At 40.9% G+C, this 61,777-nt stretch overlaps 2 protein-coding genes across 7 annotated transcripts; one reads left to right on the top strand and one right to left on the bottom strand.

Moving 5' to 3' along the window:
* Positions 1-20,030: 20,030 nt before the first annotated feature.
* On the bottom strand, positions 20,031-23,504 carry LOC125287637 (neurexophilin-1-like). Its single transcript, XM_048233574.1, has 2 exons — positions 23,264-23,504; positions 20,031-21,502 (listed from the first exon to the last, which is right to left on the bottom strand). Exons 1-2 carry the CDS (start codon positions 23,315-23,317, stop codon positions 20,771-20,773), a joined length of 786 nt encoding a protein of 261 aa, XP_048089531.1. The 5' UTR covers positions 23,318-23,504; the 3' UTR covers positions 20,031-20,770.
* Positions 23,505-30,772: 7,268 nt separating this feature from the next.
* LOC125287070 lies at positions 30,773-58,032 on the top strand. Of its 6 annotated transcripts, none has more exons than XR_007192301.1 (10): positions 30,773-31,132; positions 31,646-31,786; positions 32,010-32,102; positions 32,207-32,351; positions 33,961-34,112; positions 34,432-34,648; positions 37,890-38,897; positions 52,197-52,272; positions 57,228-57,399; positions 57,676-58,032. XR_007192301.1 is itself a non-coding variant. In XM_048232485.1 (7 exons), the coding sequence occupies exons 1-7, from the start codon at positions 30,913-30,915 to the stop codon at positions 38,000-38,002; spliced, it is 1,080 nt and encodes a 359-aa protein (XP_048088442.1). In that variant the 5' UTR covers positions 30,773-30,912; the 3' UTR covers positions 38,003-39,681. The 6 variants fall into 6 exon arrangements, 1 of the variants encoding a protein (XP_048088442.1); XR_007192298.1 differs by having other exon boundaries at positions 31,646-31,783; positions 32,008-32,102; positions 37,890-38,901; XR_007192297.1 differs by having other exon boundaries at positions 31,646-31,783; positions 32,008-32,102.
* Positions 58,033-61,777: the final 3,745 nt, after the last annotated feature.

A 61,777-nucleotide genomic window follows, 5' to 3' on the forward strand; every position in this document is an offset into this window, starting at 1 on the left:
TGTGTGTGTGTGTGTGTGTGTGTGTGTGTGTGTGTGTGTGTGTGTGTGTGTGTTTGTGTGTGTGAGAGTGTTTATTTGTTTGCACTGTTTGCATCTGTGCCGGTGAGTTTGTGTGTGTGTGTGTGTGTGTGTGTGTGTGTGTGTGTTTGTGTGTGTGTGTTTGTGTGTGTGTGTGTGATGCAGTCGAGGCAGGAGGTGGAGAAGATGAATGGACGATAAGGTGATGAAAGAGTTCTCTCTGTCTAACTGAGAAAGGTGCGGATGGAGGGCAAAGCTTTTCTACACATCCCATCCATCTCGCTCTATCCATCCATCTCTCTCTATCTATCTTTTCCTGTACTTTTACTCTCTCTCTCTCTCTCTCCCTTTTATTCTATTTCCTTTACTCCTTCCCTCCGTGCCCCTTGTCTTCACTCGTTCTTCTTTCATCCATCTTTTGCTATAACACCCATCTCCCTTCATTCTCTGCTCTCTCTCTCTCTCTCTCTCTCTCTCTCTCTACCTTTGTTCCACACACTTTTTTCTCATCTCACCCTTTATACATATTTATATTCCTTTTTTCCCCTTCATCATTTCCCTCTACCTCCATCTTCCTCTCTTCACACTTTTGTTATTGTCTTTCTCTCTCCCCCTTCATCTCCCTCTCTCCACACTTTCATTATTGTCTTTCTCTCTCCCTCTCCCTCTACCTTCCTGTGCCCTTCTCATTATGGGATGCAAGTAGGCTTTCCCCAGGCCTCTGAGGACACCAAGCATGTGACCTCAAGACCTTTGCCACCCTTAACCTCTGACCTTTGTCTCCTCCTCCCCAAGCACCTTAACAAGTATGTGTGCCAGGGGAGCAGGACCTGCCATCTCCCAGTACAAAGACCAGTGTGTGTGTGTGTGTGTGTGTGTGTGTGTGTGTGTGTGTGTGTGTGTGTGTGAGTGTGTGTGTGTCTACAACAGACAGATTGAAGAATTGCCGTTAATGAGTGTGTGTGAGAGAAAGAAAGATAGAAAGAAAGAAAATGGAGAAAGAAAGAGAGAAACCAATTTCCATGTTGAAAAGTGTTTACATGTAGCCTACCTTAAGGATCCTATGATTAGTTGACCTTTGCAGCATACATACTCCATTCATACACATTTTCTCTATCTTGTCATTTTGGTCCAGTTCTGAGCTCATTCAGCCTGAGTGTTGACTTTGAGCTTCTCATTTCAAATGGAACCTTTTAGACTCAAGTGTTCCGGCAAACACAGGGCACAGCAATAAGCATTCTTAGATAACTACACGCCATTACCTTCCAAGAAATGCTGCACTCGAGACGATGCGACGACTCGATCTCTCTCTGACCTCCGCTAGCCGAGCTATTTAGAAAACTAATCGCGTTGCCTGTGCTCTCCTGCAGACACATCTCGTGTCGTGGAATATTTTATTTGACATCGAGGCGCAGAGGCGAATAACTCCATTTTGCCCATCATCCGACGCCTTTCGCAACTTTATTGCACATTTGCTAAATTGTTTTGCGGCTTTACGAGTGCGGTGAAGGGCACTCCAGTCAGACAGGCCCTGTAAACAGGCAAGCTCTTGGCTTAGGTCCAGGAAAACTACCATCAGAAGATGAGCACATTTGCATGCATTCAGATGACAAAGTCATAACGCATACATATCCTCAGTTTAACCTGACTGTCTCATGCCCTTGTATGGTAGATAAACTAAGTAACCTTTTTCAGGTAGTAACAACAACAACAACAACAACAACAATATTAATTGATATGTACTGTTTTCCTTTATTCCTTTATCGCCAAGTGTTTCCAAGGTTTGAGCCTCATCATCACCTCCATCATCATCACCTGCATGATCATCATCATCACCTCCACGATCATCATCACCGCCACGATCATCATCATCACCTGCATGATCATCATCATCACCTGCACGATCATCATCATCACCTCCATCATCATCATCACCTGCACGATCATCATCATCACCTGCATCGTCATCATCATCACATCATCATCGCCTGCATGATCATCATCATCACCTGCACGATCATCATCATCACCTCCATCATCATCATCACCTGCACGATCATCATCATCACCTGCATCATCATCATCATCACCTGCATCATCATCACCTGAATGATCATCATCATCACCTGCATGATCATCATCATCACCTCCATCATCATCATCATCACCTGCACAATCATCACCTGAATGATCATCATCATCACCTGCAAGATCATGCTCTTTAACATGTAAAGCACACCTCCCTCTACTTAAAGGACTTTACCGCAATTTATTTGGGTCCTATTGAATGCCTTATGAGATATACAGTATATACTGTAAGTATAAGTATATATACTATTTTGTTCCCGTGAGGTAAATTTGGTCTCTGCATTTATCCCAATCCATGAATTAGTGAAACACACTCAGCACACAGTGAACATACAGTGAGGTGAAGCACACACTAATTCCGGCGCAGTGAGCTGCCTGCAACAACAGTGGCGCTCGGGGAGCAGTGAGGGGTTAGGTGCCTTGCTGGACATATGTCCATTGGATCTTAAGTCCAACGCCTTAACCACTCGGCCATCCTGGTACACCAAACCAGAGGTGGTTGTGAAGAGATAAGAGTTGTAACTGTTTGAACTGAACTTTCCATTTGCTGGGTGACAGGACACAAAAAACAAAGACACCTGTGACCTAATCTACAAAAAACTACTGTAAATCATCAAGATAATTATGAATTTAACCACAAAAAAATGTGTAAATGACAGTCTCCCAGATGTGACATCTACATCACAATATCATTATAATATCATCGCTAACACTTTACTTGAAGGTATCTACATAAGAGTGACATGAGACTGTCATAACCTTAACACAAACCCTAACCCTAACCCTAACTTGTCATGACAAAAATCGAATGACACTAACCCTAACCCTAACCCATACTTGTTATGACAAAACCGAAAGACACTTGACAGAAGCAAGTGACAGAAGCGTTATGTCATAAACATTTATGACTTGTTTATAATGTTTATGACACGTTCATGACAGTGTCATGTCACTCTTATGTAGATACCTTCAAGTTAAGTGTAACCATATCATCTTGTAAATGTTTTAATTACAGTAAAAGCACCAGAACAAAGAAAACTACAAGTTTTTGTTCAAAATTCGATAAAATCTTTTGATCGCAAAAAATATATGAATCGAGTCTATCAATAAACAGTGATTGTAAATATAAACAATGTACTCCTATTTGGACAATATACTCCTAATGTACTCCAATATACTCCTACTCCTATTTGATCGTTTGTTTAAAAAAGATATGTTGTTGGAATAGCTTGTGGTTCCAGCAGAGTTGAATTTGTGCCAGCTGATGTGTGGGCACAGAAAACTCATTTTGTTGACTGTTAATTATTTCTCATAACAGCATGAGCGTGCTTGGCCGTGGTGCTGTGGATAGATAATCACTCCAAATTCTACTGAGGGAGTGTGTTTGTGTGTGTGTATGTGTTTGTGTTTTGTGTGTATGTGTGTGCACGCTTGGCAATTGTGAGTAGTTAATCACTCTGAGTTCCTTTAAGGACAGACAGGTTTTGGGGAGTGGGGAGTGTGTATGTGTGTCTCTGTATGTTGAATTTCCCTGACAGGTTTGGGGGAGTGGAGGACAGATCTGCCAGTGTCCATCACACTGTAAGGCTGCTCTCCAGCTGGCTTGGTTGGACAATTCTTCTTCTATTCAGTGAGTGTGTGTGTGTGTGTGTGTGTGTGTGTGTGTGTATGTGTGTGTGTTTGTATCTATGTGTGTGTGTGCTCCTCCTGGATCGCTGCTTTGCTGTTCATTACCCCTGGAGCCATCAGTTTGTATGACCATGAGGTGCTGCCATTTGAAGTTGATGAGGACGTAATCTCCACACATAGACACACACTCACACAGATACATACACACACATGCACAAAGCCACAGACACATGCGCGCACACACACACACACACACACACACACACACACACACACACACACACACACACACACACACACATACACACACACACAAACATAAACAGACTGACCTATTCTGATCTACCCAGGGACAATCAATGACATACTCAAGTAAGTCTCATCAGGACCACCCAATAATTACAGAAGAACAGCCCAAACCCAGTCAAAGGACCTTCCATTGGAAAGAAAAACGTTATTATCACCTGCTCTGATAGATCTGAAAGCACAAACTGCTTTACTCTTGGTCCCCAGTAAGCATGGGCGTAGATTTAGGGTGGGACGCTAAGGACCAGTCCTAATCAAAATTTTAAGATGACAAAATTGTCCCCACCAATATTTTAGCGAACTTATTTGTACTGCTGATCATTCCGACAGCCAGCACGACAATACAAGAAACGTCAGGGTTATCTGACACGCAGGCTACACGCATGAAGACTCCCAATGCACAGGTTACTTTGGCAGTCAAGCGAGCAGGTGAGTCAACGACAACGGTAAGTTACCAGGGCTGTCTGCCAATACATACCCCATAAAAGGCCAAAGTAAAACATTTTGATATTCCCTTTGCCCTTCAGCATGTACATGTTTGCCCCTTTTTGTGGTTTGTAGATCAGCTATGCCACCCAAGAAGAAAGGGGACATACAAAGCTTTTTCATTATGCATTCATTTAATTTCATTAGGTAGGCAAACTAGCCATAGCCTACAAACTGGAGACTAGTAACCAGGCTTTCAAATTCGGATTTTAGCCTACTGTGTAAAATAACATTAGCTGTTAGGATTACCCAGGATATTGTCACAGCTAAACCTAGCTTCTGCAATCTTTCAACCAAAGTTAGGAGTCATGCTGAATATGGGTGTGCCCGTGCAGAGTCGCATAGGCTATAGCACAGAAAAGAAGCCACTAGGCTGCCAATCTTGCAGTGTATTTGTGAATGTAGCCTGCACAATGCAAAGAAATAAAAGATAAACTAAGTGCATTTCCATAGAAATTAAAAAAGCATTGCGAGACACCAGATATTTCTTCTATGATCTCATCCCATAAAGCTTTTCTTTGACTTGTTAGTTTTTTGAACATTTATTTTATCTAATGACATAGCAAACATGATTAATTGAATCCACATATCCTTGCACTTGCGAAAAACTATTTTTTCACTAGCCTAAAACAATGAGGTCGCCAAAACAATGACTTCAGACTTGACTTGCGACTCCACTCAAAAGACTTCAGACTCGGACGCTTCGAGACTCCTGAACAAGCTGTATTTCATGCAATTATTGCTTTTTTTAATCTAAATGTATTCATGTATTTCTATTTTATTGCAACATACAGTATACTTTGGAAAAAAGCGATAACGAGCGGCATGGCCCCTTTGCCATAATGTGCAACGTAACATGTCGCACACTCACAGATAAAAAATGCATTGACCATGGCGACAAGAAGTCCTCCCGGAGTGCCTTTTATCATTACTTTCGGTTACAATAACTTTGTGCACAGAGGAAATAATTTTTAATGTATCGAAATAAAATACTGTATTTTTGTATTTAGAAAATACTCAAAATACTGTTTTCAAGGAAGTATGAAAGCACTGCAAAAAAGCTTTTTTTTTTATCCCAAACATTGAGCCTATAAACTATACAGTAAAAAACAATACAATTTGGCCCCCTTCATGCCATTTTGGATATACCGTATGCAAGTTCTTGTAGTGTGATCAGAATTAAGAATAATTCAAGAATTTACATTTCCATTTAGTAATTCCATAATTTTACATCTAGCTGATGCTTATCCAAAACGACTGACAGAGCTTTCAATTCGGCAGCCGTGGCCTACTGGTTAGCGCTTCGGACTTGTAACTGGAGGGTTGCCGATTCGAACCCCGACCCCTCATTGCTACCCGAGCGCTGCTGTGTGCTGAGTGTTTCACTATTCACGGATTGGGATAAATGCAGAGAGGATATTTTCTTAAATGCAGAGATTAAAATATACTTATACTTACAATTAACCACATTATAATCAATAGGCCAAAATCATAATTGTGTATCTGTGCCGAATTTCGTAATTCAAGTCCAGTGTAGAACTGAATAAGAAAATCATAAGGCTGTATATCTTGAACTTCCAGTATGTGAGAAACTTGACTTGCCTTAATATCTCCAACCTCAAGTATGCAGCTAATAAGGAAATAGAATTGTTATTTAATTAAACAAGGTGAACTTCTCCCCACTGTGCAATGCAGAAAAGGATGCTACAAGGAAGGGAATTCAAACACACTCAACACCTTACCATCTATTGATGTCATTGTGGTTCATTGAGATATCTGACATTTTTTCTGTTAATTGGCTTGGATACAAAAGGACATTGTTGCCTTTGTCGGTTGGCAACAATGTCCTTTTATATCCAAGCCAATTAACTTGCACAGGTAACCTTGCTCATCCTTACTTGTGTACGACTTCACACCAGTGCTTCAGGGCAGCCGTGGCCTACTGGTTAGCGCTTCGGACTTGTGACCGGCGGGTTGCCGGTTCAAACCCCGATCAGTAGGCACGGCTGAAGTGCTCTTGAGCAAGGCACCTAACCCCTCACTGCTCCCCTGGCCCCGTTGTTGCAGGCAGCTCACTGCGCCGTGATTAGTGGGTACCTCACTGTGTGTTCACTGTGTGCTGAATGTGTTTCACTAATTCACAGATTGGGATAAATTGGGAATTTTGACCCTCACGGGATCAAAAGAGTATTTATACTTACACTTATACTTCAGACCAGAGCTGATGCTTCAGCAAAGGCCGTCACTGAAAAGCTGTGAATGTCGTTGAACACAGCTGTTCTCACATTAGCTGATTATGATAAACATTAACCATTGTTGCCTAATTACCAATTATTCATTACACCTGTGTGTAGTATCTACTTTTTTTAGTGTTTTTCACATATAGTATTTTGCAGTATTTTTAAAATACAAAAATACACACCAATAAAGAATTTTGATACAAAATACAGAGCCATTTCCTTCAACCCAATAAAATAAAAATGACAAAATACTATTTTGTATTTGAAATACATATTACATGTTTCAGAAATCTTGACATGTCTAAGTTTTGGGTTGCAATATACAGGTAGTGGGCTCTCTGTTCATTTTAATGAGTAGGCCTAAGCCTAAAGTTACAGCATTTCTATCACAATTGACCAGACTTTGACCTTTGGTCTGCTTTTAACAAAATTCTGGCTATGATTGTTCCTTGTATTGCATCATGAGCCATCACTGTGCCTATTGCATTCTACTGTTGTTAGCCTTAAGCCTAGCTCAGTCATTATGTTGTACCACATCACCCTCCATTAGAAGTGCAATGAGCTGCATTGAGCATAATAAACTGCATTTAAAATTCATATTTCTAGATATTTTGGTGAAAGTAACTCAAAAGTAATACAATAGTAGTGTAATGCCTTACAATTCAGATACATATTATAATGTAACAAATTACTTTGAAATGACAGTAATGAGTAATACATAATACGATTTTGAAGTAACTTGCCCAACACTGATGACAACCATCACTTTCTATGTATGTCTGTGTTTGTGTGTGTGTGTGTGTGTGTGTGTGTGTGTGTGGAAGGAAATTGAGATTCTTCACTTAGTATTGGTATTGAAACACTAATGTTGGTATTGTGACAACAGGAGTTGGGGATGTGTCCCCACCAAAGCTGAGACCAAACCTACGCCCTTGCCAGTAAGAGTGTTAATCAGGTCTATCTTTGCATCTGGATGTGCCTCTGTTCACACAGCTTAAAAAGTGCTTTTACTTTTTACAAGGCAGCCATATATCAGTCTTCCTACATGATCAACCAGATCCAGTTCTGCTCAAAATGCAGATGCTGGAATTTGATTTCACTGTGGTTATGTCCACTCCCAGCTGTTTTTATACTGGCCACATCTGATGTGGGTTGCGGTTGCGTTTAGATGTGGGTTGCGGTGGTGGGTCAAAGGGCACTCACCCATTTAAAGACTCTGACTACGCCACCTTGGGAATTGCGCCCAAAGAAATATTTCGTAACAGTACCATCAACCCCAAAAAGGCCTAATTATTTATTGAGAAAATATAAACATTCAGTAGAAAGGAAGGACAGGAGTAATGCTCAGAGCTGGAGACGCAGGCCAGTCAGTCCAATATCAAACCACCACCACTCACAACATGTCTTCACTGCATACAATGCGAGCGAGTGTTAACGACAAAATCTGTTCGATTACTACGTTTTCGATTGAAATGTCTTAACTGAATGCATCGCGTCACAGTGCAGGGCAGCAAGATGTGGCACGACGTTTTGAGCAGAGAACACTCAGTGGACAGTTGGACACTCGCATGCAGTTTGGACATGCTGTTACACGTGCACTCAACATCCATACAGGTGTGCATGAACAAATCACTGTATGTAATGGGAGCAGCCTGCCTCTCCACTCCTGGGGACAGACAAGGGCGGGAATACACAGATATAGTAGTGGGGCATACCATAGACTGTATAAAATAGGGGCATACCATAGACTGTATAAAATAGGGTCATACAGATAAACAAAGACAAACAAACCACCTTAACTCCAGTGAGACACTTGTGTTGAAGTCCTTCCACTGGATATCAACAGCAATGAAATATATAAGGCCTCCTGCCAGTGGCTTAGCAAAATGCAAAAGAAAATTATGAGCAAACAAAGAAAATCAGTGGAGCAAGTTTTGTAAAACAGCCGTTATTAGCAGCTGCACAAGATGGCTTCATGCCAGTAATCAAACTAAACTAAAAAAAAGAAACATCAAAAGAACATACGAACCAAAACCCATTGATTACAGGAGAAGGTCAAACACATTGTTCACAAGCTGGAGCTCAATGATTTGCATTAAACCTCCTTTCACCACACATATTCAACTACATGTATATTTGCACGCACACAGATATCCAGGTACACAACAGCACCATGGACAGCAGCAAGGCTGACACGCAAACCTGGGGCACCTTGAACATGGCCAAAGGAAGTGTCGCTGGGAACAAGGAAAATAACTGAAACACAAAGAAAAACAGTAAAAGCAAAGCAAATCCATAACAACAGACCAGCAGTGTCCCAGAAGATTGGCCACCACACCATGCCCAAGTCGATTCTGCCTGTCCGATTGCAAGAAACGCAAGACCACACAAAGATCGTCTACTGCGTATCAAATCGCTGCAGGCAGTCCTTGACAGACATGCCAGGGATCAGTGACCCGAACATAGTTCAGCTGCAGGCTAGCTGGTGGAGCTGAGGCGACCACTGGCCAGACATCCACAGATCCACACTGAAGAGCGCACACACAGGAGCGGATGCATCCCATTTATAGGGACTTTCCAGCCTTAACAACCTTAACACAGGAATTAATTCCTCCTATACAGAGTTGACTAATTATTACTCACTTCTTTAACACAGAAATTAGTTCCTCCAGTACAGAGTTGACAAATTATTACTCACTTCTTTAACACAGGAATTAGTTCCTCCTATACAGAGTTGACTAATTATTACTCACTTCTTTAAACCACACAAAAGGTTCTATTTAAAACTGGTAATCGGTTATGTGTCCATCTCCTCTGAATTCCTTGATTTTTCAAGGTAAAAGATGATGAAAATGACCTTACAGATTTTCTGAGTTGCTTTGGCACATTTCTCAGATCAGAATGGTAATTCTCTGTATTTTTGCTCAAACTCCATATCATCATATCACTTATGCACATCATTGAACCAGTTTTTCCCCATTCTGAACAAATAGCAATGCTTTCATCCATGCAACTGATTTTGTACATTTTGTGAATGTTCGATGGCTAATGTTGTGTTGGTCAAAATGCACGAAACTGGTTCCCTGCTGAATAGTCCTACCCCATAAAAATAAAACAAATTGGCCTTATTTCATTGCTTTACATGCAAATGTGTTGCAAACTAGTTGTCATAACTAGTTGTCATAGTCTGTCTAGCATATATAACTATATGTGACCTGACAGACATGTCAGGATGTATAGAAAGAGGTACAGTGGTGCACAGCTCTGGCCAAGGGGTGTTTTACTGTATACTGGCCCTTTTTCTTTTGTCAATGCTGTACACGCCTTTTTTGTTTTTTATACTGTCACAATGTCTGTCAACAGAAAAACATTTTTGAAACATATCCACTGTCTTGCAATCAACCGCCAGTTGTAACTTTGTAGTTTTGAAATAGAAAATAGTGCTCCCTTGCACCTTGTTCATTATATTAGAAAATACTTACAGAATAAACTGTCACATTGACAACAACATAAAACAGTTTGACTATCTTGACATAAACAATGGCACCATGACTTGCCATTTTGATTGCACTGACCGTTTCAGTGGCATGAATATTTGATTTTGAGGCATAAACTAAGCATTTTGAGCAAGATACATGCTTTTGCAGGTTATCTAATATGCAGTGCACTAATTGTTTTAAGAAATGTACTAACTGTTGTGCAAATGTGCATTATGATTGGAGAAATGCACCAAAACAAAAAACTGTAATCCGTACCATGGTTCATACTATACATATGAGAAGTTGTAATAGGGATTCTGAAAGAACTTTCATTTGGTTGTAACTGAAGACATTTCATTTTATTGTAAGTTGTTCTATGTAGTGCTTCTGAGAGTACTTTCCTTTGGTTGTAAGTCAGATAGGTTTGAAGTAAAGTGCCTGAAAGAACTTTCATTTGGTTCTTTATTAGTAGCTCTTGTCATTAGTCACTGGTCCAGTACACCGTTGGTCATGAAAACCAGTAGGCCTAACAACTTATGATATCACTGATTCTGCCACGTCTTATTGCTATTTGTATGATAAAAATAAAATGTCTTTGTCATATCACCACTGACATGCAATTTACTGTAATCATTCGACATAAGCAACAGTAACAAATAATAACAGAAACTTTGCTAACTGCACATGCATTCATTCCATGTTAATCGGGTCTTTCCTGAAGCAGGGTTTGAAGTGTTGTCAGTGAGGGAAGGCGCTGTTAGTATTAGCTGCACATCTTTATGGCAGACTGAGGTCAGAATCGCACCCGGTGGATTTACATGCATTTGCATATCTAATCTGCTTCGCCCAGGAGGAATCCCTAGCAGAGCTAATTTTCACAGATCATTATAATAGTCTAATAAAATTTGATATTCCACAGTGATGAAAAGACACATGCCCCTGACACCACATCATGGCACTCGTTGAATTGTTAAGGATTAGGGATTAATAATAATTGCTTTTTTTTATAAATTGATAAGGCAAAACTCACTGAAGTGAACTGATTGCTACGCAAATCCTATAAAACTTAAAATTCACACTAACAATGTATTATTGCCTTCTATCATATTTGATATGTTAAAGATATGGGAGATATATAGACATGTCAGGTTCTCAGACATAAGCATGAGACAAATAATGATATATCCGGTAATAGATAAAAATGGAATGGAAAATAAATTCTGTGTTTTCTTGGTCAAATAAGAAATTATGTTAAATCAAAATAGAGCACATGGTATTTGGCATTTAGATATATTTAAATACTCAAACCTTCCAGCTTGCTATCACATATCATAAAGATATGGGGACGAGCCCCCTGCTCTACTCCCTCTTCACCCACGACTGCGCCCCTGTTAATGGCTCCAATGCCATAATCAAGTTCGCAGATGACACCACAGTGGTGGGCCTGATCAGAGAGGAGGATGAAACAGCATATAGAGAGGAGGTTCAGCACCTAGCTATGTGGTGCAAAAACAATAACCTGGCACTCAATACCCAGAAGACCAAGGTGATCATTGTGGATTTCAGGAGGGCCAAGAGCAGGGCACACATCCCCCCTCCACATCAGCGGTGCTGAGGTGGATCGTGTGTCTAGCTTTAAGTTCCTAGGGGTACACATCACTGAAAATCTTTCTTGGTCTCTCAACTCCTCCAGTCTGGTGAGGAAGGTGCATAAGCGCCTTCACTTTCTATGAACCCTGAAGAAAGCACACCTATGTCCTAGGATTCTAACAGATCATTGTACCATTGAGAGCATACTCACTAACTGCATCTCTGCTGCTGATTGCAAGGCACTACAAAGAGTAGTGAAATCTGCCCAAAGGACTATTGGCTCCCAACTCCCCTCCATCCACAACACATTTCATAAATACTGTACAAACAAAGCCAAATCCATTGTCAAGGATGCCACCCACCCAAACCATGGTCTTTTCAGTCTACTCCCGTCTGGAAGGCCATACAGGAGCCTGCGCTCCCGCACCAGCAGGCTCAGGCACAGCTTCTTTCCAGAGGCTGTAGAACTGCTGAACAAAACTTCACCTCCTGTCTAGCAGAGGTGGACAGAGTACACAGCTTCATTACTTGAGTAAAAGTACAGATACCCTTTGCTAAATGTTACTCAAGTACAAGTAAAAGTACAACAGTCAGATGTCTACTTAAGTAAAAGTACTTAAGTACTTGTTTTTAAAAGTACTTGAGTATCAAGAGTACAAGAGTAGCCTACATTTTCTAAATATTGCATTACTACTGCCACAGTGCTTACATTTATGTACAGAAACGTCCTACATGGAGTTATGAAAAATGTTAATGTTAATACCTTGGAGAATGTAAAATGAATTGGAAGTAAAATCAAGTCATTTTCATCTTTTTACCATGTTGTCAGGGATGGGCAGTATTTCTAATACATGTATTTCAAATACGTATTTCAAATACAAAATATTATTTTGTAATTGAACCACTTGAAGCAAAAACTATCATTAACTTGTTCAGAAAATTGAAAAAGTCTGGTGAGGTGGGGCCACAGGTTGGCACATTCCCGGGATCGTCCATGGTTTCGTCTCTTATCTAAATCTGACCATGTAGTTAACTTTGGTGGAAAGCTGAAGGTGATTGCTGATAGGCTGTCCCAATCAGTTGCGCCTGCGCAATCCAATCACAAATTAAGAGTTTCCGAGATTTTTCTTTTTTCCTTTTTTTTTAGAAGTAGTAACTGGTTCTCACGGTAATGGATAAAAATGTAGTGGAGTAAAGAGTACAATATTTGCCTCTCAAATGTACTTGAGTAAAGTCATGAGTACTCCCCAAATATGATACTCGAGTAAAGTACAGATCCCTCAAAATTGTACTCAAGTACTGTACTCAAGTAAATGTACTCCGTTACTGTCCGGCTCTGCTGTCTAGCATTTGCACTTTAGCTGTTACTAGTTTACCTGTTTACTTTTTTACTACTGCACTGTGAATCTAATCTAAAAAAATACTGTGTAGGCCTACAAGAACTAGTTTGATTTTGAGAAAGCAAAGCGTGTTTTGGAGAGGACAAAGTCAAGCTTGGTCTTGTGAGGGGGCAAATCAATGTCATGTGGGGTGTTGTGGTGTTATAAACGCGTAAAATCCGCCAGTGCTCTTTATACGCCTGTGAAACCATCGTCTCTCACACTGTCAATGTAGCAGCCCATTCTGAGTCTTGCACCATCACCTTTTTAAAGGCACCACACACTCGGCCACAGTCTGGTGCCTTTATGCCCCCCTCAAGGCAAACAGCGCCTGTGTCTGTTTCATGAGTGGTGACATTCTCTTAACATTCCTTTTTTCAGTTGATTCATCTGTATTACTAATCTGTCTATTATTAATTTGATCATCCTTGAAGATGTGTTTAAGGAAATGTATCACCTGTGTGTCTTTAGTGTTTGCCGTTCAATAACAGAAAAGCCTTGACTGTGAGACCTCATGGAGAGATGGAGAGAGGAAGAGAGGAAGAAGGGGAAGTGGGTTACATATGTAGGGGAGACCAGAAGTGTGTGTGTGTGTGTGTGTGTGTGTGTGTGTGTGTGTGTGTGTGTGTGTGTCTGTGTGTGTCTGTGTGTGTGTGTGTGTGTGTGTGTGTGTGTGTGTGTGTGTGTGTGTGTGTGTGTGTGTGTGTGTGTGTGTGTGTGTGTGTCTGTGTCTGTGTGTGTGTCTGTGTGTGTGTGTGTGTGTGTGTCTGTATGTGTGTGTGTGTGTGTGTCTGTGTGTGTCTGTGTGTGTGTGTGTGTGTGTGTGTGTGTGTGTGTGTGTGTGTGTGTGTGTGTGTGTGTGTGTGTCTGTGTGTGTCTGTGTCTGTGTGTGTGTGTGTGTGTGTGTGTGTGTGTGTGTGTGTGTGTGTCTGTGTGTGTGTGTGTGTGTGTGTGTGTGTGTGTGTGTGTGTGTCTGTGTGTCTGTGTGTGTGTGTGTGTGTCTGTGTGTGTGTGTGTGTGTGTTACAGTAGGTCGGGGGAAAGGACATAACACAGTGTTGAAACACAAGAGATATTGCAGAATGATATGTGGCCATGTCTAAACCATCCTTTCCAATCACGTCGGGGCAATTCGCCCAGAAATACTATAGATCAGCGTCACCTTCACAACACTAAAACATCCAACAGAGCACCTCACACCTTCAATATGGCAACCAACTGTCTGGACCAGAGGTATATTAGCCCTGCAGTATATTGGTGCATGACAGATATGCAGAGGTTTGGTAAATTAAAACACCTCTTTGCAATCCTCTCCTCTCATAACGTCATGGTTAGAGATACCTCAGATAGAGCCTTTTCTAAAGGGAAAAATGTGCTCTTTTCTTTGTCCCAGAGAAATAAATCAGCTCCTATTTGGAGAAAACTCAATTCTGATGTGTTTCACCTAAACCCCAAGTTCAGTTCTGTCTAGGAGAAATAAGCTGGACGGGTGTTGTCCCGAATCCCGATACAGCATGGATCCGTTACATTTTAGTGTGCAACTTACAGTAAAGCTTGGCAGGAGTAGAAAACACAACAGCATTTAGTGCGTCCGTTAACCAGTGTGGTTTAGTTATAGCTAAGCTGACAGGCCATCATGACACAGTTGAAAAAACGCTCCTGGATCTTATTCATTCTGAACCTGTTTCAACCACATGTAATAAAAGCTACATCTTCTCTTGTGAATGGCTGGCTGTGGATGCAGCAGATGGCCTTACTCTGGGGTGTCGGCTGATGCTGCGAGACTGACACCTCAGGTCTCCAAGCGCTCCATATAGAACACAAAGAACTGCCATGGACTCAGGCCCACAGGCGACCAGGATGTGGGCCGTATCTGGACAGGATGCGGTCATCAGTCAGCCTCCATCACTTCCTGGTGCAAAGCCAGCTGGGAGTTCACACACTGACATTTGCAGTATGTCATGTGTGTCTTTCACTGTTTATGAATAGATTCAGTTTAAAACAACCAGGCAAGAATGACACTGGGGAGGTTAACTGTTCAGTGTAATAAAACGCATGGTTGACGGCATTACAGCAGACATTTGATTCTGTAGGCCTATGGCAAGCTAGTTTAGATTAAGGTGCTTGCCACATTAGCTAGTTCATGGCTTAACTGCTTATGTGAAATCTTGGTGGTATGTCACCAGTAGATGTTGACAGTTATGGAGCTGTGTGTTTGGGCTTGAGGTTTGAGGTACAGCATTTCAGTGGCTGATTAGCAGCATTCACAGGCACAAGCTGTAAGGTGTTGTGTTAGCCAATTTCAATTGGTGTGAATCCCGACATGCATTTGCAAATTAATTTAATTGGATCCACTGTGCACTTTACCTTTATACTCCAGCAGGTTTTCTGCATGGTGTTGCTGATAGGCTAACATCTCTGACAAAACACACCAATAGAATGATAACAGGCTTCAGTCTGTTGCACACTCTATTTCAAGTAAACACGCCAGTCAATCTGAAACTGTAGGGCCAAAACTGTGCAACACATTTTGAGATCGAACATACCCCGTAATCGCTACTGTTACACAATAAAATTTGGGATATACATGTTGGGTCCCCGGAGGAACCACCTGCAGTCATAGGCTCTGCTGTTGAAGTCTACCCTGCAGGCTAATACTTCAGCAGCTAATTACTGGTGTTAGTGAGCGAGCGAGGGCTCCATAAGCCAGAGAACCAGGGAGCAGTTAATCACCCCATTCAGATAATTGCTGTTCTTTCAAGGCGCTGCTGCATGTGAAATAATTGTCTTGACAGAATCTCACACAGACTCATGTACTCACACAGATAAACACAGACACACACACGCACACACCTTTACATGGATACACAGAGTTACATTTATACACACACATTTTCTCAGACACATGTGAAAATGAACCAGTAAATATATACACATAAACACACACTAACTCTCACACATCACATGGACATGGATCTGTCTTCCTATCTCTCTCCCTCTCTCTCTCCCTCTCTCTCTCTCTCTCTCACACACACACACCATGATTCTGCCCCCCTCTCTGTATTCACACACACCTTGAGAAGTTTTGTGGAGTGTACATCACTGGTGCAGTGTGTGTGTGGTGTGTGGTGTCTAGCTTCGGTAGGCACATAATTGCTTGATTAATTATGGTAGAAAGCCATCGTCTAGGGGACATCGGAATAGCAAGGTTGCAATGTGTGTGTGTGTGTGTGTGTGTGTGTGTGTGTGTGTGTGTGTGTGTGTGTGTGCAAATATGTGTGTGTGTGTGTGTGTGTGTGTGTGTGTGTGTGTGTGTTTTGTGTGTGTGTGTGTATGCAAACATGTGTGTGTGTGTGTGTGGGGGTATATCTTCTATATATTTCTATATATACAAACACACAAACACACACACACACAAATAAACAAACACACAATTGTGTGTACAAACCAGTACTGGCTTTTTCTTTTTTTTCTTTAATGTTGTTTAGTAGAAAGAAAATACGCTTGAGAGGTCATTTCCTCAGAGTGTATTTTAATGTTGGTTAGCTCAAGCACAGTGATGGCTTTCTGTTAGCGGCTAGAACCATAAAGGATCTGAAAATTTCTCAATCAGCCTAAAATCTGCTTGGGGGTTCTGGTCCGCCTCCCGACCCAATGACACGTTCTCATTGGTTAATCTTGCCATTAATCACAATAATTCTGTTGCCACGGTGAAGGAACCTCAAATAACATGGTTCATTCACCACAAATCAAAGTATGGGGAGAAATGACACTTTTGGCTCACATATAACCCACCCAAGGACTCCGAAAGGGTACAGCACCTGGCTCCTGAACACATACATTTGTTGTTCTTACACAACAGCCTTCAGATAAGTCATATGCATCAGGAGAACTGTTATAGCTATGTAGACCCCCACTTTTACAGTACATACAAGCAAACATACATTATGGTCACACCTTTACCATTTTCTCTGAAGTGTGTCCTTTTTTGTGCAACTGTTTGCATGCCATTTCCATCGGTTCCGACGCACCAATAGCCTCCCAATCTTCTTTTGTAAGAACAAAAATGATGTGTGTGTATGTGTGTGTGTGTGTGTGTGTGTGTGTGTGTGTGTGTGTGTGTGTAACCATAGACCCCAACCTCTACCCAAATATTTCCCATTGCTACTGCCCTTATGTTGACCCACCTCCCCACGCACACACACTAAAAACACTCAGATATGTATACCCCCATATGTATACCCCCTGAGCTCCAAGAAAGACCAAAGACCCCCGACACCCCCACCACCACCTATACCCTTCTAGTTCCACCAGTCTGACTAGGCACGGTTCAGGGGCTCATCAGAATGCAAACCCACTCCCCCAAGCCCTCTCTCAGCCCCTCCAACCCCCCACATCATTGGTTAAGAGAGAGAGAGGCTGGAACGTGCCGGCTGTGGCCCTCCGCTGTGCGTGGATGCAGCAGCTGGGTGGTGGGCGAGAGAGGAGAGATCAGAGGAGCGGGGAGTTCCTTCTGGCCTCATAATCAGGCTTTAATGATTCGCTTCCTCGGGAGCACGAGCACTCATCAAATTTTCACTCACTCCTCGGTTGATCGAAAAAGAAATGGTTATTAAACTTACACCTGCAACAGAGTACAAGGAAGAAGAAAGTATTCTCTCACAGAAAGAGGGAGTGTGACAAGAGAGACAGACAGACACAGATAGATAGATAGATAGATAGATGGAAAGAAAGAAAGAAAGATCCCCATGTGTACACAAAGCAAGACGGACTGGCACAAAGCCTTACAAAGATACAAAGGGTAGATGATAGTAAAGCCGCAACAGCCTTTCAGATCAATGTTTATTATAGCGCATGGAATGAACTGCAGAGGAAAGGTGTGTGAAGGAGATGCTCTGGACCTGAATGATGACCTTGGAAACATCCTCTGGAGATGACAATGAGTTAACATCAAAATCCCAACCTGGGCAACGAGGGGGTATTTTAAATATGCGGTTTCCCATAGGAAAGCTATGGGATATCTCAAAACAGGTGTGATTTCATCTGAAATGATATCTCACCTGTTCCTCCTAAACTATGACATATACAGCAAGATAATAATATTGAGAGGAATAACAGTCTTTTGAGATTGCTGAAAAATAGCCCTCCTGTTGTGTCAGCCCAAGTCCAATTCAAGTTTAACTTAGAATCTCAAAATTCCCTGTTTTTATTCTCAGTCTATTCTTATCTCACCTTATTGCTTCCTTGGGAGAGACAGGTGAGATCTCAGTAAGATCAAATGTATTCCCCGTGAAACAAAGAAAATACATTTCCAAGACAAGATTTTTCCCTATTTGGCTCAGTGACTGACAATTCTGGGTAAATAAACCCAGAGGAAGCAGTAATGTCCCAAATAGAATAGATAGAGCCCTATGGCTTTATTCTTCCAGCAAAGTAAAGTCGCTTAGCAACATTTTGTTTCTTTTAGGTGGTGGAATTAACCTGCCCGTTGTCACTAAATCGCATACTTATTTCCCCCAGCCTCTCACTCAGTCCTACAGGAGTGTCACAGGGTTGGATGTGATCCTGGCAGATTGAGAGGGGTGTCCATAGATAATCTAATGGAATGCTCATAATGCCATTAAGAGCTAATAAGAACAAATGTAACCTTCGTTTTAAAGACCCTGTACACCCAAACGTTTTTGGAAACGCCTTATATAGGCTTGATGAAATGACATGTGAAATGACTTTTGCACAAGTGTGGTACTGATTTTTTTAGCTACATAATCATTTATTGTGCTACATTTGTTTGGGTGGTTCTAAAAAGGGGTGTTGATGCAATGAGTTCCCCACTTAGCATAACAACCCAGTCCCCCCTCGCCCCCAAATCCCAAAAAGTAGTCATCCTGCTATGGATTCCTAGCCTAAAAATGTAGACACACCCTAGTGGCAGCAAATGTAATTTGCAGCCAGGGTATTCTAGCAACTCTCCGTTGGCTTGCGAGCTGGAAAAACCAAACTTCGGTCAGGCCAATCACATTGTGTACAGAGTCGGTGGACAGGCTTAACATAATGATGGCAGAGTTGCGATGGTTCCGCGTGAATTCCCTGCTACTTGAAAACAAAGAGGATGGATGCTGCTGCTGGCGAAGAGCAGTCTTTGAATCGCGACTCGAGTTAAGCTTTTTTTTAAGTTGGCAAAAGTTTGATCAACTAGCCAACTAGCTCTGCTGGTGGGAAAACGCATGGGGCTCATGAGTTGTAGTGCTATCCTATTGCGTGCAGAGAGAATTTGAAAGACAACCGTTTATCAAGCCCCTCAGATTGAATACTGCCAATGGTGACTTCCCAGACCCTATCTTGATGTGGGTTTGGTTCGGCAGGCTAATGGATTCCTTCTGATATCAAAAACTAAAAAGCTGAAGTTTGCTAATTGGGATCAGCTGTGTAATGAATAGTTGAAATAAATAAGTGGTAGTCTCTTCTTGTCTCAGCTCAAGCCAAGTTCAGCTCAAGTTCTCAAAATACTGTTTTTTCCTTTTAATCTATTCTCGTCTTGAGCTCATTTCTAACAGCTTGTCCTAACTGCATGCCAGCAAGTGCGTTAGACTGTCGCGCAGCATTGAATGATCTCTGTCCACACTGAATCCGTTAAATATGCCACTATATTGTGTCAGCTCATTCAATATAGCAGAACGCTGGGGGCGACAGAAATAAAATAAAACAGGGTGTCCGACAAACTTTCTGCTCAAAATGTCACAGTTGAGAGGGGGAGCACCTTTACCCCATTTGGGTGCGGCTTCAGCTCAGTCATTGGACCTGCACATAGTATACAAGTATTTTCATGGTTTAATACTTTATTTAATATACTTTCATATATTTGTATTCATTCAGATTTGTCTGGATGGTGTGGTTCTGTGATCAAGTTTGTTTTGTGCTGTAACAAACTCAGAAAACATATTTATGTTTGGTTTACAGGGTCTTTAAACCAACTCATTTCGTCACAAAGGCCATCCATCAACCAATTTAAACTCCGCCTCTGCCTTTAAACTCCGCCTTCAGAGAGTGTTGAATTTGGTTGATAATGTTTGAATGCACGCCACAAACTAACAGTTCAAACCCACATTTAGACCAACCCCCTTCGTGCTTGGATGTGTTGAACTACAACAGGGGAGGGCCAAGCAACCGTGGGGTTGTAATTCTACGTGTGAATACAGCGTGCTTAGAGCATCTCAGTGTCCTGTTTGGCATGAAAACAGAAACAGTAACATCTACTGGGTCCTTGAGAAATAAAAATAAAATAAAAAATCACTCAAAGATTTATCAGAGACAAAATAGACCTTCTTGTATGCTTTTTGAAACATATTATACCCTTCAATGATAATATATTTGATTTACAGATATTAGAACAACATGTTATTTGTAGTCCAAGTATTAAATCATATGTTTGACACGGCTCAATCAGCAAGCCCCTGTGTGAAAATATACTGTATCTCTGACTGTGTGGACCTTTGACTTCATCTCATCATGACTATGTATTTCTTGTCTGTGTCCAGTGTTTGCCTTGGTTTCCACGGTTACCCCGAGGGCAGGTAGGGCAGGGCATTGTGGTAGTTGTAGTCCGGGCAGACCTTCTGGACGAGCCGGTAGTCGGTGCTGTAGAAGGAGATGTAGATGCAGATGACACGGAGCGGCCGCGAGCACAGCCAGGAGATGTGGCTCTGAGTCTGCTGCTGCAGGCACGTCTTGGACGGGTCGTAGTTGCACGGCAACGTGCGCTTGCTCCGCTCGGCCTTCTCGTAGTCCACGCGGCACGTGAACGTCTTGGAGTCCTTGGGGTAGACCACGCTCTGGCGCTCCAGGTCGAACTCCAGCGCCTTGCCTGGCGGGACCAGGCTCACGGAGACGTTGCCCTCGCCCGTGGAGTTGTGGCGGAAGTAGACGCTGAAGGTGCCGTTGTGGTGGTCCACCAGCTTGCCGGTCACCAGCAGGTTGAGGCGCACCGTTTTGATGTTGGAGTAGAAGTCGCCCCAGCCAAACATCTTCTGGAACTTTCCGCTCTTCAGGAAGGGGTGGCGTCTGGCAGGTGTTGCCAAGGGAGCATGGCTTGAGCTCAAATGCTTTGACAGCTGTGGATCCTGCTTGTGTGGGTCTTTGGAGGGGTCCAGGGACAAGAGGTGAGAAGGTTCAGTCTTTCCATGAAACCTCCATAGCTTAAGGGGAGAGGCTCTGTCTGCTTGCCCAAGACCAGGTGCCCTGAGCTGTGCACCAGACTCCTCACTGCTGGCCTCCCTGTGTCCAAGAACCATCTGTGGAAGGACAAGGAGGAATGAGGATCAACAAACTGTAAAGAACAGTGTAAAGGTGGTGTAAGAGAAGCATGAATGCAAAGTACTCAGAGAGAGAGATAATAAAGAGAGGGGAAGTGTACAGAACCCCGGAATCATTGCAAGATATTTTTATATCTTTATTAAATTGTGTGCACATTTGACAAAATTGTGAGCACAATTTACTAAATCGTGGGCACATTTTACTAAATAGTGCTCTCATTTTAATTTTTGTAAACTGAGCAAGCATTTTTTTTCACACAATCTGAGCACACACTTTTATTCACACAATTTAGTAAACTGTGTGCATAATATATTCAAATGTGAGCACGATTTACTAAATTGAGTGGCTTATATAATAAAATGAGACCACAATTTAGTCAAATTAGCGCACATTCTCTCGATATACAAAAATATCTTGCAATGAGAAGTGAGACAGTCAAAAAGTGAAATTGACACTGTGAAGATGTGATCTCTACATGGTATTATTATCTCTGAATGATTTGATATATTATAGCATAATTGAAGAGTGATCTCCCTGTGACTGGTGTGCCTGTTCCTTCCGATCATGCATAATAAATCATGATATGTAAAGGAATATTAACTGTCAGTAGATCATGAAAAACAAATGTTAAACCATAAATACCTTACTTAATATAGGGCTACACAGGTCATGACAATTGTGCAAATTATCGTTAAGTTTCCGTGAATAACTTCCTTCATGCCATTAATAGTACCGAGTAGCCTACATCATGCATTACAATTTTAAACAGAAAACCAATGGAGACACAAAGGGCTTGCGGAATTGATGACTTTCTTGCTGTCACTAAAGTGGTGACCAGGCGCTTCTGCATGCCATTGAGCTTCCGTTACATTACTTATGTGTGGGGGTCCAGAGCAGAAACCAATTACTCTCGTTAACAGGTGATAATGACTGATGGTTTTAATTTAATTCATGGCAGCTCAAACGGAACAAGGACTCCGTCTGATGGTCTCTAATAAGATCTGATGATTTTTGGCGGTCGTTTTTCTCACGGGGATAGCCTACACTAAAAGTCTGTCTTTGTTGCCGAGTCAAGGCTGTCACCCGTGGAGGTCTGGGAGATTTATGACTCTCTGAGTTCCCACACCGTATCACAAAATTCGCCCAGTAAGCTATGTAACGACCAGTAAAAGTTGCTACTTCTCACTTTCACCACTCTCTAATTACCTCTGACTGGGTCTCGACAAAAGGACATTATTTGATCAAGCTATACAATTAGAACTCTCTTTAATGATGGCACAATACTATACGCGTGTTGAATGGACTAGCCTACTTATGCGCAAAACCCTGGAGTGACATGCATTCACACAATTACACACAATTGCTATAAACACAATGTCCCATGAGACCTTTCAAAGGTCATCCGTCTGTAGACACTTGGACATTCACCATGGTGATCTCAGATTTCTTGCACTGTCCGTGTTTACAATGCAATATTAGAGGAAATTAAACTATGCAGATGAATGTTTAGCAGTTGAGCGTTCCGATTATGTAGCTAGGCTACGTAACATATTTAGACTACACTGCAGCCGACACACTTTTCAGTTCTTTTCGCACCATCGCATGTGTACAGCATTTTTGAAGTGTGAGTGTTTTAGTGGTCTGGATATCCCTGCACATATAGGCTACTCAGTTGAAACAAAGTCATTGAACAAAACAAAACAAAAACAAAAAAACAACAAGAGAAGCCGCTTCCTTACCAGACACACTTCCCCGTACAGAAACAACAGCCCAAGTGCATTACGGCAGCGCATCTCTTCCCCTCCAATGTGAATCTTTCTCCTGCAAGAAATATTTCGGTTTCAGGACGAACGAAATGCTTCTCCAAAATCCAATTTAATCTCTTGCATACTCAGTCCGGTTCAGAAAAATTATTAAGAAAAAAAAATCAAGAATTGTCTGCTACTAAACACCGAACGTTTATCATGTCCTTAACGGGACGGTCACGCTGCAGGGGTCTGGCTGGGTGATGGTGCTCGGACATTCCCCTCGAGGCTCACACCTGGGGGGCGGGGCGCGACTCCTCTTCAAGCGCGTGTTGACTACTCCGCGTATTTCTCAAGTCATGCGCTCCAACCTCTTTTGGTCCGCCCCCCACCCAATCCTATCCCGCTACATCGACCCCCACACACACACACACACACACACGCACACACACATACACCTCCACCTGACTCTCCATTGTTCGCTGTTACTGTAATTGAGACGTCCACTGTTCAAGATGTGGATGAATCACTGATTTTAACTGAAATTATTCATGCCGCGTTATTTTTCGATAGCCTAGAAGGCCTACTATAGAAAGTAGTATCATGTCATGCCCCCAAGGTGGCCTTGGCTTCGTTAATAACAAATTTAATTTTGGTATTGTACACTGACTAATTAAAGCATTGTGGCAAAGGGAATAGTGCAGTGTTTCTCAAACCTTTTTTCTGGGGACCCACTTTTTAAAAATGACAGACTATCGCGACCCAACTCGTGATTGTGGTAGTCAACAAACTAGATCAGTGGTTCTCAAACTTTTTCTTTCATTCCCTAGGTGCTTGTCTTTGCCTTGTAACTGGACATTTAACTCAAATGTATCTCTAAGATATATCAAATATATATATATAAGATAGGCCAGCTTCGTCAAGAAATGTTCATTAGTGAACGTGCTTGCAGATTCAAACATGCGCTCTTCCTCCAAGAAGAGGGGACTCGGAGCTCAAACACGCGCGACAGCACTTTACCTCGAGAAAGCCACCTTGCCTCACTGTGAAACAGTACAGCCTTTTGGTCAGCTACCATCTCTTCGCAAAGTGCGGAGAATAGACGCGCTTTTAAGGGCCGGGTTTTGATTAAATTCACCACTCTCACAACAACGTTCAAAATCTCATGTAGATCGGGACTATAAGCTGCCTTGACACGAGCGCTTTCCTGTGAATAACACAGTGCGTCCATTGCGCATCGGGTGCTACCTGGGCCCAGGCTACAGATAAAAAAATAATTTAAAAAACTCCTGTTTTTCACGTCAGTTCGCGCCCCACCTGGCATGTCTCCCCAGCGACCCACAGTTTGAGAAACGCTGGAATAGTGTAGGCCTATCCTTCTTTCAACACTGAAAAGCAGCGCCCTCCCGTGGTGGATTCTAGATGGTTTGGCACAGAATGCAATGAATTCATCCATTTATTATTGTATGATCAAACATAGTGAATATTTTCAAAGAACTAAAGTATATATAACCTAAGACAGGTCAATTTAGTGATAGGCCTGCCAGGTAAAGGAAAGACATTACACAAAATAATGACTAAAATTAAATGGTAATATATCACCAAATTACTGCAGTTCATGTCAGGGACATTAATTAGTCTAGCAGACATTTATACTCTTACTGCTGCACTACAGCACATTTGTATCAGTAGGCCTATGAGGCTATACTAGGCTATGTGACACCCTTTATCCGTCCCAGTCTCTCAGCTATTCACATGAAGATGTGGTCACACAATGAGACAAACATATGTTTCAGTTCTCACAGAATGCTATTCTTTATGACAACTCTATAGTCTCCTCCAGATTGAGTCACATGTATGGCACCTTGGAATGCAATGTAAGAAAAGTGAGAATCCTTCTTATTCCTGCAGGATGGTGAAAATACTACCAGCATGCAAAGCAAGGTAGCATTTTAGAAAATGTTTGAACTACGAGTTAAAACATTAATACATTTAGAAAGTAAAAGATTCTAGGCCTAAAGTGAAATTCAATGCACTTGGAGAATGACCAACAAAAAATAAAAAAGGGAAGGACAAAGTGCAGAGTTGTGTATAAATTGGGAGAGAGGGGGGGGGAGAGTGGGTCAAGTTAGTCCATACTTGGTGGGAATATCCATTACCAATCCCACAATCACAAGTACTATATTGCTATTATACAACAATTCTCCCATAAACTAAATAATCAGAGAACACCCCATTATTGTTTAAAAAATGTTTATTTTTACTTTGTTTTTAATCATAAAAATAGTTCCATTTTCAATGGACAGCATCTTGGCTGCCACGTAACCGACATTCCAGATCCCTTTCCAACGGGCAGGGGCGTAGCTCCTGGGCCCCTGCATAATCCTGGGCCCCTGCATAAGCAGTCGTGATGGGCCCTCATGTTCCTCAATCCTCAACCCAGGTATAAAATATATTCCAGACTTTTCAAGGGGCCTCTCTTCCCCAAGCAGCAGCTAGCTTGGAAGACACGATAGCTTGCTAAATCCATCTTTTCAAATACTCAGCAAAAGGGCAAGCTGTAACATTAATTTCATATGTAGTGTCATGTGACAATGATTTTGATGCACTGTGTCCCGTTGTTTGATAGCTGTTGCTTTTAAAACAAACACAAAAATAGTAGGCTAGACTACTTTGCACGTACCTTTGATGTTCGATGCAGGCTACAGGATCCTGTGCCATCATTTCTGTTAATTCTCAGGCGTGGTCTGGAAGGTTCTGAATGTTTAGTCGTGTTATCAGCTTTATAAGGTTGGTCACGAGATTTACAAGTTTCAGTAACTTAATACTTATCCATTGTTAGGTGAAAGCAAGACTGTGTGTTGAAAATCCATATATTAATAAGTTGAGACAGCTTTCTTTCTTTTTCAGTATGACAAACTCCTTAAAATAAGTTGTCAACTCACCTATACATGTACAAGTAGCAAACTTAATTTTTTTATGTCGAAAATGTTCTTCATTTTAAAGTTTTATCTACTAACCTCATGAATCATTTTTTTTAGAGTGCACAACTTACTGTTTTACACTCTATTTTCAAATGATCAACACACTCCTGGCAAATCATCCACATGTATGGCTATTATTTACACTATTTTGTCAACTCTCTGGCACGCTTTCTCATGTGAAAACTGTTTTAGATAATTAGTTCACTTTGCAATCAGCCTATGCACTATAAATAAGCCACAGGTAATGTACGATACAATGGAGGGAACAGGAAGAGTGAGAAGAGAAAGAAATAGCCCTTTTACAGGCAAAAAATCAGTCTACATGTGGGGTTATTGTCATGTCAGGCCTGGATATGGCATTCCAGAATATATTTTCCCCGATGCCTTGGACTAGGACATTGTATGTGATGTAGACGAAATTTTGAGAGAGATGACACAATGTAGACTGATTTGTTGACACTGTTTGTTTTGATGTGTGTAAATAAACACCAATAGTTGAAGTTTGGATCCTTGCAGTTTACAGAACTATGACAAAAGTATGACCTCAAACTGACATAGTCTACCTTGTGCACAGAGAAAGCAAAAGCCAGATGTGTTTTTTATTCATATACCATCAGTGTGTAGTTGGCACATTGTGTGCTTATTATTATGATGGCTTGTGTTTACTGTTTGATACGAAAACACAATTTTTACGAAGGTGTGAAGAGTTAAGCAAGGTGTGTTGGCTTTTGCAAGAGAACTACAATGTTTTGCTGATTTGATGAAAGGTTTTCCTATTTGTGTGTAGAGTTTTGCAAAAAAAAATGGGCTTAAGCAATCAGAAAAAACTGTAAACATGAAAAACTGTACACATTGTTGAAGGCTTACATACTGCATGACCATAATTTTACTAAAATACTGAAATACTCCCAGGCTATTGATATAGCAAAAATAAGTTTATTCAAGTGTACTATGAGTATACTTATTTTTACTAAAACTGAGGCAGTACTTGAAGACTTTTTATAAACTATATTTTATATAGGCCTACAGTAGTGAAGTATACTGAAAAGTATAAACAAAAGTCTAAGACTAATTAATACTAAGACTTAGCCTACACTTATACTTAAATACTAAAACTTATACTTATACTTAGTAGCCTATACTTTTTATGTCTTTCTGCCACAAAGTACTAATACTTAGTATATCTTGCTCCAAGTGCATAATAAGGTTGAATATAGAACCCTGGCAGTAGATACAAACCTAGAAATTGTTGTGACTGAAATCTGGGGTAACATTGGAAGAATAACCTTATTGAATTACTATAATCCTTGTCAGAAACTAAATGGTGATTTAGTTTAGCATTTGCAGCCATCTTGAATTTAGTCACGATAAGTCGAGCAACAAGTAAGAATGAACAGGTATGATAAGGGATCAGATTCCAAAAATAATTCCGTGGAAATGCATGGATTCAAGTTGCTGCTACTGGAAGAAACTGGAATCCATGCATTTCCACTGAATTATTTTTGGAATCTGATCCCTTATCATACCTGTGCACAATCAGCAAAACTTTGGAGTGCAGGGGACAAGCCGAGATGGGCTATCAGACATACGTTCACACTCGGTATCATGTTTCAATACACTTTAGGTCCATATCACCCCGGAATTCTCCTTTAAATCTGCTAAGAAAAATAGTTGGAGGAATTACTGCTCCAGTTTGTCAGGTGAAACACCAATTACTCAACTGTGGTCCACGGTTAGGAGAATTAATGGAGTAGGGAGAAGTAACTTCCCTGTTCTAATAGATGGAGCAAAGGTAGCGGTATCCTCCTTGGAAAAGGCTAACCTCTTAGTTGAAACCTTTAGAAAGATCCACAGCTCTGACAATCTTGATGAGGAAAGCAGGGAAATTAGGGCTCAGACAATAAGGAATTATGTCTTTCCCCAAGAGTCGCAATGTCGGGACTATAATGTCGTCTTTTCCCTAGATGAGCTTAAAGGAGCCATAGCTAAAAATAGGAATACAACCCCTGGAATGGACAATCTTTACTATAAAATGTTTAATCATGTATCTGATCTTGTTTTAGAAGAGCTTCTCAGCCTTATGAATGAAATCTGGAATCAAGGTAAGTTACCTAAGACCTGGAAGCATGCTGTTGTCATTCCGATTCTGAAACCGGGGAAGGATCCTAGCTCACCATCCTCATATAGGCCTATAGCCCTTACTTCAGTTGTTTGTAAGATCATGGAGAGGATGATTACAGACTGGTCCACCATTTAGAAGTGAAGGGAATATTGGTGGATTATCAAAGTGGATTTAGGAAGGGTAGGGGCACTATGGATAATGTGGTTGCTTTAGATCTGGAAGTCAGGAAAGCTTTGACCAATAAGGAGTCCCTTATTGCTGTCTTCTTAGATATTGAGACGGCTTACGACATGTTATGGAGGGAGGATCTCCTTATTAAATTAGTAAGATACGGTATTGAGGGAAGAATGTTCTGGTGGATCAAGAATTTCCTGGAAGAGCGTACAATTCAGGTTAGAGTAGGTGGATCTTTCTCAGGTGTGGTCCGTGTTGATAATGGGACCCCACAAGGTAGCGTGATCAGCCCAGTGCTTTTTTAATGTCATGATCAATGACATATTCATTGACCTAGGCCATGGTGTAGGGAAGTCGCTCTATGCTGATGATGGGGCCATATGGGTTAGAGGAAGAAACATCCCATTTAACTAAGAAGATTCAGGGTGAGTTAAAAACAATAGAGGAATGGGCATCTAAATGGGGTTTTAAAATCTCTGTCTCTAAGACAAAGTATGTTGTGTTTAGTCGTGCCAGGAAAAAGTGGGATGGCTCCTTGACCTTGTATGGCACCCCCATAGAGAAAGTGGATAGTTTCAAATATTTGGGAGTATGGTTTGATAGCAAGCTAAACTGGAACAGCCATATCTCTAAAACTGTAGTCAAAACTAAGGTGATTAACGTGATGAGATGTCTCACAGGCTTCTCTTGGGGGGGGACAAGGGCACGCTCCTGACTGTTTACCAAGCCATGATAAGATCAATATTTGACTATGGGTGCCAGGTTTATGGAGGGGCTGCAACATCTGTTCTGAAAAAGTTAGACATTGTTTAATCCAAAGCTCTCAGGATTTGCTGCGGGGCATTTACCTCCACATCTGTCTCTGCTCTACTCAATGAAACGGGAGAGAAGCCCCTATCCTTAAGAAGAATCCAGCTCTCTCTGCACTATTGGAATAGGTTAAGGGAGAAAGTTAGTGATTGCCCGGCAAGTGCCATCCTGGCTGACCAGGAAAACAGGCAGCCTTTCGTTATGCAATGCTTAAAATGGGCAAAAGATTTTAAGCTATTAGATCTAGTGCCAGCAAAAACCTTTAATTGGGGATCAGTCCCTAACTGGCTTCTCCCTTCCCCTCAGTTTGACTTCAAATTGCATGAGGACAAACACAATGAAGATGCCGAATTCTCCAGCGACTCATCTATGGAGTACATTCATCTTAACTGGGACTCCAGTGTGCAAATTTATACTGATGGATCCAAAGACCCAGAGTCGGGAAAAACTGGCTGTGCATTCTTCATCCCTCAATCCAACATAAGAATGGGATTCAGACTGAATGATGATATGGCTGTTTTCACAGCAGAATCTGTGGCTATCCTGAAAGCCCTTCAGTGGATGCTGGAAGAAGGACCCAGAGATGCGGTAATCTGCTCAGACTCTTTTTTTCAGTCCTTAACAGTCTAAAAGGCCGGTCTTCAAATGCTAGGCCTGATCTTATCTGGGAAATTATTTTAAGTTGGTATAATCTTTATAAGCTAGGGCATGAGGTCGCCTTCTTGTGGGTCCCAGCCCATATGGGCATAATTGGGAATGAGGTGGCAGACAAAATAGCCAAGAAAAGTTTAGATAAAGATACTACTTCAATTCAACTCAGTCCAGGAAGAACAGAGCTGAGAGGTAGATTGATGGAGGGGGTTTTCCAGTGATGGCAGTTTCAGTGGGATCAGGATGTAAAAGGTAGACACCTTTATTCAATTCAGCCGGCTGTCAAGCCCACTAGCAACGTATCGGGGGATAGGTTCCAGCAAGTTACTTTAACTCGTCTTAGGTTGGGGCACTGCGCATTAAATGCCTATTTGCACTTAATTGGCAAGCATCAGGATGGGTTATGTGAGGTATGTAAAGTTTCTGAGACAGTTTCCCATGTATTGCTAGATTGCATTCAATACAGTGGGGTTAGGCGTGTACTTTTTATTGAACTTCATAGCCTGGGTGTTACCACTGCTACTATCTCTACTCTACTTGGATTGAATGATACTAAAGTCACATCAAGCCTAGTTAGGTTTTTAAAAGCTTCTGGCCTAGCTGCCAGAATCTAAGAGGCTGATGAGTTAATGGGCTGAATCATCCTGCAGGTGGCGGTAATGCACCGATAGGTGTCTAATCTGCCATTAAATCCTGAAGAAGAAGAAGATGGTCCCGCCCCTACCTGCCAGCCAATGGGAGCCGTCCAATTTTCAATTAGCGCTCACCGCGCCAATTCATGGTCTCCCTTGCAAAAAATATAGCTTGCTAACGGTCTCGTTGACCCGTTCTCAACAAGGAAATGAGAAGGAGGAGAAGATATTCTAGCTAAAACGTAATTTTCAGCATTTTAACACGCCACAATGGCATTTGCCATTTATTATTTTAAGGACAAGACTGTGGAAGTTGGGAAGATTTCATGGATGAGTACTGACGACCAGCAACAATGTCCAAAAGTAATCACTCAGTGCCCTGATCTAGAAGAAGAAAACGGATGGATGGCGATAAAGTGCGTCATGAAAGGCAGAAAAAGACGGTCAGACGGTCCAGCCTTTTTCCCAGCAAAGGTTTTGATGGTTGGTGGTAAGTTGTTAATTGCATTGCTCTCAAAGTGAGGCCTGGACATAGGCTAGCTAGCTAACTTGTATAATTGTCAACTAGCAGCTATTGTTATTTACAATTTGCAATGTCGAGGATGAGAAAATTAGCCCTTGTTTTGGCGTTAACGTTAGATGCCGACGAGGATGGCAACGAACATTCCCGTTTGTCATGTTCACTCAACTAGTTGTTCGGTTGGCACCTTTGACTTCTTTGTTTTGGTCGCCATTTTTCTTTTTCTATAGCTCTATGAAGGCAAAATAGGTAGTGAGTTTGGCAGAATAAATATAGATAAGGAATTCAGCTTATACTAGATAAGTAATTCAGCTTATACTGTAAGTGTACATTTAATTTTGAACTCTTAAACCCCATTTTGCACTCTTAAACCTACATGTTTTGCCTGTGGTAGTTTCTACAGGGTTTTCCATATTTTAATAGGCGTTTCAAAATGCAAAAGAGATCCCACAAGCTTTTAATTTGATCTTGTTTCTTACACAGACAACTACAGTGATCTCTGCAAGAAGAGGCAGGAATTCATAAATGGTGAAGACATCTGGGAAGAAGCAACCAAGAGGACGAGTAAGCCGAACAGCAAGGGGAAAGATGTGGAAGAGGATCATGAAGTTCCATCTAAAAAAGGTAGGTACCTTGATAAATACCTTGGTATGACACACGTTGATTGTAAGTGACATTTATTTATCATTTCTGGTGTGCATAAAACTAAACAACATAGTTATATGATTTTTGTTTTGAGTTAGGTTCTCTAGGTATGATCCATCAGTGGTGAGGTTGATACTGTAAATGCAACTAAATCATCATTATCATGTTATAAACATATAAAACCGAATTATAATTTTGACAGAAGAGAAAGAAGTCAACGTGTGCTGAAAAACAGTCTGCAAACCAAATGATAGAAGAGCTGAAGAAGCAGCTGGCAAACAAAATATCTTCAGAGGTAAAATATTTGACTATTATGGTATTTTGAGTTGAAGCAATAATTATGGTGTGGATTTTCTGCCTGATTCTTTGATTCTTTTGATTTCACGTGTTTTGGTGTAGTCGACTAACTCAAATGAGGAGTCATCAGATGAGGAGCAGCTGCCCAGAAACTGGAGTGGGGTACAGAAGAAAGTGACAGAGCTTAAGAGAGAAATCAAGAGCCTGAAAGCAGACCATGGGAAAGAGATACTACATGCTATGAGAGGTATTTTCTATTTATCAATTTAAGTAGCCTAAAGCAAATTCTAAAACAACAGCTTTGAACGACTGAAGATGTGCCTATACTGATTCCTGAAGTCAGACAAACACTGTGGGTGTGCAGGTCAGGCATAATGAACTAAGGCCATCCTTAAAATATTTTGTTTGCAGTAACAGCCAAAAAAAAAATAAATGGGTCGGTAGGTAGGTCAATATTTTTTTTTTTTTCAAGATTCAAAGTAAAAAAAAAAAAGTACAATTTTGGTCATGGTGATTACGTTAGGAATGAATTTACACAAATGTGCATATCGTGGCGTAACTGACTGGGTCTTCAACCCGTGCCTTCAGGCACACCATTGCAAACCTCATTCTGATGCAGGTTATATAGACCAGCCTTTCTCAAACTTCTTTGACCTGAGGCCCGGTCATGGCAGACTTTTGGGTCATAGGGCTCATCTACATGTACCCAGAAAGAAGGCTACAATAGCTCTTGGCCACGTTATATTGAAATTTGACTATACAATACTCAATGCTATACAGTGTATTATACAGTCTCTGCTCTCTAAGGAAGTTCCAAAAAAAACGTCGTTCTATTAAGTTTAAGTTAAATAAATAAATAGCCTTCCAACAGGTTGAAGCGGAGCTTTGATACCAACGTTATCGATTAGTTTCAGTTTCTCTCGGCGAGACCACCACTGAATGAATGCTCATACCACCACTTAATTGTAGGGCTCCATGTTTAATGACATCGATAGCAGAAAGCGTTTGTTTTCTTTTTTTCCCGATCCGCGGTTTCTTGATCAACTGCGCAGCAAATTATCAGATGAAGCACGGGCCTAATTTCCTCCACGACTCCGCCGACCAGCAGTCTCCATGTTGCGGACCCATATTTTGAGAAATGCTGAATAGACCACAACCAATTTCAATACTCGACCACGGTCACCGTTAGACTAGGGGAGGAGGGATGAAAAAAAGATCTGGCCACAGTTCTTCCAGAACTTCGTGCCAAGTAAAAGCGTTATCAGTTTGTGTGAATGAAACGGCGTAGGCCATAGTGTGACATCGCGTAAAAACCAATGGTGTAGAGATGGCGCCACAGGTTTTGTTTTAAGTGAGCCGTTTGCATGTAGGCAATTTATATTCACAATACTTGGGCCTACTAAAAAAGAAATATTATTTTATTGCATTTGTATTGGTTGTTTAGAGTAAAAAAACAATCGGTCGGTATTAACAAAGTTTACAACCCGCAAGTCGGTCGGACTAAAAGGGGAAAAAATAAATATTTGGGTCGGTTCTAAATTGACAGGGTCGGTCGGGTTACGGCAAACGAAAATATTTTTAAGGATGGCCTAAACTTAACACAATAAACTGAAATTTTCGTATACTCCCATACTGAAGCATTGAAATCTGAACACCTGGCTTCAACCTGACATTTATAGGTTATGGCTAATTCAGTCTCCTCCTGCTTCCTGTTCCTGCCTAATCAGCTCCTCTTCCAGTCATTGTCTTCATAACAAAAACGATTTATTTTTTTAACACTAATTTAATTTTTTAATGGTCTCAAAACACAGTATTGACACAAAACTTTTGTTGCCTTGTTTTTATTCCCTTTACAGAGCTTCCAGCAGTAGTGACAACGCTGAAAGAGATCATAGAAAAACTCACAGTTCAGATCTCAACTCCTGCATCCACCTGGTCAACACCCACACCAGATCGACAAGTTTGTGCACCCGCCTCTCCTCAAGTGTTGTCTGACCCTGATGATATGGTAAATACCTCAAAATGCATTGATAGTGTATGTGTTTATCCATGTGGGGAAAGTTTTGCTGTACAATTTCCCTCTACACCTTGTGATTGTACACATAAGTTAGAAAGAAAGCATATTCATCAACTTTGTACTGGATATATACAATTTATGATGGATTTGGAAATGCTATGATGCCCCCAAATTGCTCATGTTATGGGGTTAATGTATAGACTGTAGGCCTATGCATATTTACTGCACTGATGAATAGATAGATTTACAAAGATTTTTTTATGGAATTGTTTCATCATTATTTGGTGTGTAATATTTAAATGTTTTGCAGGTGCCTCTTACGCCAGGTTCTGATGTAAAAGTTCCAAGACTAAAGCTGAAGTCTCTGCGGACTGCAAGTTCAACTTTGTACATTGGGGATCTTGCGGTGCTCATCTATGGTAAAAACACACTGGCCAACTCAAGTTTGACCGGGAGGAAGTTCAGGGCCCACAAAGATGTGAAATCAAAGCCACAACTGGATCAAATCAAGCTTGATGCTATATTTGGTGAGTGCATTTAATTTAAAGGGACACCAGGCAATGTTTTCGTGTTAATTACTCATCTTCCTAAGTCGGTATATGGTTAAATGACTCATTACAGGGCGAATGAAGACTCTCTCGCCCGCCGCTACTGCCTGTAGGAAGAATATCCCGCTTGCAAGTTCAATGTATCATACCCGCCGACCGAAGCAGGATCAGTTTCCATCCTGCATTCACAGCAGAGGCAGGCTAACGTAACGCGATTGTTGCAAACGTGTGTATAATGGCAGAGGCGGCGAAGAAGCAGCGAAAGCCCTTGACAGAAGCTGGGGAAAAGATCTTCAGACCGAGCGAGGGGGAGTTTCGTAGAGAAAAAGCTAGTGCTGGGCGGTACACCGGTTCACACCGTATACCGGTGTATATTTTCGTTATGATATGAATTTTTAATATACCGCCATACCAGTGTATTTGATTACACAACGTTTGGAACGCTGCGCCGCGCGACAGTGTTTCAGACGGGACTTTTTTCACACGCACGCATGGTGCGACTGCGAGGCATAGCTGGGCATAGTGAGGGTAAACACAAGGTGTTTTAAGTTTTTCCCCTGAAGTATGACCCTTAAGGCTTAATTTCTCCTTAGGTAAGGGGTTTATTTAAGGGTGTTGCACAGAATACCTTAAATTGTTTCTTTAGTTAAGGAAAAACGTTAAGGGATACTGCATTGAAAGGGATTTACCGTCACGAAAATTCTATTGAGATTGTTCAACATTTTGTAACTAGCTGGCTAGTAGGTGATGTCGTTAGTTAGCAACCCACCGAACACAGTGAAGTTTAATGATCTTATCATTCATCTCACCTTAAGAATATTCGCTGGAATTATCCAGGTAGCAAGTAAAGCATGTTATAGACATGAACTGAGCAATACTAGCTGGCTTGTTAGAAATGATCCTGACTGTCATCAGTGCACCAAAACGAACTTTTTTGTTAATGTTTTGCCTAGTGAACCGAACCGAAGCTCATGGCAGGCTAACAAGACATCCACATCCACATGAAGTTAACGTTAGCCTACCACTAACGTCATGCAAATCACACAATAACAATAAGGCATGTTTCTGATAGGCCTATTTGACAGAGTAAGCAGAGAGGTTTTATTTTAAATTGTATAATTTTCAAAAAGGTATAATTATTGCAAGTTGCACTACTTTTTGTATTGGTTTTATACAAGATGTTTGTGAAATTTGCACAGTAAAAGTTCTGTATTTTGACTGCAATTGTCTTTGGATTCTGATGCAGAATCATGAGTGGCTCTTTTTTCTGGGGCCATGCAAAACTGCATTACCACTAGTGTTGAGTTATTCATGACAGTAAAATAGACCATCCTTAGTCAATGTACTGCAGCAAATCCTCTCTCAACCTGTAGAAAATGCTGAACATCTGATTATGCATGGGGAAAAAATACCGTCATACCGTGAAACCGTAAGAATTTTGAAAAATACCGTGAGATACATTTTTGGTCATACCGCCCAGCACTAGAAAAAGCATCAGGCTTGCCTGGTGTCCCTTTAAGGCAAAACTGGAATAATAGTTATAATCAGACACTCACTCACTCACTCACTCACTCACTCACACTATCAGTACTACAAATAAAAATATAAGCAGCAATGTGGGGGCCAAGTAGTGCGCTATAGCAGGAATGGAGTTGCCATGGCATGAGCAAGCACTCACAGCAAGTTTGATTGCAATTGGATAAAGAATGGCTGAGAAATAAGCTCATTTACTTTGTTATAGTGCCCCTGGAGGTGCAAATTACACCAATGTCCTTGTGCATTCTCAGAATCAGCTACCATGTCCCTGGACTTCATACACCAAAGAGTTGCTGAGATGTGAGCTCAATTTGTCTATTACAGCACCCCTAGAGGCCAAATGAGACCACTTTCCTTGCATGTCCTCACAATCAGCTACTTTGTCTGTGTATTAAGTTTGGACTTCATACATCAAAGCGTTGCTGAGATACAAGCTCACTTCCCGTGATGCCAATTTCCTAGTCCCCTCATCAGATACCAAGTCCAAATGATGCCAATTTCCTTCCTGTTAGCGTCCTCACAATCAGATACCAAGTCCCTGTACAAAGTTTGGACTTAAATTTGTAACCATTAAAACTTTTTTTAGAGTTTGGACTAAATCAATATGGCGGAAAGATATTAGACCACTTCCTGTTCAGGCGCGGCTCAATTGTGAAAATCAGACAAAAGAGTCGCCATGTGTGGTGGTTGGCTGTCACGGGCAAACAAAAAATTGCTGAAATTGAAAATCTGACAAATGGTATATTTTGTTAACTCAAAGCGTCACCTAGATGTTTGTCCACTTCCTGTTTGGTGGCTTCATCGAAGATCATCTCTGCCAAAAATGTTCTGACAAGTATATTTTTGAAAATCATCTCTGCCAAGTTCGGAAAATGGATGAAATTTGTGACCGCTGAAACCTTTAAGTAGTTTGGACTAAATCCAATATGGTGGAGGTCCAATATGGCGAAAAGTGACTTAATAGGGGTCATTGAACTTAGGTCGGTCCAGGGATTCCAACGGTGCCTGATATGTGAAAATCGGACGCACCGTTCAATGGTCATATGCGTGAATGCAATCCAGGTTCGACCCATTGGTGGCGCTAGAGTGTTGGGCATAGAGTTCAGTAAATTGGTGAGAGTGATCATGGGACAGTACTGAATCAGTGTGCCAACTGATTCAGACGGCTAGACGGCTGGGTTTAGAGGTCCATAAATGAGTGTGAGTGGTCAGTGGAGTGTACCGAAACTTTCTGCCAAAAAATCTGCACTTTTTAGCCAGGCATTCTATGGGCTGCCATAGACTCCAATGGCGGAAGTGTAATAATAGGAAAAGCTAGTAACTCAATGGGTGCCTTCGCTGCTTGGCCCCCAATAAATTAAAAACAATACATACTAATGCTTCTATATGATGCTAAACAATCGATGTTTTTCAGTTGTCGTAAATCACAGAGGATTTGCACGTGAGGTCACCGCCAGCATGCTGCCCATTGTTTTGCCACTCAGTTACCACTCTGTCTTATTCAGTCTGACTGGGGTGTGTTGTGTGTGCAATCCCTTTATAACAGTTTTGCTGATTGCTGATTTAAGTTCAGAAATGTATCTGATAAACCATCCTCTCTGCCATGACGTGTGTTAATTGTGGACGGTGAATAAGAATAACATTGAGGTAATGTTTTGTTCTGTATGTGTTTTTTCATTCACAGCCCATGCACAGACGAAATTTCCTGACACCACCATGCAAGATGTGAGACAAATCATAGGAAAGAAATGCAACAACATAAGCTACGCCAACCAAATAAATGAAAAGAAGTCATAAAAGTACAGATTTTGTTTCTATCTAGTTATTTATTTTTGGTTCCAAAGGTGTGCACTTTTCTTTTACCTTTTTTGACAAGGAAGGACTTTAGTTCTTTTTAGTACATTTTTACAAGCACAAGTTTTGCTTTACCACTTTTTACAAATAAGGACTTGATCTTGGAGAGACCATTATGTCTACACACAGCACCTGTAAAATGTGTTTATGTTTATTACTGCACTGTGTTGTTCATGTCACTACAATGACCACAATGCTGTGGGTTTGTCATGGGTATGTTGTGATATTGAATACTGTACATGTCAACCAATCAAATGTCTTTGTTTGTTTGCTTTCATTTGAATTTTATACTCAGCCAATGATTATTTCTTATTTGTTTATGCCTGCGAAATTGCGGTGAAACTAAAGGTTCCATCACCTTAGTGAGGAGAAGGGTAGTGAGTTCCAGTCTGCCTGGAGTAAAGAGAGGTCACTGTTTCTCCTGCTCCGCCTGTCAGTGCTGTTTCGTGGAGACTTAGCGGTGATTTTATGTACCCCGGCCCACGAATGGTGAATTGTGCGAGTGAGTCACGTTTATGGTGATCAGTTTGGTGTGCTTCGTGTCTCTCGTCGGGTCTTGTTCAACTTGCCTCAGAGCTTACTGTTGAGCTAGTGCTAGTGGTCGTTAGCTACTTGTTGCAGTTTTCCGTCGGAGACTAACTCGTTTATACCTCCTGTGCTGGACCCACCGGAGCTACCCCTACGACTGCTTCTCCGCCGGTGCTGAGCCCACCGGAGGACCAACCGCCCTGCTACTGCTGGTGTTGCTAGCTACGTTGGCTAGATCAAGGCAGCTGCTTGCCTCCCGTCTGCACCTGGACAACGGTCGTCGGTTTGGCTGAGTGGAGTGAAACTGTTTGTTCGTGAGTACACTTACACTGACACACACACACACACACACTCGCCGAGCGACCGGCGAGTCGGATGGGCATTGTAGTGGTTGCTACCTTGCCTTTCAGCTCATAGAGCTGACTTCAGTGCACCAACGAGCTCCAACAGAAAGCCAGCTTGGGGGTTATATATATTAAGACACGTATGGGGGTTAACATACGGTCTGTTAGCTTTAATGTTCAGCTGTAGCAGCTAAGTTAGGTTCCCTTCAGAGTGAATTGTTCACTCGCAAGTCTGCTTGTCAGGGTTCTGTAGCTGCTATCACTTTTACTTCTTATCGAAGCTATTTACTAAATAAATATTTGATTATTATATTTCATTAACTTTGGCTGTATTGGCAATTCATCTCTGTATGCATCCACCACTAGTGTAATTACTACTTACACATACATTATATATTTTTATTCTGTAGGAATACATTATACACTAGCCTAAGGTAAGTGTAGTATTTTTACAGTGGAGGCACCGCGCTATTGAATGTATTGTCTTTAATTATTAGCCTACTGGTATTCAGGAATCTCAGCCAACTCATCATTCCACCGCTGAGAATTCAGGATACTGTTTGCGCCAATGTTTTATACTGATTGTAACTAGTGCCTGTGCACACCCGTTAAGAAGGGGTTACATACATGCAACATGCACTTTTTCCTTTCATTTTCTCCATTAAGGAAATACTTGGTTTCATAGGTCTTTGTTTTTGAAATGTTTGAAAATATATCAAACTTGTTTTCAACATTCTGTCTTGTGATTTTGTAAATGCATCACACTCTTGTGTACATACAGTATGAGTAAACTTTAAGTTTATACTTAAAAGGAGTATATTTCCAGTATATAAATAGTAAGCTACAAGTATGCCAAGCAAACTTAAAGTATAACAAGTAAACTAGTAAAATAACCAAAGTTTATAACAGTATACTTAAAGTATACAATAATAGGGACTCGAAGTATATAACTAGTACAATGGCAGTTTCATAGATGTGACATAGCGGAGAAGCGACTGTGAGACTGTTTTGCGGCTCGCATCGAGGAAGCAAGCGTCATCAGCGTCACGGGTTGGCTTTGATGTGAGTGGTTGAAGTGGCACGTCAATAAAGATGAAAGGCAGGTGGTTTATCCAATAATATGTGCGATCCCAGATGGATGAGTGGAGCTAGGAGGAACGAAAATCATCTGGCGAGAGTCAGGTTAGTTTGCCCACCCCTGGACTAAACGTTTTCTGGTATAATTATGACTGCTGCATAGGACTCGAAGTATATAACTAGTACAATGGCAGTATATCGATAAGTGTACTTGTGGTATAGTTTAAAGTGTACGTTTGGTGTGGATGAACTTGACTGGCCTGCACAGAGTCCTGACCTCAACCCTATAGAACACACTCCTAAACCTTGGGGAAAGCCTTCCCAGAAGAGTTGAAGCTGCTATAGTTGGAAAGGGTGGACCGACGTCATATTAAACCCTATGGATTAAGAATGGCATGTTACTTAAATATGCAAGTCTGTCCTAGATTAAATACAAAGTACTACTACTCACCTTCAAAGCCCTCCACAACCTTGCTCCCCCCTACATCTACGACCTCCCTTACACTCCTTCCCGCTCACTCAGATCCTCTGACCAAAATCTTCTAGCTATCCCCGGGACCAGACTCTCCACCCTGGGTGGCAAGTCCTTCAAAGCTCATCTCAAGACCTTTCTCCTCCACACCCAACACATAGCTCCATCTTTCCTCCTACCCTTTTTTTCTCTTTTTATTGTTTTTGTTTGTTTGTTGTTGTATTTTCCTTTCCCTTAGTTACTTAAATGTAACTTATTATTATTATTATTATTATTATTTATTATTTATTCGCTCAACCATCTACAGGCCGATGGGTGTACAGTCACTAAATGTACACATAAATTAATTTATTTTAATTTTATTTTATTATTTAATTTATTAATTTTATTTAATTTAATTCCACGAAACATGGCATACCCCCAGATGATGACAGGTTAATCATACATATGAAATTTGGTGCAGTTCAGAACATCTCAAATGACATAGGGACGATTAAAGAATAATAATATTGCATTTTCATTTTTTACCAGGGGGTGTGCAAATCACAACGTGATTATGGGCTAGGTTGATGCAGGCCCTTGAGACCAACATACCATAAACATGTGGTCATCCTTGGTGCCACAGTTCAGGTAGTTATTTAGGAAAAACTGCATTTTTTGGGTTTCGGGGGGCTCATCAAGGAGGGGGTAGGGTGGGGAGGTGGCCCCCAGGGACCAAGACCAAACAAGAAAAAAAAGAACTTTGAGAATCCCTATATGACCGCTACGCTAGCTATGCAGCGGTCATAATTATACCAGAAAACGTTTAGTCCAGGGGTGGGCAAACTAACCTGACTCTCGCCAGATGATTTTCGTTCCTCCTAGCTCCACTCATCCATCTGGGATCGCACATATTATTGGATAAACCACCTGCCTTTCATCTTTATTGACGTGCCACTTCAACACCTCACATCAAAGCCAACCCGTGACGCTGATGACGCTTGCTTCCTCGATGCGAGCCGCAAAACAGTCTCACAGTCTCTTCTCCGCTATGTCACATCTATGAAACTCCCGCCCTGCGTCCTGATTGGCTCTACCATAAAATCTGGTGCCGAAATCACTCCCAATGGAAGCAATCCCAGATGGATGTGAGTGGAGCTAGGCGGAATGAAATTCATCTGGCGAGAGTCAGGTTAGGCAAACTGCACCACCCAGCACTTTAAACCGGCCAGCAGAGCATTTCATTTGGTTATAAGGCTGCTCGCTATTTTTTTCTTACAATAGATACGATGTTGGTTAGCTTTACTGCAAACTTCTTTTCACTCTTCTTAGAGAACGTTTACAAGGTCAATGTCGTGGAGCAGTGAGGGGTTAGGTGCCTTGCTCAAAGGCACTTTCAGTGCAAATATTCAAACTAGCTTACATTTTCCGTACTTCATAGATGATTTAGCCTATAAAACAAAAGGCCCAGGCTGTGTTTGTAGAGCTGCAATGAATTAATTGAACAAACTCAACTGACAACAGGTAAATCCACTGATTCGGTCATTAAGGCTCTATGAAAACAGTACAACAACACACTTTTATCTTTCTCAAGTTTATTTTTGTATTCCGGGGTAAAGCAGCCTAATTGCCTAATTGTGTTGATAATAGTTTTTCCTACCGGTTTGCTGTTTAAACTGACAGGCGCCGCCCTGAACTTTCCTGCAAGTACTGGTTTATGACATCAACCGCTACATCTCTATCTGTTGATAGTTATGTCCTATTTCTATATCTCAATCTGTCCATTTCTTTCCACAAAACCCACCAGAAGTAATCCTTTAAGGGGTTAGTTTTCAAATTTTGAAGTTACCAACTTCCTGAGGTGGGTCCTCTTCATTTCTGTGTCCATGGGGCACAGAGGTTCATGCTTGACAAATCATGTCCTTTGGTGTGAGGTTGGGACCCCATGTCGTGACATAGGTGCCCTTATTTGTTTTTTCGCCCCTGCCCTTCAAGAAGTCTGTGCATGCCACTGGACTGCTGGATAACTTTTGTGGTTGTTTGATCGATGGCTCATCGAAAAGAGAAATTTAAAAAAGTCTTTGTGATCATACACAAGCATGAATATTTTTTAAATTATATTCCATATTTACTCACTCCAAAAATGAGACTGCTTTTTTACAAGATATTAAACTGTTTGGAAAAGAACTCTGTCCCACCAACATTGCATAGAGCTTAGTCAAGCCATCCTTGAGTGCTATCAGATTAGCATGGTTGATAAGGTCTGTGGCCAGGGTCCTGAAAACCCCTTGTGCAGGAATGAAAGCTCAGGAGTCAGTTTGCCTGTTCTGCATATGTGCATCCCATGTTTTCTCAACTGAGCAGGAGGACAGGAGATGATGGGGAGGAAGTGGGATAATTGTGAGAGCGTAGACAGGAATGACAAAGCAGAAGAGGGAAAGTGGAAATAAACTGCTACACAAGAGATGTGGCAAACTCCTCACTAAACTCTCAAACTTTCATTTGCAACACTATTTGCAAGGATCCTATTGGTGTGATGGACGGCTGTCACTCAACCCTCCATATGATAGCCTATATGATCATGTGAAGGACGTACAGTATAAACACCTGTTGTTTCAATTAGCCACTTAGGATGCACACTACGCAATGACCATCCAATGAAAATGTCAACAAAAAGCTTGCATGGCCATATTTGCAACTATTGGCAAAATTCAAGTTACCATGCCTGTACGCCTTTCATCAGAGCCACTTGTCCTGTTGCTGCTGTCATGAGGCTTTTGCAAGCTTTTGGGGGCATTAAAAAATGAACTCCAGCCAGTGATTATCCACTAAAACTCATCTTAGTTCCTGAAAGATACATATTCATATTTTTTCATGACAACATCACTTCATCATCTCCTCATCTCTGATATGGGAAGCTAACTGCCCCTGTCCCCAACACTGTATACAACTCTGCCTACTAGGCATCCAGTTTGACACTGCTTGCTTATGAACCTAAATATGCAGAAGCATCCATAGGAAAACCTTTTTCCAGAAATGATTTGGAAACCTCCATCCCGCAGGTCAATGAAACATGTGCAACGGCAGAATGACAGGCTAGATATATGGATTCAGAGAGTTCTGCTTGCCACTAACCAACGCAAAAGTTTCCAAGATGGATGAGATAGACACAAGAGCCTGCTGCCAAGAATGCAGTTCTGCAACCCTCAATGGAAAGTGTGTCCAAGATGAGGCAGAACGGATGTCATGGTCATGCATATCACACATTCTTTACATGCATAAACAACAAAACAATTATATTAGTTTATTAGATATTAGTTGAAAGGCTCGCTGATGGATGTCTCTGTGCTCCTAACCTTTCTAAACTTGTACAGCTAAACAAGCTAAACCCTCACTTACTACTCTCATATGATGCCAAAATCTCCAGTCCTCCTTTCTACATTTTACACTGATGAGTAGAAATCATAATCCAAAAGAACTACATAATTAAATTCTCCAGATAATACTGCCACTGGGTTAATAAAGGACAGTGACATTAATAGTATTATTCAGAAGATTTTTTGGATGGTGTGATGATATCTGCCTGGTGGTTAATGTTGAAAAGACAGGAGATGGTGTTTGACCCTAGAGGAGTGGATCATCACAGGCTTGTGGTTAACCAGAATAAAGTCATCTGGCATGTCTCTTTATAGAAATAGTTGCCGAGTTGATCATCACAGGCTTGTGGTTAACCAGAATAAAGTCATCTGGCATGTCTCTTTATAGAAATAGTTGCAATTTTTATAGATAGTCCTGCACAACAAGGATTTTTTTCCTGGTCTGAATACATTTCATGTGTATTTTGAGCTGTTGATCATAAAATAAACAGCAAAACATTGCAAACGCAGTTGAACTGACACAATGTGTTGGCATTACGGGTTTAAACACATTCAATTCACGTAAAGCTATTCCAGTGCTTCTCCATAGTGGTACAGCAAATCTAAAATTAGTTCAGTGCTCAGCTTGACATTGTCCATCATAGTCACAAGGTTTTTTTTTCATGAAAATCTAAACTCTTTTGTCCATCAGACTAGATTAACGTTCGCACCAATTGTTCATGGTAATCCTTTGTCATGCAATATTTGAAAGCCTAATCAGATGTGTGTGTTGCATCTTCATAAATAATCAGTGTAGATGCCCTGGGCAGATGAGATTGGCATTGTCCACTGACAAGAATGCAGTTCCACAACTCTCCATGGAAAAACTACGAAAGGACACAAAATGCGTCATCTTTTGTAATATTTCATTTCCTTACTGGCACCGTTGTGCCCTTGAGCAAACCACTTAACCCCGAGTTGCTCTGGAGCAACTGGCCCTCATAACAGCTGATGTATGTAAGTGTCAAATTCTAATGTCTCATGTAAATTCTGCATTCCAGCTTGAATGTGACCATTCCAGGAAATTGGCTTTCCTAATGTTTTACAAATAAGAACTGCTGCATGCGTTTGTCTTTACTCAAAACCTTCCTAAAACTATGGCAGAAAGAAAATTCAGGGCTGAACTGGTCCGGATTGTCCACCACCATTACCGTCCCCTCCACGACCTCTCCCTGTCTGCCCCCACTGGACCAGGTGGACTGTGGGTGTGTTTACCTGTGTGACGACTGCACAGTATGGCCTCCGTTACTGCCCCTTTCTCCTCTGCACTCTCCCCCATGCTTGTTAGGATGCTTTATAAACACATTTTCTGTTTGAGCTGCGAATTAGCACATACGCATATCTGGTAAGGTCTCTGACCAGGGTCCTGAAACCCATTGCAAGGATTGTGCATGTAGGAGGATCCCTGTGCAGTCCTTGTGGAAGCAAGAACCAGATACATGCATGCACTGCACAAAACATTTCATAAAAAAGAAAATGTGCTGACAGAAGAATTACAGGACAATATTCTTCACTTTAATTTCCTTAAAATAACAGGAGATATTCTTTGAAATACTCAAATATTCATATGAACAAAGAATATTGTTGTAGTATATATTCCAAGTTGAGAGGGAGAACTTAATGGGAGGAGGAGGGAAGATAACTCTGCACACATTGACCGCATGATAAAGCGGAAGAGATAAACTGGGAATAAATTCCATGACACAATGATGTGCAAACTCATCACTCTTCCCACAGGTCATTCCTGTCATTTGATGCCACAAACTAAACATCTTTAATCTTTCATCTTTAGGACTTTAATCAACAGTGTAAATCACATGACAGGCAAGCCACCACAACCACCACATTTTTGCCTTTTCTCCTGTACAAATTCTTATATAGTACACACAATAGTCACACTCCCAAGAAATGTCCTGAGCCAGTGGTTTCATGGTCTACTTACTCAAACCTATAACAACTGCTCATACAGTTGGATACATGTAGGCATGTACAGTGTACATGTTCAAGTTGGCCTTATGACATGGCAATAACAATAATGCCTACACACCAGACCTTCATCAGACGTGACGGGGCAAGCCCTTCCTCAGACGTGACACATCTGAGGGAGGGCTTAGCCTACCCCAAAATGTCAGTGAGGGCTACCCCAAAACGTCACATTATCATCTCCATCTCCTCTCTCGGGCGCTCTCTTCCTCCCTCTCTTACACACATTCCTGCAACTCCTTTTCCAGTTGTTCCATACTCCCTCTCCTCTCTCTCTGGCTTTCCTCTCCTTTCTGAGGGATTCTCTCCATTCCCTGGGTTCACTGCTATAGTAACTGTCACTGTTACCTGTGCCCACATTTCTGCACGACCTGTATAGTCTCCTGCAGCTGCATGCTCCTCCATGTCCTCTTGTGGCATTTCTCCTCTACAGGTGAAAAGAATAAGGGTCTCTTTCCAACAGCAAACACCGTCTCTTCATCCTTCAGCCATTGGTCTACAGTACCCAGCGACACAGGAATGACCAGGAAAAAGGCCTTAGGTGCTGGAGCTGACAGCATACACAGCCCCACATCCTCTCTCTTAAGTTTCCCTGGAAGACTCCAGCAAAAAGTCTGATTTCTAACAGAACAGTTGTTCAAAACCTTTCTTTTTAGTAAACCCTGTGTACACAAACAATGTTTTCAATGCTCGAGTGCACGTGTAGAGACCCTGTGATACTTAGAGCAAAATTTCATGTTGTGTCGAGCCTTCTTAGTGTTTTAAAAACAGTGATCGTAGTAGGGCCCCTAGCACTCCCATTCAAAAGGCCATTTGACCCAAAACGACAATACGGTCAATCTTAAAAGAGGCGTTTCCATCCTAATTATGCTTTTAAATGAAAGTTAGTTAGATTCACAAAAAGACCCTTGGTTGCATTTTGGCGAGAGTTACGCTTTAGATAGATAGATAGATAGATAGATAGACCAGCATAAATAATATGGACAAATAAGAGAGTAAAGTATAATGTAGACAAGGTAATATAAAAAACTAGTACGTCAGTGTTGGCTGACCAGTCCAGTTTATTGTCCAGGTGGAGACCTAGATACTTCTAGGTGCTTACCATCTCCACATTGACCCCATCAATGGAGACTGGTAGCAGAGCGGGCTTAGACCTGCGGAAATCCACCACCATCTCCTTGGTCTTTGAGGTGTTGAGTTGAAGGTGATTGAGTTTGCACCATTGCACAAAGTCCTCCACCAGGCTCCTGTACTCCTCCTCTTGCTCGTCCCTGATACACCCCACAATTGCAGTATCGTCAGAAAACTTCTGCATGTGTCATGACTCTGTGTTGTAGCAGAAGTCAGATGTGTACAGGGTGAACAGGACTGGAGAGAGCACAGTTCCCTGTGGCGCTCCGGTGTTGCTGATCACAATGTCAGAGAGACAGTTCTTCAGTGTGACGAACTGTGGTCGCTCGGTCAGGTAATCTGTAATCCAGGTTACCAGGTGATCGTCCACACCCATCTGCAAGAGCTTGTCTCCCAGTCTGAGGGGTTGGATGGTGTTAAAAGCACTTGAGAAATCAAAGAACATGATTCTCACAGCACTTTTCCCCTTGTCCAGGTGAGAATATGTCCTGTAGAAGATAAGTGATGGCATCGTCCACGCCCACTTTCTCCTGGTATGCAAACTGTAACGGGTCTATTGCATGGCGTACCTGGGGTCTGAGCACACCTAAGACCAGTCGCTCCATTGTCTTCTTCACATGTGATGTTAGAGCGACAGGCCTGTAATCATTAAGCTCACTGGGGTGTGGCTTCTTAGGGATGGAGGTGAGACATGATGTCTTCCACAGTGTTGGAACTTGTCCGAGACGTAGACTCAAGTTGAAAATGTGCTTCAGTGGCTCCCCCAGTTCAGCAGCACAGGCCTTGTGTAGCATTGGACACAGTCTGTCAGGCCCGGCTGCCTTACAAGGATTACATTTTTTTAAATGATAACTTACTTGATCAGCCGTGATGATGGGGGGGATGAGGGGAGTGGAGGGTGAGGAGGAGGAGGGGTGCTTCTGAGAGGGTTGTCGTGCGGCTAGAGACTGATGGCCGTTGACTGAAGCCATTGTTGCCGCACTGCTCGTGGTCACCATGTGGGGGAGAGGTGCTATAGCCTGATCTGCAGTGATGATGGAGGGGGGAGGGGGAGTGCATCTGGGGTCTGATGGCTGTTGACTGAAGTCATTGTCTCCTCGTTGTTCGTGGTCGCCATGTGGGGGAGGGGTGCAATATTCTGGTGGAGGTGAGTGTTGCGCTGGTAATGAGGTGGTGTGGGGGTGGGGGCTGGGGGACGACCACCTCCTTGATGTCCTTGTCAAGGCTGCCAGAGTCTTGGACACCTCAACAGGCACAGGCAAGGAGGCATCAGGCGGGGGCAGGGCGTGGGGTGATGGGGGCTCAGATCATTGGATGTCCCCGGGATGCAGGTAAGGTAAAGAGGATAAATGATGATGGAAGGGTGGAGATATTTGGAATCAAAGACAGTCAAAGCTGTTAGGAGCATCACCTGGGAAGCACTTGAAATTCTCATAATCCTCCGAGCACTGCACAAGGAAGACCTTTGGCTGCTGAAGTAGCTCTCTGCGTGAGACCAGTGTCTCGGTGACGTCTTCGTCCAGAGTAAAGTACCACCAACCCAGTGTGACGACGCACACAGGTAGAGCTGCACACCACAACAACGAGCCAGCTGTCCATTTCCACCCAGAGGCCTGTCTCTGTGCATTTCCCCAAGTCACCACAGCACAGGTCATACAGGGTCAGAAAACATCTGGCCTGTACATACTTGAAACTAATTTCTCATTCAGACGAAGCCCTGCTACTTGGGGGAAGTGATTTGTAGGCCTACACAGCACCTGAAAACCTCTAATTTTACTCCTGCAAATCCCAAGTAACAGTTCTTTAGTGTATATACTTAGAAAATCGCTGTGTCTCATTTTGCATTGGTATTTGAACATTTATACTACACAAGTCACATCACAACAATGTTGGGGTTCTTGTCACTTTTGGGAGCTATAGGCTAGTTGGTGACCACCTCAATGAACTATGCTAAGCTAAGGTAACGGTGGGTGCAGCAGACTGAGTTATTGCACACACAGAGATGAGAAGGTTATCATCTAATTCTGGGGGAGACGGCAAATGAGCTCATTTCTAAAAAATGTTGGTGTGTTCCTTTAAGCGATGGGCTCCAATTTGCTGTTCACTGGGTCATTGACTAGGATCACTATCACCGAGTTACAAATTTCGAATCTGGAAAAGTCTTTCAGCTAAAATTCCCTCTCAAGCTTTTATGCTGTTAATCAGGGTGCTCATCATTCCATTTACTGTTTATGGCAAAACAGGAGAATCTTTGTGAGTTTCATAACAATTTAAATTTCATTTTAGAATTTTCTGTGGATTTGTTTGCAATCTGTGGATCCTCAGGTGAATGAAAATACCCATAATCCTCTGTGTTGACATGTCTTGGAACAGCGGCCATAGACCTCTCCAGAATAAGTCTCGCCTCCTAACTTCCGTATCCATCCAACCTTCGGTCGTCAAATGTCTATGGGAAATAACATGGCGTTTTGAAAGATCGTACCTGTCAAAACTCTGTAGGTGACAAAGTAGAAAAAGCTGCTGGGCAGATTGGCCTACACACTTCTGCCATCTAGTTTCCACTGGATTTTTTTGATTTTCGGTGCCGTTTAAGTGGTATAGTCTATAGTATACTACTTAAACGGCAAACGGAAGGGGTGGGACTTCACCACTCTATAGAGCTGGTAAGTCCCGCCCATCCGATAAACCCCCAGTGGACCTCTAGATTGAAAAATCGTCAATAGAGTGGTGAAGTCCCGCCCCTTCTACTTCCGGTCCATGGGACCTATCTTTCAAAAAATTATGAACGGGAGTTAATGGAGAGACAACAATTATTTTTTGGTCCAGTTTGAATTGTGCCACAAATTTCACATATGATGTGTGTGAATTTAAAAGTTTAAAAATTTAATTTTTCACGTCAAGAAAGTACTGTTGTTCGATAGACTTCAAAAGTTATGTTGGTTTTGTGCGAATCCACTCAGTGGACTACATCTCTCGTCTCGAACGATGTACGTCACCAACGTAATGAAACATAAGAGCTGTTATGCTAGTTAACGGTTGCATCTTGCTGCCTGCTATGTCACTTAACAGTATGTAATGTACAGTCTATGGACGAATACAACTTACCTGATGTGTTTAATCCTCTGACTCATGGTATTTTCTTCGGCAAGGAAAGCCCAATTAAGACCCATAGCCTAGCACTTTTAGCCATAACTAGTTAGCTCTGTGTCCTAATTGAAAGTCCCCTTAGTGCAGATTCAAGAATCATGTAAACGTTAATATCTAAAAAAAAAAAAAAAAAAAATAGTTGAGCTGCCTATGTTGACCAGTTTGTCATGCAGAGAAACTTAGCTTGTCAGAGGTCTGTTTGTATAATACAGCTGTATTCATAAATCCAGTGGTGGACATTACTTGAGTATATTTACTCAATTACTGTACTTTCTAGGGGTGGGCGATATGGACAAAAAATAAGATCTCGATATTTTTTGTGATTTTGACGATAACTATAATTAGTCGATATCCTTTAAAATTTGTAAAAGTCTGGGTTACTTTACAGCTCATTATTTATGAATAGCATCAATACAATAATAACCAATAACTTAACCTGTGACTTTTTAACCAAATCAACCAATGCATTGTCACTCTATGACATATAAATTTTGCCCCCACTTGTGTGTGTGGCAATGACATGGTCTAGCCAGCTACATTAGAGAAGATGACTAGGCCTAACAGTTTCTCAAGAGAAAGTCTGAAGCTGAAGTTCCTTTCAAAAACCTTTACTTAGGATTTACTGTAAAACTAAGCAGACCAACAGAGTAGGTCTACATCTCAGTTATTCCCTTCGATGTTTTGTTTAAGAGAAATCATGTAGGCTAGCATTCCAAGTTACAGAATAGAAACTAATGCGTTAGCTTATGGCTAATGTATTTGAGAAATCCCATAGAGATGCTAACGGTTAGCATAATCGATACACGTAGATATTTAGAGCGAACTTTAGTCCATTTACAAAAGGGTTACATGAGAAGAGTTCTTTGTTTACAACTGACTACTAAAATACTCAAAGGCAAATGTTTTCTCTCCACATAATACCATGTAAGAAAAAAGGACTGTCTCATCAATGCTACGTGAACAGAAGTAGCTGCACAAAATCCCTTCTAGGCTACGTCTTGATCTCACTACACAAAATAAACATTAGACCTGCGCGTGACAACGTGGACCCACTAGGGATCATGTGACACTTGCTCTGCTGCAACGGGGCTTCTCTTGCATACACCTCCTGGATTTAGTGAATGTACAGTATGGGGTTTCAATGCGTGATTTCGAGTGTTTTTCCCCCATAAGTAATTTAAATACTCGATAATGTAAATTTGCACATCGTTAAAAAAACAATCACGATATTATCGCAGACGATATCGCCCACCCCTAGTACTTTCTGTCGCTTTTTCATGTATCTGTACTTGATTTGAGTATTTCAATTTTGTTAAACTTTTTACTTTTACTCCAGTGCATTTCAAGGCCAAATATCTTACTTTTTACTTCACTACATTTTGTGACAGCTGAAGTACAGCTGAAGTTCCTTTTGGAAAAAACACTGTCCAAATACATGTGTACTGTACTTACATGTATATTTTCTATTAAGCGAGCTAGGCTTTAAATAATGGTGTTGCCTAACCTATGTTATTGTCATATCCACTATTTACTGTACCTTGTTGACCCCAATAATAATTCACAATATTGATGTTAATATAACAAACCTCTTGACGCCATCGAGCAAATGATAGACAATGATGGACAATCTGACATTATCAAACACAAAAGGGAACATATTGATTTGGTCTGAAAGTGTAAAGCATTCAACAAAGAAAAATGTGGTTACTTTGAAGAATCTAAGATAAGATATCACATTAGTTTGTTTTACAATAATTATTAGCTGATTTTGTCCTTGAATGGGGGAGAAAGGCTCAATGAATGCCTATGTCTGTGCCGACACTTTCAACAAAAGTAAATGCAACTGTATTCACAAAATACATTTCAGGACTTTTACTTTTGATACTTAAGTACATTTGAAGGCAAGTACTTTTGTACTTCCACTCAAGTGGAAATGTAAAAGGAGGACTTTTACTGGAGTAACATTTGACCATGTGTATCTCTACTTTCACTCAAGTACAGGATTTGTGTACTTCGTCCACCACTGCATAAATCTAACATTAATGTTTACCTTCTCACAGGGGTCCCTCCAATGCAGAATATGGGCAGAATAAGTGCTAACAATGAAGTACCTGTCTAGAAGGATCTAACAGCTATGTAAGTTTACACACCTTTTTTGTAGTATAGTGGTGGTATTTCTTTTTTAATAATATTAAGCATAAGTACACATAAGTATTGCATTTATTAAATTAGGGTGCTCAGAATTGTCACTCTGGAGCTCTGAGCACACTCTGAAACTTTTTAACCGTTCGTAAATTCTGGGCACTCCAGATGAAGGGACGGAGTGGCAGAGTGTGTCGTCACACAGTAGATTGCAGGCTAGTGCAGGCTAGTGCTAAAATGCTTTCACATTACAAGCTAACTGTTGTTATTTAGTAGGTTAAAACAATTGCTTACACAGTCCTCATCATCAAGAAGCTCTTGCATTAGTGGAATTGAGTTCTGAATGACACATAAACCCTGTTCCACAAGTGCTATAGTGATGTCCATATTGTAAACCATACTGTCTGTAATGCTAAATAAATTCACAGGGAGTTAGAACGCTCATCTTTTTCGAACTTCAGAGCGTTATTTTATTTTCAGAGTGTCAGATTGAATTTCATGAACGCAGCCTTAGTCTTGAGTGTGATGTTACATGCGCTCCAGTCCGGTCCCACCATGCCAAATGCAGCTCTTGCTTTTCCTATTCTCCTCTTTACATCTCCTTCTGATCCGCCATCACTCGCTACCTCGCTTCCCAGGTAAATGAAGGAGTTCACTTCCTCTAGTGGTTGGTGGCTAACCATCAAGCTGGCTAGCATCTTTGCATTGGCCTTGAGCACTTTGGTATTTTGTGTGCTAATGTAGAGACCTGTCTCAGCAGCCTTCTGTTCTTCCTCTCTCAATTTATCTTGCATTTTTGGTGGTTTTGGGACAGTAATGTGAAATCATCTGCAAAGTCTAGGTTGTCCAGTTGTGTAAACAGGGTCCATTGGGCACCTGTTGTCAGTGGCTTGCCGCATGATCCAGTCGACCACTAACAGTGTTGAGCAAGTTCAAAATCGTAATATATTATGTATTACTTATTACTGTCATTTCAAAGTAATTCATTACATTATAATATTACTGTCTCTGAATTGTAAGGCATTACACTACTATTGTATTACTTTTACCAAAATATCTAGAAAATGGATTTGGAATTCTAAATGCAGTTTATTATGCTCAATGCAGCTCATTGCCCTTCTAATGGAGGGTGATGTGGTACAACATAATGACTGAGCTAGGCTTAAGGCTAACAACAGTAGAATGCAATAGGTGCAGTGATGGCTCATGATGCAATACAAGGAACAATCATAGCCAGAATTTTGTTAAAAGAAGACGAAAGGTCAAAGTCTGGTCAATTGTGATAGAAATGCTGTAACTTCAGGCTTAGGCCTACTCATTAAAATCAACAGAGAGCCAACTACCTGTATATTGTAACCCAAAACTTAAAGACATGTCAGGATAGGCTACACAGTGCAGCTACTCGCCATTTTGGTGCCCTAACTGGTGAAATACAGTATTAACCTAAGTATGTCATCATATGGCCAACTATAAAGATGTAATCTGCCTGTTCCCAGGGATGGGTAGTATTTCTGAAACATGTAATATGTGTTTCAAATGCAAAATAGTATTTTGTCATTTGTATTTTATTGGGTTGAAGGAAAGGGCTCTGTATTTTGTATCAAAATACTTTATTGGTGTGTATTTTTGTATTTTAAAAATACTGCAAAATACTATATGTGAAAAACACAAAAAAAGTAGATACTACACACAGGTGTAATGAATAATTGGTAATTAGGCAGCAATGGTTTATGTTTATCACAATCAGCTAATGTGAGAACAGCTGTGTTCAACAACACTTACAGCTTTTCAGTATTGCTGAAGCATCAGCTCTGGTCTGAAGCACTGGTGTGAAGTGGTACATAAAGTAAAGATAAGCAAGTTTACCTGTGCAAGTTCACATAAGGACACTGACAAAGGCAACCATGTCCCATTGTCTCCATGCTAATCTTTAACAGAAAAATGTCAGATATCTCAACCACAATGACATCAATAGATGGTAAGGTGTTGAGTGTGTTTGAATTCCCTTCCTTGTAGCATCCTTTTCTGCATACCACAGAGGGGAGAAGTTCACCTTGTTTAATTAAATAACAATTCTATTTCCTTATTAGCTGCATACTTGAGGTGGAGATATTAAGGCACGCCAAGTCTCTCACATACTGGAACTTCAAGATACATAGCCAGTATGATTTTCTTATTCAGTTCTGCACTGGACTTGAATTACTTAATTTTGGCACAGATACACAATTATGATTTTGGCCTATTGATTATAATGTGTTTAATTATACTGGCTTTAATGCAGGGGCTTTATATCACTGGCTTTAATGCAAAGGGCTTACCTGGGCTGAAGCCCAGGGGCCTCGGACCAATGAGGGGCCTCCTATAATAATAATTAATCAATAATAATAAACGGCCATGTCCTATTCACGCGTCAGTCATTAGCCTACTCTGGAGCTAGCCTACATAATTGAGTACATTGCACTGCTCTACAATGACATCGATGCAGAGGCCCCCTTTGTCTTCTCTTCTGAAGTGTAACAAAATTATAATATTATCATAAAATGATAAACGAATGACGTGGATTCCTGTAACTGTCCATGAAAACAGAAGGCATAGCAGGTAAATATCGTAGCAAATAGCCTGGCAATGAAACGGCTTTAAAAACATGTAGGCCTATTTCACTTGTCTCACTGGAGTGAATGCAGAACATGGGCTGTTGCGCAAAGAAATTAATTAGTGATCTGCATCTCCGTTCACCAAAAGCTAAGTTTGTGCTAACCCATATTCGCACAAATAATATCCTATGTTATGTTTTCTGATTGTTAACGTGAGATATGTCTCCATATTGGGAAGTGTAGTGATAATGCATAAGGTAGCCAATGTTCACGTCACATGAGCCAGCTGCTTGTTCTGTAGGCTAAAAGTATTTCTGTCCCTCCCAATCTGTGTTAGAATGGTGTGTTAAGTAGACAGAATTTCAAAAAATCTCCTGGGGAACCGCCCGACACGACAAACACATGCACTTTTGAAAAGCTTGAAACGTCCACATGTTTAACCCATCTTTTAACTTAGCCTATAGTGTTGTAAAAGTTCAACGCTGTTGTTTTCGTGCAGTAGGCTAACCTTTTTGATAAGCGATGTCATGGGTAGGCTGACGTGATTAAGGGCTTTCTGTTCCTGTTTATGTAAATGTTTTACATAGGCTCAATAATGATAGGCTACACTGCATGTTAGGCTATATCAACCAAAAGCGCACGTTATGTAAATAGGCGGGTCAGATCGCGGGCCGGGTATCATAATTAGTATTTGCGGTTTGGGGGGGCTTAAAAACATATAGCCCAGGGGCCTCAGGTGGTATTAAGGCGTATTAAGACATTCCATCCAACTTTCTATCCATTCATCCTCTTCAAACCATTCACTCATCCACCCATTAAACTATCCACCAACATCCATTAAACAATCTGCCTATCAACATCCATTCAACTTTCTGTCTATCAACATCCATTACACTATCTAAATTTAACTTTTAAACTATATACTCTGTCTCAGGCTTTAAGCATACAATCTGGCTCTCTTAAGACTCTTCTGTTCCTATTTCCTCTGCCCACAACTGTTTCCAAAATAAATGTCCTAATTCACTACAAATAATTCACTATTAAATAATTTAACTATTTAAACTGTTTAGACATTTCAACTGTTAGTTGTTATCAACTATGACTCCTGCCAACTGTTTCCAAATGAAAGTTTGTTTTGCATTTTATGTTAATATACAGTATGTTTATATTTTCATGCACTTACATTTCCTCGAAATTACATTTTCTAGTTTATCCTGGTGCCACGCACCTTGCATGTAGCTGTTCGCTTATTTCCTCTGTGTACAAAGTTATTGTAACGATATATAAGGATTATAAGTAACGATAAAAGGCACAACTCCAGGAGGACTTCTTGTCGCCATGGTCAATGCATTGTTTTTATATATATATCTGCGAGTGTGCGCACATAGCGCATGCGTTGCGTTGCACATTATGGCAAAGGGGCAATGCCGCTCGTTATACGTTTCCCATATGTAGCAATAAAATAAAATAGAAATACATGAATACATTTAGATTAAAAAAAAAAGCAATAATTGCATGAACTACAGCTTGTTCAGGATTCTCAAAGCTCGAGTCCGAGTCAAGTCTGAAGTCTTTTGAGTGGAGTCGCAAGTCATGTCTGAAGTCACTGTTTTTGCGACCCAAGTCCAAGTCCCCATCTTTTTTACATTTCTATCCCTTCATTCTCTTTAATTCAAGTTCACAGCACAAAGCTGACATGCACTAGAAGAGCATTTATGCTTTATCAAGAATCAAAAAGATTAGCGTAGCACCGCTCTAGATGTGTCATTAAATTAATTGTGCTATTTCGCGAGGTATAGAGATCTTTCGGTTTCACACACAAAGTGCACTTAACTGTTCTTCATATCCAACTATAGTTGTCTCTGACAAATTGAAAATAATGAGCGTATAGGCTTATGTCCATCGAGTCAGTTGCAGCCAGCCACAGTCATCTTCAACCAGTAACAGGAGCTACGTTCTGCTATTTGCGCAGATTTTTTCTCCCTCTGTTCTCAGTGTTGTTTTATGAATATGTATCAATACATAATACCACTTAATTTCAGGTTGAAATGCATTGTAATGCGCGTTACTGAAGTTTGTACCGAGTAAAATATTACCCAATTTTTTTTGTAATGCCTACATTGCCGCGTTACAGCGAAAAGCAATATATTACAGTAATTACATTACTTTTGTAACTCATTACTCCCAAACCTGACCACTAAGAGGAATAGTAATGGGGAAAGTAAACAGCCTTGTCTAACTCCTGTTGTGATGTGAAATGCCTGTCAGCTGGTCTACATCGCTCATTGCTCTTACAGTTACTCATTAACATGTACATATTGCCCCACTCCCTAACTCCTATACTTATGTTCATAGGTTTTTAGTCAGGATTAGGCCTAATCCTGACTCCAACAAGTGCACTGCCAAGGAGCAGATGAGCAAGACGACTGAGAGAGTGGTGAAGCAGAAGACGTCATACATGAACTCCCATGTAATCTCCTTCATCAGGGACCTCACTGAATTCTATTTGCTAACTGACTAGATGCAGGTGAGGTTCTGATAATAGCTTTAATAATAATAATAATAATAATAATAATAATAGGCTAATATAATTAATAATATATGTATATATGGGTATACTATAATTAATCATAATTTGATAATAATAATAATAATAATAATAATAATAATAATAATAATATAATAGCATAAGTACCTTGACAGAACTCCGACATCACCATCTTAGACCCTCATCACATGTGGTGCAATACAAAGTAATTGTAATCCATGTAATTGTTAATGTTTTTTCTTATTTAATTTTCAGGACAACTGGGATTCTGGGTCTCCAAGGTCAGGGGACCATAGACCTTTATATCAAGTGGCAGGGGAATGATATTTGTAAGAAGTTTCTTTTCATTTATGTTTTAAATGTTCATGCACATGTTCATTATTGTTCAATGTTTTATTTTATTTCAATATTGCCATTGTGTTAATCATTGCTCTTTAAAACGTGCAAATAAGGTTGGTTATTGTTTTTGACCGTATTTTATCAATTCACATTATTGTTCCATCATGTTAACTTTGGATAGTCTAATGGCGTGTCGTCCATTATCCCTAACTTGTACCTGTTTTATCATGTTCCTGTTCACCAAATGTCTTAAATAAATAACTGTTAACAATTTCTTGTTGTCCCAGACTCAGCTCTTTAGAGAGCATCTCCTCTCATAGCACCACTTACAACAAGTCTTGCTGATCCTAGCACTTATCAGCCGTCTTGAACTGACACTCAACTGTTTAAAAACAGCCCTCACTGACGCACTTATTCTTACTGTACTCTACCGTTTTTAAATTGTCCTAAAACTTTAAAACTTAACTGTTACCATGTTGTTAGTCGCTTTGGTTAAAAATGCGCCAGCCAAATGTAATGTAATGTAATTGTAATATTTTAGAATATGGGTGATTCTATTAATGATAATTAATAGCTAAAAAAACACAGCTCAAAAAGTACAGTACCTTTAAGGTAAAATTAATTCACAGTAACTTACTGGCAACAATCGGCCAGTAAGTTACTGTGAATACGTTTTACAGTAAATGTACTGTACTTCCATTTACAGTAAATACATAAAATACTGTAAATAGAAGTACAGTACCTTTACTGTAAAGTTAATTCACAGTAACTTACTGGCAACAATTGGCCAGTAAGTTACTGTGAATAGGTTTTACAGTAAAGGCACTGTACTTCCATTTACAGTAAATACATAAAATACTGTAAATAGAAGTACAGTACCTTTACTGTAAAACGTATTAACTTACTGGCCAATTGTTGCCAGTAAGTTACTGTGAATTTTACGGTAATTTTTTTACAGTGTATCATACAATATTATTTACCTTATTATACGGCTCTTCACAATGCAAGTAATGCTCCATTGACTTGAATGGGATTTCCGAAAGTTCTAGCCATAGACTGTATATATAGAACTGGACAGTGTGGCTGCATTCTACAGTGTTCTATGGAATTGAAGCCGCCGAGGCGACGCCATCTTGGAAAATTTGGAGCCAATTTGAAGTGCGGCTGCGCAGCAAAAGTTGAAGCATGCGCAGTGAAGAGGAGTCGCGGTCAGGCACGCCCACTCAGTTGCCACTCAGCGAGTTAAACACGCCCCTTGTCAAGTGAAACCCGCCCCCTTCTCCTTTCCACAACGCAGGTCGACTCGGCGCAGAAGGCTAGCTGGCTGGATGAATTTTGCGGCTGTGAGTTAGCTAAACAGTACAAACAACAATCGGTTTGTTCTTGTCTGGTAAGTGTTGCGTATCAATTGAAAAGTTTTTTTTTGTCTATTGGTGTTCTTAAATACGTCTAAGAGAGCTAACGTTACCGTTAACGGGAGGCTAAGTTAGTCGTTGAAGTGAAGATTAGCACACAGCTCCCGTAACAGTCGATGCATGATATACTTGGTTTTATTAGTTGTTGCTGTTTTCAAATATCTCAATCTTAATGTATGCCATCTCAACATGGAGTAACCATTGACTGTACATGGGGATTAATAACACTAGACAGTCAGTACAGTATATGATGTGATAAAGCAACGCAAGTTAACGTTAACGTAATGTGAAGCATGGACCTCATCAACCCGTCATGTTAATGTAACTACTAGCCAGTTTGCCAGCGTTGCATTTTTTCTAACGTTAACGACAGACACCTGTTAGAGCTACTTCTGTGATGGTAGGTCGGTAGCATAGACTGTAAAAAAAATAGATCGGTAGGTCGGTAGTTGTAGACCGCATAAGTGAATGATCGATAAATGAAACGCCTGCATTAAACACTACGCCAAGAACCAGTCACTTCCCAGGGATATCGATGAACATTTGAGAAAGACCTTAGTTTGTCATCTAACGTCCATGATCAGTGATACTGATAACGTTATTTTTCAAGCTGACGCAAGTTAATAACATTCACACCGCATATTTAAATGTGTAGTTAACATTAGGTAGGCTGTAAAGTTTATTGCACACACATATTTAATTAATTGGTATTACTAGTGGTGTTGAGTGCCTGATTAGATGCTTTGTAATGTTGTAAAATTGTCTGACTAACTTTATTGTAACTTTCCTTTTTTTTACGTAAGATATGGGTGATGGCTGAATGTACTGAGGTGGCGGCAAGGTGGTCTCCATGATCTACATTAGTCTGCAAGCAAGGGAATGCCTACGTGGAAGTGGTTTGGCTGGAGTGGTCTGAGGTGGCATGTCCTCCCCTTTCTCCAAGTCCCCTGACATCCATCTCCTGACATCATCACCCACCGTCACTGGATCAACATGAAGCCCCTTATACATGGGACATGGCACAGCACCACTACGTTCTGAAAACACATGACTTTCAATAACTTGCGTGGCACCAAGAAAAGTCTGCCGCTGCTCTGAACCTTCTGTTAATGTGACATCATTCATACTTGAGTCTGTACACATCCCTTTGTTTCTATTTTCTTTATTGATGTCACCCAAACTTCAACTTTCTGTATGCCCCTGAACTCACACAAATTGTAAATTGCAATGTGCCATTTAACCAGTGGTGTAGTCTAGTTAGTTAGTTAGTTGTAGTGGTGGGTATACTGTGAGCAACCCCAAATGTTATTAAATATGTATCCTTGCCAATTTTAAATGGGTATACTGAGATGATTATGCTTTTTAAATGGGTTTACTGTGTAGTCCTGTGTATCACGTAGACTATACCATACCACGGTCATTTAACTGCCTTGGTATTTAAGTCAGAGGCCATTGCTTAGTATTTAACTGTAGCCTACACAAAGATGTAGACGTTACTAAAATAATAATTATTTGTTGATACTAAATCAATATTGAATGTTTTTTTTTATTTCTTTTGTGTGATATATCATTCAGAATGCTGTAACATGACTGGTCTTCAATCAGCCAAAGAGGACACATCATAACTCCTCTCCTAGTTACTCTCCATTGGCTCCCTATAGTAGCCAGAATTAAATTTAAATCTCTCACTTTGGCCTATAGGACACTGACTGGATCTGCTCCTTGTTATTTTAATTCAATGATCAAGATATACATCCCCAACCGCCCACTGCGGTCTTCTGATGAGCTTCAGTCTTAAACGCTAGGTCAAATTCAAGACTCTTTTCCTCAGTGGTTCCATGTTGGTGGAATGAGTTGCCCAGTGCTCTTCGTTCTTGTGATAGTTTTTGGTCTTTTATGCACTTCTTATACATTATGGTTTGTATGCAGTAGTACTGTTTTATTTTCATTATAGGCTGTTGATTAATTTTACATTTTTTATTATTGATATTCTCTTTAATGTAGTCTTACCATGTTTTTGATATTATTGATTGAATGGGCATTATTATTTATTGCTTTTCCCCCTCATTGTTTATTTCATTAGGCTATTGATTGATCCCTGTTTTAAGTATTATATTGTTTTGTATTTGTTAAGGGTAACCATAACCATCATCATCATAATGTGGTATTTTCTTATGCACTTGAAACAAAGAATAAAAATGTTTCTTTAAACGTAGTACCACTTTAAACACATCACACACTGAACAGCAAAGTAACTTCCTGATTATGTGTAAAATGTTTACAGAGTATACGTTAGACCGGCACATCCGGGAACTTGACTCGTGACAAACGTTCCCGCCCCTTTCGGGGGGAAACAAACAACGCCTCTCATTAACTCCAACGCAAATTAGGGTCGATAAACGTAATTCGTACAGAAATCGCAGGAATAAATAAGAACAATACAATAAACAATTAATATAAAAACACGTCTCTTCAGTATCCCAAGTAGCCTACGAAGTGGTGCAACAACCCCACTCAGTGACCAGAAGTGTCATACGGTCTTCTCTTCTTATGGCTTGTAGCCATAATTTTCTTCTGTCAGGATTTTTTTTGAGGACATGGTA

The sequence above is a fragment of the Alosa alosa genome, chromosome 22, assembly GCF_017589495.1.
Source record: "Alosa alosa isolate M-15738 ecotype Scorff River chromosome 22, AALO_Geno_1.1, whole genome shotgun sequence".
Classification (NCBI taxonomy): domain Eukaryota; kingdom Metazoa; phylum Chordata; class Actinopteri; order Clupeiformes; family Clupeidae; genus Alosa; species Alosa alosa.

What these genes read in the sequence shown, in the direction of transcription:
- LOC125287637 (XM_048233574.1), bottom strand. Translation starts at nt 23,317, where the DNA reads ATGCGCTGCCGTAATGCACTTGGGCTGTTGTTTCTGTACGGGGAAGTG. An exon ending in TGTACGGGGAAGTGTGTCTG is followed by an intron (nt 21,503 to 23,263) that starts GTAAGGAAGCGG and finishes GTCCTTCCACAG; the next exon opens with ATGGTTCTTGGACACAGGGA.
- LOC125287070 (XM_048232485.1), top strand. Translation starts at nt 30,913, where the DNA reads ATGGCATTTGCCATTTATTATTTTAAGGACAAGACTGTGGAAGTTGGG. An exon ending in TCATGAAGTTCCATCTAAAA is followed by an intron (nt 31,784 to 32,007) that starts AAGGTAGGTACC and finishes TATAATTTTGAC; the next exon opens with AGAAGAGAAAGAAGTCAACG. An exon ending in GATACTACATGCTATGAGAG is followed by an intron (nt 32,352 to 33,960) that starts GTATTTTCTATT and finishes TTCCCTTTACAG; the next exon opens with AGCTTCCAGCAGTAGTGACA.